This window comes from Hibiscus syriacus, unplaced genomic scaffold, assembly GCF_006381635.1.
Source record: "Hibiscus syriacus cultivar Baekdansim isolate YM2019G1 unplaced genomic scaffold, ASM638163v2 tig00117016_pilon, whole genome shotgun sequence".
Classification (NCBI taxonomy): domain Eukaryota; kingdom Viridiplantae; phylum Streptophyta; class Magnoliopsida; order Malvales; family Malvaceae; genus Hibiscus; species Hibiscus syriacus.
In genome coordinates this window covers 2,071,258-2,143,346 of record NW_024063525.1, presented here as the reverse complement: position 1 = coordinate 2,143,346, position 72,089 = coordinate 2,071,258, and the positions used below count along the sequence as shown (strand labels likewise).

The window sequence follows — 72,089 nt, the reverse complement described above, 5'->3', positions numbered from 1 at the left end:
GGCAAAAATTATTATAGGTAAAGTCTCATTACTAAATAGGTAGGCATATTTCAAATGCGATGGCAAAGTTTTAAGCTCCAATGTGGGTGCATGCTATAATGATGATTTTGAGGGGCTAGCTTCATTAAAATCTAAGGGTTCAAGTTTCATATATAGTCTAGCATGAAGGAAACTAGATTGTTCCTCTGATTTTCCTTCATGATCTGCTTTGGTGTAATTTGCAAGGAATCCATTCAGTGATTTATTCAAACAACTGTTGTCAAGGACAAAATTATCATAATCCTCTTCTGAAAATATTTCGTTTGGGTCATGAATATCGCATCCATGCATCATAGACATCAAGTCGTGGCACAAACTATTGTATTCATCCATTTGTAAAAATTCATTTTGGCCTAGATTTGCATTTTCTTATTCTTCCATTGATCCATGTCTTTAATGCATTGGTATTCCTCTGAATCGTCCACATATTTCATGGAGTTAAAGACATTGATTGTGACGCTTTACTCTCCTACCGACATCGTGAACTCTCTCCCTTCTCGTAATCTATTAAGATTCATCCAGTGGCCAACAAGGTTAATCCAAGGATGATGGGTGTATTTTCATCGACTTCACAGTCTAATATTAGGAAATCGACTGGAAATATGAATTTGTCCACTTTTACAATGACATCTTCTATTATGCCCTCAGGACGCACATAAGACCGATCAACTAATTGTAGGATAACTGTAGTTGGGCAAGCGTTATACCTTTTTAGTTTTAAAAATATGGACTTTAGTATTAAATTTACCTCGACCCTAAGTCAACGAGAGCTCGTCCTACAAAGTTGTTAGCAATTGAGCATGGAATCATAAAACTGCCTCGGTCTTTCTGTTTTGCTGGGAGTTTGCTTACTGCAGAGCATATTTCAGTTGACGAGGCAACATTTTCTACCCTCCTCTTCTTTGTAACAATGTCTTGTAGGAATATCGCATATGAAAGAATCTGCTCGATGGCTTTAAGTAAAGGTATGTTGGTATCAACTGATCTAGAACATCAACAAATTTCTTGATCTAGATGTCATCATTGTGTTTCTTCAATCATTGAGGAAATGGTGGTGGAGCTCTCACGTCATCTGTTGTCGGTGCTGAGGAAATACTGGCCTTGGCCATAAATTTCCTATTATCTGGTTAACGATTTTGCTGAGCCTTCATCATTTTCCTTATTTTCTGGCAATTCATCATGTTCCATATCTTCAGCTCGATTCTTTGGTTGTGTAATGCCTTGGTGAGAAATTTCCAATTGTTTTCCCCCAAACTTTTCATTCTTGTTAATCTATGCCCCACTCTTTATTGTAAGTACACTACACTATTCCTTTACATGATGTTTAGTGATTTCAGTATCACTAGGGAGACTTCCTTGTGGGTGAGAATTTAATGTCGTGGCGATTTGACCCACTTGGTTCTATAATGCTCTCAAGGATGAACTATGGCTTTGCAATAAATTTCATTGGTTTTTGATTATTGATGAGTGCTCTTGCATCAGAGTCTTTGTTGAAGCCATGAAATCATTTTTTTGAGGTCTTGAATTCTTGAAATGAAGCTTCCAAAGAGTTAGAATTAGAGTTGGTATTAGAGAAAAAGTTGTACCTTTAGTGTTTGGCCAGGGCATCTGATGATGCTGATTCTGAAAATGTTGATGTTCCGAGTTACTCTGCTGTGGCCTATTATAATTTCCTACCTGAATTTTGTTGGTCCCTTGATTACCCCATGAAAAATTTGGATGTTGTCGCCATCCATGATTGTATGTATTTGAGTAAGGATTATTGTTGCTTCGATTGTAGTTACCCATAAAATTGGTGGACTCCTGGTTTTCTGGACATTCACTCTCATGATGGTTGTCGTGACAAAATATGCATGCATTACTGGTTGCCTTGACTTCTCTCACCTCATTAGGACGCTGCAAATTTTTCAACATATTAGTTATGGCAGAAAGTTGAGCATCTACAAAATCCTTACCCTCAATTTCATATGCTCTAGATACTTTTCTACTGCTTCCCAGCCTTGTAGACGAGAATTGATAGTCATTATTTGCTATCATGTCGAGGATATCAAAGGATTCCTCGGGTGAATTGTCAAGTAAAGTTCTATTTTCTGAGGCATCCAACATCATTCGAGTAGGTGCATTAACTCCATTGTAGAACATCACGACTTGAGTCCAGTCATGAAATCTATGGTTCACACGCTTGTGAAGTAGACTTTTATATCTATCCCAATACTCGTACATTGATTCATCACCACCTTGGTGAAAACTGGCAACATCATTATGTAGTTGTGTATTCATGTTGGTTGGATTGTATCGAAGTAGGAAACTCTTACATAAATCTACCCAATATTCCATTGATCCTGAAGGAACTCCACTGAGCCAAGCTCTCGCTCTATCGTGTAGGGAATAAGGGAAAAGTGTAAGTTTATGCACATCTTCATGCACTCCTTGTTGGCACACTTTAAGGAAGGTACGAATATGCTATCTATCATCCTCATTAGGTGAGCCACCAAATTCACCGATGAAATTTAGCATGTTAAACATCACCGATTTAAGCTTAAAATGGATTTCTTGTATTTCACGTGCCACGATGCCTGGATTGAGATCGTCAAGAATTTGGTTCAAGTGATCTCGTATTGCTCATGGTCTTGCAACTTCTCTCTGAAAATTATTTGTTGCTGCATCTGGATCTGCCTGATCTCCCATATTATTTTTCCTTAAAATTATAGTTGGTTCATATGCTCTCTAGCTCTTTGATTTCGTCACTTTTGTCTGAACGACTGTTCAATTTTACGGTTGAATGAATCAAATGGTTTACCAGCAGATCTCAGGGTCATACAACGATAAAACCTACAAAAGAAAATAAAAAATTATGAGTGAAACTAAGTAAATAAAAGGTGACAAGAAAAACTTGTTATGGCGAAAGATAAAAATTTTGTCAGTTACCAATCCCTGGCAACAACGCGAAAAACTTGATCGCTTGGAAATATATATGCTAAGGCAAGCAATTATGTGCAAGTATACACAATCGAATCAAGTAATAAAGGGTAAGTAGTTATTGATCTCATGTAAATGTATATGCTAAGGCAAACAATTATGTGCAAGTATACATAATCGAATCAAGTAATATAGGGTAAGTGAGTTATCGTCTCCTCAGGGATTGGTCGAAAGTTTTTAAGCTTCACCACAACCAGAACTAGTTGTCACAAGCTAATTCTTACTATCTTGTCAAACTAGAAAATTAGTATTAATAAAACAAGAAAATACTATAAAGTATGATTGCAGTAAAGTTTGGTCGAGGAAAAATAATTATGCAGACTATTGAAATAAAACAAAACAAAGACAAACGTTGATTCAAATATAATTCAAACAACCTCGCATATTCAGACTTATTATAGAACACTTATGCTAATCTTTTGTATTGACAAACAATTATTCTAAGTTTAGAATGAATTATTATAACATTCTTAAGCTGCCCGACATGATTTCTATGTATTCTAAGATGGTCTCTATGACAATACTACTCAGCGTTAACTACAACCCTTGGTTTGTCAAACTGTTGTTGTAGCAATACCTCTCAGCGTGAATTTTCTATCCTACTCTAGCGTCTATCCCTTTTAGTCGAATGAAATTGCTCCTTATATCTAAGGTAGACAAGTTAGAACATCACCATCCCAGATCTATTCCATTGCTCACGTAGATCTATCTTAATTCTCTCGAATCTAAGAATCACTATCTAGACAAAAGGTAATCTCTTGATGCTCTTACATTTCCAAGACATGTTTTACCAAGACCCCAGGCATTCTCTCGAAGCTCTTACAGTGTCAAGGTAAAATATTCACACAATGAACAAAACAGTCATGAGCAAAAATAATAATTTTTTATTCATAAAGCAAAAAATAATTGTCTATGCAAAACAAAAATTAACACCAAGTAAGATAGTCATGGTTCTATCAAAAAGTCATTAAGTATCATCGTTTAATACAACCCCAAATACGTAAGAAGTTAAGAAAAAAGGAAGAATGGCTCCCAAAACTGAGGGCACTGTTGTGACAATTCTGATCAGCACCGCGCCTGCCCTGGTAATCAGCCTCTCTCGAGACCTTATCACCACTCTGCTACAGTCATCAATACCCCAAATAGGTGCATTTTCATCAGCTTCGTAGTCCAAGATGAGGAAATCAACTGGAAATACGAACTTGTTCACCTTTACTCTGACGTCTTCTATTCTACCCTCGGGCCGCACATAAGACTGATCGGCCAGCTGTAGGATAATTGTGGTTGGACAAGCATGATATCCCTCTGGTTTAATAAATATGAATTTTGGTATCAAATTTACACTCGATCCCAAATCAACAAGAGCTAATCCTACAAAGTTATTACCAATTGAACATGGTATTATAAAGCTGCCAGGGTCTTTTTGTTTTGGTGGGAGTTTGCTTACTGCAGAATAGATTTCTGTTGTCGTGGCTATGACACCCATAACGCCTATACGCGAACCAATACGAGTTACAGATGTCACATCAAAGATTGAAAACATTTCTTTATTTAAATTGAGTACATTTTTGTTTCATTCAAACATAACTAGTTTCAAGCAGTGATAAACAATTTTATTTTGTTTCATAAAAGAAATACAATTGTCCTCCAAGTTTGATTTAAAACCCAAATTAATATTATACTTATTATATTAAGAAATTTTAAATATTTTATTCTCGTATACATGCCAACTAAGACTTTTAGAACACAGTAGGATGTTGATAACTCCTTAAAAAGACTTAATTCCTAGTCTTTTCACTTAAGTTATTGCTCGTCTAGATAAAGTATGCATTGCATTTTTAGTTGCATTTAGTTGCATATAGATTATATTAGATTGTGGTGGATAAGTTTTGCTTAGGCAAGATTTATTTTGTTTGACTGATGCTTCTGGAGAGAAAGGGTTGTTTGGGTTGTGTTTGTGCAGGAATCCTACAGAGAAAGAACATTTCAGTCATGACAATGTAAAAGAGCAGAGGCCAATGGAACAGATGAGAACATGAGGAGAAAATTTATCTCACCAAGGCAAGATGTATTTGAGGAAACCTGAAGTAGATGTGGCTAAACTACCTATCTCAAACGCCAGCTTGATGATCTACTTCACGTACAAGCAAGCCTCAATTATTCTGACAGCCACCAACCGCCTTATCTTTTTAAGTCTGGGCAATTAATAACGGCTGGTTAAGGAAACTCCAAAAGTAGACAAATCCCTCAAAGATTTTCCTTATAAATAACCAGCCGTAGTCGCCAAAAAAGAGAGGTAATGAAGAAGAGAGAAGAGCTTACCTAAGGCGTGAGCAAGCAACTGCAGTGTTTTCCCACCGTCTACCCACCAACCTTCATTGGTGTCCTCCATAGCTAGACGATAGCAAAGCGGTGATCAGGCCTCGAGAGAGGGTGATCACCAAGGCAGGCACGATGCTGATCAGGATTGTTGCGACAGAGCCCCCGGTTTTGGGAGTTGTTATTCCTTTGTTTTTAACTCTTTTTCTATTTGGGTTGTATCAAATGTTTAATCATGGATGATCTTTGATAGCACCATGAATGCTTTACTTGGTGTTAAACTTTGTTTTGCTTGAACAATATTTTTTTTATGTTTATGAATGATGAAGTATGTTTCACTTATGACTATTTTGTTCATAGTTTAAATATTTTACCTTAGCACTGTAAGAGCATAGAGAGATAGCCTTGGGTTTTTGTAAAACATGTCTTGGCATTGTAAAATCATCGAGAGATAGCCTTTTTGTCTAGATAATTGATTCTTACATTCGAGAGAATTAAGATAGATCAACGTGAGCAATGGAATGAATCTGGGATGGTGAAGTTCTAACTTGTCTACCTTAGAGATAAGGAGTAAGTTTCAAACGACTAAAAGGGATAGATGTTAGAGTAGGAGAGACTACGTCTATAGTTAACGCCGAGACGTATGGTCGTAGCAACCGTCTAAGAATACCTAGTAATCATGTCGGGTAGTTTTAGTGAGTCATAATAAGTCATTCTAAACTAAGAATATTTGTCGTTAAGAGAATGGTTTAGCATAAGTGCTTTGTGACACGTCTGAATATGAGAGGTTGTTAAATCATCAATTGTTTTATTAGTCTATATATTTTCTTAGTTTATTAATATTAGTTCTTAGGATAATACTTAGAAGGACTTAGTTTGTGACATTAGTTCTAGTTTTGGTGAAAATATATTTCTAATCCAATCCTTGTGGAGACGATACTCACTCACTACTATATTACTTGCATTGATTGTGTATACTTGCATAGAATTGATTGCCTTAGGATATACATTTACAAGCGATCAAGTTTTTGGCGCCGCTGCTGGGGATTGGCAACTGACAATATTTTTAGCTTAACAAGTTCTCTTTGTTACATTATATTACTCTAACATAGTTAACTATATTTTTTTTGTATGTTTTAATTATTGTATGACCTTGAGATCTTCTAATTAGCCTTTGGAACCATTCAACCCTAAAATTGAGCAATCACTCAGACAAAGGTTGCGAGCCTAAAGAACCAGAGAACAATCAAATCAATTTCAAATGGAGCATAACATGGGAGATTTAGGAGATCCAGATACATCAATTAATCTTCAAGTTGCAACCAAGAGCAATACGAGATCATTTAAACCCTATTCTCGATGACCTCAATATAGGAATAGTGGCACCTGAGATCCAAGCCACTCACTTCGAACTCAAACCGGTGATTTTTAACATGTTAAACTCTATCGGACAATTTGGTGGTTCACACAATGAAGATGCGAGACAGCATGTTCATGCTTTCCTTGAAGTATGTGACTCATTTCGACAACAAGGAGTACATGAGGATGTGCTAAAACTGAAGCTTTTTCCTTACTCCCTATGCGATAGAGCAAGAGCCTGGATCAGCGGAGTTCCTTCCGGTTCAATAGATTCATGGGCAGACTTATGCAAGAGTTTCCTACTGCGATACAATCTGCCCAATATGAACACTCAGCTTTCCAATGACATTGCTAGTTTTTGCCAAGGAGATGATGAATCAATGTACGAATGTTGGGTTAGGTATAAAAGTCTACTTCGTAAATGTGTTAATCATGGATTTCACGATTGGACGCAAGTGGTAATGTTTTACAATGGAGTCAACACACCAACTCGAATGATGCTAGATGCCTCAGCGAATGGAACCTTATTAGATAATCACTCGAAGAAGTTTTTGACATCCTCAACAGGATAACAAATAATGATTATCAATTTCCAAGTGCAAGATTGGAACCTAGTAGAAAAACATCAGGAGCATATAAATTAGAAGGTAACTATTCGGTAGCAGCTCAACTTTCTATCATAACCAATATGTTGAAAAATTTGCAACGTCCTAATGAGATTAGAGAAGTCAAGGTGACAAAAAATGTATGCCTATTTTGTCACGACATCATCATAAGAGTGAATGTCCTAAAAACCATGAGTCAACTAATTTTGTGGGAAATTACAATCGGAACAATAATAACCCCTATTCGAATACATATAATCCTGGTTGGAGACAACACCCAAATTTTTCATGGAGTAATCAAGGGAACAGTAACAATCAAGCCACAAACTACAGGCCAAAGTAAAATAATTATGACCATCAATATTTTCAGAATCAGTAGGCCTGGCAGAACAACAAAGGTATAGTTTCTTCCTTTTACACCAATTCGAATACTAATTCCTTGGAGTTATCATTGCAGGAATTCATGGCCTCAACAAAAGATTTCATGGCTTCCAAAAAGACATTTATGCACGAACACTCTGCAACAATTAAAAATCAAGTAAATTTGTTACAAAGCCAAGCAATGCTTTTGTAAAGCCATAGTTCACCTCTCAGAGCATTGGAAAATTAAGTGGGACAAATTGCTACGGTATTACATTCTAGACCACATGGAAATCTCCCTAGTGATACTGAAGTGACTAGGCATCATGGGAAGGAGCAATGCAATGTACTTATGCTAAGGAGTGAAAAACAAGTCAACCAAGATGACAAGTTTGGGGGAGAACACCTAAACAATCCTCGCCAAGGCGTAACACAACTGGATGATCAATCTGAGAATGTTGAATGAAGGGAAGTGTCTGAAGAGAAGGAAATAAGTGAAGGCTCGGAAGAACATCGACCGGATAATAAAAAATCTGTGGTCAAGGCCAGCGATTACTCAGCACCATCAGCAGTTGATGTGAGATCTCCACCACCGTTCCCTCAACGGTTGAAGAAGCATGATGATGAAATCTAGTTCACGAAATTTGTTGATGTTCTGGATTAGTTGTACATTAATGTGCCCTTACTTGAAGCCATCGAACAAATGCCTTCCTATGCCAAGTATCTTAAGTAAATTGTTACAAAGAAAATGAAGGTAGAACATGTCGCCACGGTAACATAAATCTGTTCAGCAGTAAGGAAACTCCCACCAAAACAAAAAGACCCTGGTAGTTTTATAATACCATGTTCCATTGGTAATGATTTCATACGAAGAGCTCTTATTTATTTGGGATCAAGTGTAAACTTGATACCAAAGTCCATATTTATGAAGCTAGATGGGTATCACGCCTAGCCCACCTCGGTCGTCCTACAGTTGGTTGATCGACCTTATGTATGACCCGATGACAGAATAGAAGACGTCATAGTAAATTTGATAAATTTGTATTTCCAGATAATTTTCTTATCCTGGATTGTGAAGCCGATGAAAATGCACCAATCATTCTGGGACGCCCCTTCTTAGCCACTAGGAGAATCCTCATAGATTATGAAAAGGGAGAATTCACCATGTGAGTAAATGAGCAAAATATCACTATCAATGTATTCAACTCCATGAAATACATGGACAATTCAGAGGAATGCCAATGCATTAACAAGATTGAAAAAAAGGCAATCTTTGGACGAGGTAAATCCCTAAGGCTCGATGAATACAGTACATTATACCATGAACCCATAACCGAGATACATGAAGCAGAAAACTTTGGCTGAGACGAACTATTTTCAGAAGATGATCTTGAAAATCATGGCCTCGACCACAGAAATCTGAGCAATAAACACCCCGAAAATAATACCAATACAAGATGCGGAGGAAAGACAAGGGACCAATCAAGACTTCTTCATAACAGATTAAGTATAAAATTTGAACCCTTATATTAGGATGAAGTTAAATCTCATGAGTTATCTTCACAACATGCACTGAAGTTGGAACTTAAAGCTTTGCCATCACATTTGAAATATGTATATATAGGAGTTGATAAAACCCTACCAATGATAATTTCTGCCAACCTAACCTCCGAACAGGAGAATAGATTGTTGAATGTTTTGTCATAACACAGGAAAGCTATAGGATGGATGATGGCATACTTGAAAGGAATCAGTTCGACCATATGCATGCACAAAATCAACCTTGAAGATAGCTATTACAATTCGGTGGAACCACAAAGACGACTCAACCCAATCATGAAGAAGGTAGTCACGAAGGAAATTATAAAATGACTGGATGCATGAGTGATTTATCTTATATCTGATAGTTCTTGGGTTAGCCTAATACAATGTGTACCAAAGAAAGGTGGTGTGACTGTGGTTAAGAGTGAGTATGATGAGCTACTCACCACAAGAACAATCACGGGATGACGCATATGTATGGACTACAGGAAGCTCAACAAAGCCACAAATAAGGATCATTTTCCCCTCTCTATTATCGACCAAATGTTGGATAGTCTAGTGGGAAAAGCATTTTACTGCTTCTTCGATGGATACTCGAGGTATAACCAAATTGCCATAGCACTAGAGGACCAAGAAAAATAACTTTCACGTGCCCGTATGGTACCTATGCATTTAGATGAATGTCATTTGGTCTGTGTAACGCTCCAGCTACATTCCAAAGATGCATGATGGCAATCTTTTCGGACATGGTGGAAGAGTGCATGGAAATATTTATGGACGACTTCTCCGTCTTGGGTGATGATTTTGACCGATGTCTCGGCAATTTATCCAAGGTGTTGAAACGATGTGAAGAAGCTAACCTAGTACTTAACTGGAAAAAATGCCATTTTATGGCGACCAAAGGAATAGTGTTGGGTCACAAAAATTTCATGTCATGGCTTCGAAGTCGATAAAGCCAAGGTGGATGCAATTGTAAATTTTCCTCCACCTACTAATGTGCGAGATGTACGCAGTTTCCTTGGACATGCAGGCTTCTACAGGCGGTTCATAAAAGACTTCTCACAAATTTCTAAACCTTTATATCTTTTGCTTCAACAAAATCATCCATTTGAATTCACTAATGATTGTTTGAATGCCTTCACAGATTTGAAGAAAAAGCTTTCGGCAACACCAATTAATATCCCACCTGACTGGAATTAACCATTTGAGTTTTTGTGCGGCGCTAGTGACTATACAGTCAGAGCAGTGCTAGGACAACGAAAAAGTAAAATTTTTCATGTCATATACTATGCAAGCCGTACTCTTAATGATGCACAAGTGAACTATACCACGACTGAAAAAGAACTATTAGCAGTAGTATTTGCATTTGATAAGTTTAGGCCATATCTAATAGGCACAAAGGCAATTGTGCACACAAATCACTCTGCCATTAAATATCTGATTAATAAAAAATATGTAAAGCCTATATTATTTCGGTGGATATTACTACTGCAAGAATTTGATTTATAGATCAAGGATAGAAAAGGTATAGAAAACCAAGTGGCATACCATTTTTCTAGGCTAGATAACAAACTTGATTGTCGTGACATCACAAAAATTAAAGAGGACTTCCCAAAATATTATTTGTCACGGCTGCGTCACGGTATACTGACATTGTTAACTTGTTAGTGGTATTGTTCCTCCTGAATTATCTAGCCAGGGCAGAAAGAAGTTTCGACATGATGTATGACATTACTATTGGGATGAACCATTTCTATTCAAGCAATGCTGAGACGAAATAATCTGAAGATGCATTAAAAAATAAGAGCAGCAAGATATACTACACCAATGTCACTTGTCACCATATGGAGGGCATTTTGGTGGAATGATAACAACAACAAAGTGCTTCAGTCCGGATTTTATTGGCCAACCCTGTTCAAAGATGCGCATTAATTCAACAAATCACGTGATAGATGTCAACGAAAAGGAAACATCTTGAAACAGCATGAGATGCCATGGTAAAATATTATGGAAATCAAACTTTTCGAAGTATGGGGAATAGATTTCATGGGACCTTTCCCATCATCATTTGGAGATTTGTATATTCTCCTGGCAGTGGATTATGTATCAAAATGGGTGGAAGTCATCGCAACACCTAAAAATGATTCCAAGACGGTGCTAAAGTTTTTGCATAAAAACATATTCACTCGTTTTGGAACACCACGAGCTATAATTAGAGACAAAGACACACATTTTTGACAAAAGATTGATTGCCAAGGCACTGAAATGATATGGAGTACAACATAGGATCGCTATGGCGTATCACCTGCAGACGAATGGATAAGAAGAAGTTTCTAACTGGGAGATTAAATAGATCCTTGAAAAAGTGGTCAACCCGAATCGAAAAGACTAGTCGTCGAAGCTAGATGAAGCACTATGGGCTTATCGCACATCATTCAAGACACTGCTTGGAATGTCCCTGTTCAAACTGGTTTACATAAAGGAATGTCATCTACTGGTTGAACTTGAACATAAAGCCTACTGGGCCATCAAAAAGATAAACATGGATGCTCAACTTAGTGGAGAAAGAAGAATCTTGGAACTGAACGAGATGGATGAATTTAGAGCACATGCATACAAGAATGTCCGCCTTTACAAGGAGAAAACAAAATGATGGCATGACAAAAAAATATTACTGAGGCAATTTTATCCTAGACAACAAGTACTGCTCTACAATTCACACCATAAGTTATTCCCAAACAAGCTGAAATCATGATGGTCAGGACCGTTTACCGTTCACCAAGTCTATGATAATGGAGCAATTAAAATTAAAAATCAAAACGACGGTTCCATCTTCAAGGTGAACGGGCAGAGACTCAAGGAGTACAAAGGAGCCCCAGTCATGCACGAAAAACTGGCATCATTGGCACATGATGCCTAAGAATTTGCTTTATTTAATTGAGCAAAATTTCGTTGCCTAGGCAATGAAAATTTGAATTATGTACATAAATAAGTTAAGTTATTTTCTGTTTTAATCCGTTTTATTATTTTCTTATTTCTTATTATAGGCATGCAAGGAACACGTGGCGGCATGGGAAGTTGAAGCATGCATGAAGAAAAAGGCTCTAGGGTACAAGGTTTTGGCGGCAGAATAAAGAGGGAAAGAAAACATTTTCCCCACTTTACGTCTAATCAGATATTTCTCAATTAATGAGAAATATTTTCCCCACCATGAAAGGACTGAATTACCCCAAAACCACCCATCACTTTCCCTAGAAAAACTACCCAACCTCTTCTTCTTCATCGTGTTTCCCTCTCTCTCTACAAACAAGAAAATCTTTTTATGTCGCACCCCAATTTAGGGGTTAAAATTTCGTATGATATTTACATAAGTAGTTTGATTAAAATGTTGGGTTAACAAAGAATTTTGAAAAAATTGAGGACTTTATGTATAATTTTGTCTTCTTTGGTTTTAGTTTATTCTAGAATTCACATTATTTATCCAGATTCTGTTTGATACGAAATTGTTATTATTATTATTATATGAAAAAATTGGTAAACTACATACCTGAAAGATTTGTTTTAGTGTAACAGTGTAAGGATTGGTTCTAAAACAATTATTGGAGTAGGTAGAATGGACGAATTATTAGGTGAGTGGATTAAATGAATGATAATGGTATTGCGTGGAAACTATTGCTTCCAGCTTTCATTTTTAAACTCCAACAAGTGTTTTAGAAAAGTTGCATTATCATTGTCCCCTATTTTCCTCCTCTTTCTCTTCCTTTCCCTCAAACCAAACGCTCCGTATCACTCCATTGGTCCCCATAAACATCCTTTAAAGCTTCGACTTCAGAGTTAACACCAAGGTCAACCCATAAGTTATGAGGTCTATCATCGCTTAAGGTCCAGATGACGACATCTCTGCTCTTGACCAGAAGTTGCTCAGTTCAGTGCTGGGTGTTTTTGGGGTGTTGAATTGGAGTTTCAAAGGGTTCCGGGTGTAACCAAAATAGAGGTCGGGTATACCCAAGGGTTCATGGATAATTCAAGTTACGTGTGTTCTGGGACTACCAACCATAATGATGTTGTGAGGTTTCAGTGTGATCCTAAAGAGTACATCTTTGACACTTTACTTGATGTCTTTTTGGGTTCACAATGATGTTACAACTCTTAATCATCAGATAGCTCCTCGGCATCAAGGAACATAGAAGAGGTCACGTAACGATGCTTCTCATGTCCTGCCGGTCGTCTTTGAAATTCCACCATAAGCCAAGTTTTGAAAAATATGGAGCTCAGTTTAGTAATGGTGTCGAAAACAATTGATTCCGCCAATACTTTGTGCTGCTGTTTTGAACTGAAATTAATACAAAGTGTTGGGAAGTGATTTGGAGAAGATAAAACGCTCTTCGTTTTTGTGTGCATGTGAGCACAATGATAAGGTTTATTAAGCATGAAAGAATGGAGGCAAGGAAGGAAGCCATCGCCATTTATCGACCATGCATGTGTTGGTCTCGCAGCTAGGAATCTCCACGGCTTTCTCCTTGTCCTAGTTGGTTTAGTGTTTATCATTTGGCTATATCAAATAAGGTTTGAGAGCTGGTAATGGAAAAAAAAATGTAAATGGGTTCAGGGAGCACGTGGTTTTGAAAATGTTAATATGAAGAAAGGGGTAATCATGGCTTCAGTCATGTATTTTCGGTAAGATTCTAATTTATTTTCACCTAGTTTTAGTATAATTTCAACCAAGCTTTGATAGTTTAGATTAGTTTGTTTCATCCCTGATTTTAGTAATTAAATATTCTAGTAGCATCGTCAATTTTTAGTTTTACCATTTGGCTCCACAAATTGTTTTTTTTTAGATTCTAATAAGTTATTTTTATGGCGATAGAAAATATATAGATACGAGTTAGTAATTTGATGGCCTGGATCGTGAGAAAAATATTGGAAGTTGAATTAATGATCGAGGACATTCGAATGAAAATTATATGGTCGATCAGTATGGCACAGAAATGGAGGTAAAACTTTACTACCTCTTTATACTTTATAGAACATGTTGGTATTGGTAAATGCATGAATGGAAATGTTTGGTCTCATATGTATAATTAATGAAGATCTACACTCGATACGAATACGGTCGAAAGTAGGTAACTAAATATGGCTCAGATGACTATAAGAAATTGGAGGACAGTTGGAATTAAATTACAAGTTCTGGAATTAAGTGATAAAAGAATCAGCCATGGATATGTAGATTATAATTTATCTCATTAAAGGTACTTAGATTATAAATTATGAGAATATTTCGATTAGATAAAATTAATAAATTACCCTTATGTTGGAAAATGACAAGAATTGTCCCCGGAAGTGGATTAATAAATCTGAAAAGAATAATTGATCTGATAAAACTATTGATGTGCATAAGAAATGTTAGTTTTACTTGGAAATTATGGATAACCGGTTTTTTAACCCCAAGAGGATTTATGCTAGATACTAGAAGTCTTTATGGAATCATTTCAAGATCAAAGAATGTTCGAGGAAGCAATTAATCATAGGTCTCTATATTATATTATTTTCGTTAAGAGCTAATATCAAAATTATCTGGTTAAGAAATTATAAAAATGCCCTTGAGAGGTAAAATAGTCTGAGTTGAGCCTGAATGAGAAAGTATTTTGAGGATTTGTACTTAACTTGATTAAGTACGAATTTAATTATTAAGATCCTGTCTTTGAAAAGAAAAATTCATGATATTTCATTTGTAAAATCTGAAAAGGCACTTGACCCGAAAATATCCGAGTAATGAGTAAATACCTGAAGAATAATTTATCGGGGTATTTTGCTGTCAAAATTGTTCGAAAGGACTGAAATAAATGATAAGATTGAATTTAATAGTAAGATCGGAAGGAAGAAAAGGATTAAAATACACTGAATCTATAAAATGACCAAAATACCCCTATAATGGAAATAAACCAAGAATATCACCAAACTTAGGAATGAATAGATATCTTCGAGCTTTGATATGAATGGAATAAAATTAAACACCAAAATTACCAAAATACCCTTGTGGCCTATACCAAGTAAATGTCTTGGATTAATTAAGGAATCCAAATAAGCATGGGTGTTGAACTACCTTTAAAAGTAATGGAACATAATTTAAGTGAGTAGATCAACCCTAAAGCTATGTCAATACCTGAATGACATAGATATTACTGGAATGCATGTTCGTCTTCTCAAGTTTGACTCGATGATAAATTTTGGAAGTATTCAACTTAGCTAAACTCTGGATCGCATTCAGTACTAAGAATTGGACGGTTGTTCGACAAATCAACCACAAAGACCAAATTAAATGGAACGGAAGTACAATATGTGTCTAAAATTTAGGAACATTTGAATTACTCTGGAAAATCCCGAAGTAACTGGAATGGACATGACTGCTAAATGAACTAGGTAACCTCAATGACTGAGGATTTAGTAAGTGATTTGGATAAGTCTGAAAATTCTGATGAGTTTATATAGTGTACAATTATGATAGTTTATGATTAAAATAATCAACTACGTCAGCATTGCATGATAGTGTGGAAGTGTGGAAATGAAATAAAGACATTGAAAGATCTATTCAATGATGATTCCGAAGATGATCTCTGGACAAGAATTTTTGGTATTAAAGAGTAAATACCCTGAAAGGGTAATGAATTGACCAGTCGATAAGTATCAGTTCTGGGAGTTGTTCAGCTCGAGTTGTTCGATATTCCGATAGATCGACACAAATCATAAATGTTTTGAATCTTCGTTTCTTCCTTATTAGCTCAAGTTATATTCTGAATAACTAATGATTCCATTAGTTATTGAACTATTCCTCTAGTGATTCTAAATTTCGACATTCTATCGGTATACTGAAAATCCGTGTTTATCTACTTGCTAAGATTATCCAGTACCTCTGAATAATATTTGTAAACTCTGGTGTGTTCCCTAATCATATAATTATTTTATCTGATTTCCAACTTGAATTCTGTTATAATACATGACCTGAATTCTGTTCTGATTTCTGATCTGGATTCTGTTCTGAATTCTGTTTTGATTTCTGATATCTCCGTTTAATGACATAAAAATGTTTTAATTGGGGGATATTATTGAAGGAAGAAGTTCTGCAGGTTCCTCGGCTTTGTGCTCAGGGCCTTATATGATGTGTTGGGTTGGGTGTATGGTTCTGGGGAACCTACTCATTCTGATGTGATGGGATGGGGGTACATATATATATGTTTTAAAAGATTTGTATCTTTTTACTGGTTTTATGGGAACACACTAGATAACCTATTCTGATCTCCTGAACTCAGTCATCCGAAATATTTGTCTGAACTGAAAGCTCATTATCCGTTACCATCTGAAATATCAGTAGGATCTCTGCTCAGCATAAAAATCTTTAAATGTTCGAAAATAATAAGGATATGTATGTTTATCTGTATCTGCACGTTCTTCAGCATCATCTGGTAGTTCTGTATTACTGAGCTTTCCAAAGCTCACTCTATTACTCACCTTTTCAGGTTAAAAGAATTGTACCAGTGCATTTATCGACTTCAGTAAGGGAGTTATTCTGGCGTTGTTGCAGAGTATGGTACATGTGATTAGGGGGCATGTAATTGTATTTTGATTTATATACAAGTCTAGAAATCTGTTTTATTTTTAAATAGTGATAACTTTTATTTTGTACTCATAAATGATTTTATGAGTTTACAAGTTTTAAGAAAAGTTTTAAATTTTCCGCTATTTTTACAGTGGGTCGCTCCGGTGGCCCAAATGGGTCACCCCGGATCGGATCTGGTTACCCTTATCGGTCTGTGGGGGTTACATTTCATTCTCTCAAAAATACCTCCCTATCGCTACCACAAAAGTCAGCCACTCATAATGGTGAGAACAAGGAAAGCCCCAGCCCCAACACAAAGCTTCGAACGTTTCCAAACAGCCGAAGCAGAAGAACGCTTCAAGACCTTCCAGAAACGGCAAGTATATTTGGAAGATGGATTCATTTTTCCAACCGAGGAAGAGGAGCCGTTCGGACCATAGGTGATGGACGTAATAAAGAAACACAACTGGGAGAATTTTTCCAACAATCCCAAAATCGTAACACCGACGATGGTAAAGGAATTCTATGCCCATATTGAGGACCCATCTAACCACATAGATTTTGAATTGGGGAAAGTTGAAGAGAAACACAAGAGATTTGTGGTAGAGGCCAATCAAGAAACATACAATGGTGTACTGCAAGACCTTTACTTCGGGTGGGCCAAATTCAAAGGGAGTGCCCCAACAAGGAAAAGAGTTGATCGCCGAGCACTAAAACCGCACGTGAAACTGTGGAACCACTTTGTCAAAGGCAAGCCTATGCCAACTTCTCACAACACCACTGTCCCCGTGAAGAGATTGCTGCTCCTACACTCGATCATTTACGGGAGGAAGATTAACGTTGGAGAACTCATTTTTAGCAGATCCATTATCGTGCAAAAAGGAACCGGGGTAACCTTCTGTTTCCCAACTTGATAATCGTATTATGCAAGAAGAAGAAGGTTCCTGAGGATCACTTCGAGGATTACATTAAACCAAAGGAGGGCATCATAAAGAAAAAGGTCCCCGAGTTGATGAGTTTCAATGACTACGACCCAAAGAAAACTTTAGAGCTAGGAGAAAAATCGATTACCGCGGTTAGAATGGCTACCGTGGTCACGCACACTTGAGAAACACGTGAAAAGATCGGTCGCCTGGAGGACCACATGGAAATTTACTTCGAGTATGTCAAGGCTAGGGATATGCAAATCAACGCCTTCTTCAAGGAGTTGCTCCTGAACTCAAGCATCAGATTACCGATATTCCCCGCCGTCATCCTTAAATACAATGCAGGCGGGAGCACATTCCATGCCTCGACATCGCATGCACCTTCATACGTTCCCCCAAAAGTACCTGTTGATGTACCACCACTAGCAATATAAGTACCACCTGTACCAGAGGAAGACCAAGGCGACACAAAAGAATTCCTCATATCCTCCTCCTTTTCAACCTTCAAAAGTAGTGATGATGCTCCACCCCACTTTTTCTCTAATGAAGATCTTACTCTAGCACCGCCGTAACCCGAACATGATCCTACTCAGTCCCCTGTCCGTCCAACACCACCAGTCTTAGCAGCAGCAACTACTAGTCCAGCACCAATCCTAGGACAACCAACTCCTACGAACGAGCAATCCACACCAGCACGAGCCTCATCCAGTAATAAGCGCTACAAGAAAACCACATACCGTATACTTCAGCCGTCACCTTTTCAACCAGCAGTAGACTCTGGATCTGAGAGTCCCTCTCCTCCCAAACGACGCAGAACGAGGGCGTCTAGTCAAGCCACCCCACCACAGTGAGTCTTTACCTTAGTTTTTTTTCCTATTTTTCACATATGCATTTCGAATCATGTAGTTTAGTTTTCATGCATTGAGGACAATGCATCCTTTAAGTTTGGGGGAGGTATTGTACCATATTCTGCCATACTTTGTTAGAAAGCAATTGATGTTAATTGGTTGAGAATTTTGGTTGTCATGACATAAGCAGGTTAATATTATTATTAGGAATGAATTAGGGATGCCCAATGATGAATGCAGAATTTTATTGCCTAGGCCAGAATTTTTGTTAAGACTGTCTAAAGAAGAGAACCGACCTTAGGCTTAATTCCTTGAAATTTATAAACACAATTGTAGGTTGTTTTTGCTCTAGGTAATCTGTAAAATTTTTAGGAAAGAACTTTCTATTTGCCAAGACTACAAAAATATTCTAAGGGTAAAGTGAAAACTCTCTAGTGTTTAAAAACTCGAAAATACAAAGGGACATTCCTCTGTGAAAAGGCAAGAATAATAAAAACTCCAAAACAAATTAAGAGTAGTCAAGGCATATGAGTGGATGAAAGTAGTCATAGGATGACTCTGCCCGACTAGCTTAGGGGTGGAAGGTATGCTCCCTTCCACCTAGTGTGTGGGACGGTAGTTGTGATGAGTTGACTCCTGTCAAAAAAATGAATAAAGAGAATAAAAGTTGATAAATAACTAGAAGTATAAACTAAGCCTGATTAATAATTTGTTGCCTTGATAAACCAGGAGTGATTACTTTAATTTTTCAAATTACCTCTATGCATAGACCGGTTACAATCAAGCACACACAATAGCAAGGGATCCTGACTAGGGAAGGGACTTGACTGATATGACTGTCAACATGTTGAGGCCAAACTATTTTTGATGAGGGCTGAAATCTCAAACCATATAATTTTCTTAATACTACTTTGCCATGACAATTTTAATTATCTTCTAGCTAGAATCCATTGCTTGAGGACAAGTAATAGTTTAAGTTTGGGGGTGTGATAACTCCGTAAAAAGACTTAATTCCTAGTCTTTTCACTTAAGTTATTACTCGTCTAGACAAAGTATGCATTGCATTTTTAGTTACATTTAGTTGCATATAGATTATATTAGATTGTAAAGGATGAGTTTTGGTTAGGCAAGATTTATTTGGTTTGACTGATGCTGCTGGAGAGAAAGGGTTGTTTTGGTTGTGTTTGTGCAGGAATCCTACAGAGGAAGAACATTATAGTCGTGAAAATGTAAAAGTAAAGAGGCCAACGGAACAGATGAGAATGTGAGGAGCAAATTTATCTCGCCAAGGCAAGATTTATTTGAGGAAGTCTGAAGCAGGTGTGGCTAAACCGCCTATATCACACGCCAGCTGGATGACCTACTTCACGTACAAGCAAGCCTCAATTATTCTGACAGCCGCCAGCCGCTTTTTCTTTTTAAGTCCGGGCAATTAATATCAGCTAGTTAAGCAAACTCCAAAAGTAAACAAAGCCCTGGGAGATTTTCCTTATAAATAACCAGCCGTAGCCACCAAAAAAGATAGGCAAGAAAGAAGAGAGAAGAGCTTACCTAAGGCATAATCAAGCAACTACAGTGCTTTCCCACCGTCTACCCACCAACCTTCCTTTGTGTCCTCTATAGCTAGACGATAGCATAGTGGTGATCAGGCCTCGAGAGATGGTGATCACCAAGGCAGGCGCAGTGTTGATTAGGATTGTCACGGTAGAGCCCCCATTTTTGGGAGTCGTTCTTCCTTTGTTTTTAACTCTTTATGTATTTGGGGTTGTATCAAACGTTTATTCTTGGATGATCTTTGATAGCACCAAGAATTCTTTACTTGGTGTTAAACTTTGTTTTGCTTGAATAATATTTTTTTATGTTTATGAATGATGAAGTATGTTTTGCTTATGATTGTTTTGTTCATAGTTTAAATATTTTGCCTTAGCATTGTAAGAGCATCGAGAAATAGCCTTGGGTATTGGTAAAATATGTCTTGGTATTGTAAGAGCATCGAGAGATAGTCTTTTGTCTAGATAAGTGATTCTTACATTAGAGAGAATTAAGATAGATCAACGTGAGCAATGGAATGAATCTGGGATGGTGAAGTTCTAACTTGTCAACCTTAGAGATAAGGAGTGAGTTTCAAACGACTAAAAGGGATATATGCTAGAGTAGGAGAGACTATGTCTATAGTTAACGCCGAGAGGTATGGCCGTAGCAACCGTCTAAAAATACCTAGTAATCATGTCGGGCAGTTTTAGTGAGTCATAATAAGTCATTCTAAACTAAGAATATCTGCCATCAACATAATGGTTTAGCATATGTGCTCTGTGACACGTCTGAATATGAGAGGTTGTTTGCATTATATTTAAATCATCAACTGTTTTATTAGTTTGTATATTAATTTTGCCTCAACCAAACTTTTCTAGAATCAATGAATTATTTTCTTAGTTTATTAATATTAGTTCTTAGAATAATACTTAGTAGGACTTAGTTTGTGAGATTAGTTCTAGTTATGGTGAAAATATATTTCTAATCCAATCCCTGTGGAGATGATACTCACTCACTACTATATTACTTGCATCGAATGTGTATACTTGCACATAATTGCTTGCCTTAGCATATACATTTACAAGCGATCAGATGTCATCATTGTTCCCTATAATATTTCCTTGGTGATTTATGCCAACTCAGCTTCTTACTCCTCTTCTTTATTTTTCTTTCGAGTGAAAAACATCACACGCTAAGTATACACTTAATGAGTCAATCATAATATTTAAAGCAATGCAACAATTAAATTTAAATGAATAACCATGTTCAATGTCATATGATCACTTTACCTGTATTCCACCCATGTTACCATATATTAACATGATATAATCGGATATCAAGTTTCTTACCAATATACTTGTCATTTATCCCATAAGCTCGTAAGCTTATTTTCCTGTTTATCATTCATTAACCAATAAACCATAGCCCAAAGTATAATTGTATGAGAACCCCGATATAGGAGTCAAATATTGCACCGCAATGCTGAGGTCAAGCTTTTCTCACCGAATATTGCACCGTACTACTGAGGTGGGGCTTTACCCACCTTGCACACCGTAGTGTTTTGTACCATGTCTTTGCTAGACACTTTGAGGCCTGCACTATGTGCCTTCTCTAGACACTCTAGTGCTACCTAATATGCAGCTGCTAGACTCTATGGCATGCCATTAATACCACTGATCCTCAATAACATACTTGGGCATGTAGTCTATTTTTATTTGATTCATCCATGGCAAAGTATATCAATATCATTTAACATTGGGCAGTTCTACCCAAAATATGATTCATAATAAATATCATATATGTTCCTGATAACATCATATGTAATAATCAGTGATCAATGTATTTTATATTCAACCTTTGACATATATAAAATATGTCAAATATATAATAAATGACATAATTATCATGTCAACATAAACATGGCAGACTTATCGTAAGTCCTAGCCAATGATAAATTAAACATTCATGTATAATGTTATGCATTGAACTCTTTTTTACATTATATGCAAGTCAAAATATAAGCCTCACTAAGCTTTAACTTGATCCATTACTTCTAATTTGGATAACTCCCAAAATGTTTCAGAATTTCATATCCTGGCAGTTTGCACTACCTCTACATAAATATTACTCTGTATTAATATACATATTTCAAAATTATTCCGTTTATACCACTGGAAACTAGACTCAAATATGAATCTATCCATATAAATAACTTCTTATAGTTCATTTTTTATAATTTATGGTAAATTTTCAAAGTTGACCGACAGAATCTATTTTGTGTAGAATCTGTTGCCCTGTTTTTCTGACTTTTCCTCGATTAAAAATTCATATCTTTTAGTATATACCTTGAAATCAATTTCTATTTGTTCTAAACAAAACTAGATTGATATGATAATCAAACGGTATAAAATCATCCTTTAATCATTTTTTTTATAATTTATGAAAATTTTCTAAACTTACTGTCAAGAATATAAATTCTAAACAGATTTCACCAATTTGAATTTTCAACTTGTTCACTAATTCTATTAATTCACCAAATGCAAATAGATGCATACATCACAACTCCAATAACATTTTAGGAGTCACTTCTTACCATAGTAACTCCATCATTGGCTCATCGCAAGCCAATGTTTGTTCGATAACATATGTACAATTTAAATTTGCACTCACCGCGTTTCCTTAGCTCGCAACCTTCCTTGGAATTTTCCATTTCACCCTTAATATTCTCCTTAGCATTAATAATATTTGATCTTGATTTCAAGCACTCAATCTCTAAATGAACATCATTACCAAATATACACAAATTTAAAACAAATGTTAGAATCTTACTAACATAGGCATACTTTGGAAAATAAATTCTTAACAAATTTCTCAAGGCTTATTCAATACAATTTCCATGTCATAACATAAATGTTGACCTTAACACTTCCAATTGACCATTCAAATTCCATTTAATCCATATTCATACTTGAAACTTATTAATCACCAAATATTTTAACACTTATTAATCCTTTTAAATTTTTGCACCAACTTTTACAACGTATATAAAATGGTCCTTTACCGTTTTTCCACTCAAAGTTTCAGTACCAAAATTCTAGCATTGAAATAATTATCACCCAAGTACATATACAAAGGTATAATTACAAATAAGCACTCCAAACTATTTGAATATTTCGTTTAAAACACCAAACTTTCCAAACTTCCAAAATTGATCTAATTTCACATTTTAACACTTATTTCAATTCCCAAACAGTAATTTCCAGCATAGTACATCAACTATTATACAATTACACAATATTTTATAACTTTTCTAAAATTGCCAAATTGGTCCCCTAACTTTTAAAAACTTATAGAATGGTCCCCAATTTTTTTAAAAATCTTGTAGAATACTTCCTACATCATTTCCAGCCCTTTCATAATTTTTTCAGAATTTTCCTCATCCTTTAAGACCAAGGCCGAATTTTAAAGTATAATTTCTTGGAAGATTTAACATGTTTTAACCATAAACCAAGCTTGAAAATGAATCTATAACCCAAAAACATCAAGATTCATCATCAATTTCATGAACCCTATCATAAACATAAACCCTTAGATTTGGGATCTTTGAAATCCAGCAAGATTAGCAAGCAATATTGGTACCAAATGATAGCGTTTTTCACGTAGAATAATTTTCTATTTTACGTCATAACCCAAAATCCAAAGAAAATTGCTCAAAAATTGAAAACAAAATGTTTTCTTACCTTTGGGAGAAGCTCACATCCATGCTACTGAAATGAAGAAATATCCTTGATATTCTTCATCTTTCTTTATCATATAATGATTTAAAAATTTATTATATGCTAAATTACCAATTTACCCTTAAAATTAAAATATGTTTGCTACTTTACCCTTAATAAACTTGATATTTACATTAATACCAAGCCACATAATCCTTATCATCTTCTAAAGTCAAAGGTGAACAATACATTTTCTCACTTTACCGTTTTGCCCTTGTAATTTCCAAAAATTACAATCCAATCACTTTAATTCAAAGTCCAAATTTAACATGAAATTAAATTCTCAAATCAAATGGTCCATATTATTTTCCATCATTTTAAAGTGTGGAAATAATATTTTTAAGCCTAATTTATCATTCTTCAATTTTTTTTCTCGAAAGTTATATTCGATTCGATTTACCGATTTTCCTAAGTTCATTGCTTTATAACTTTTAATACAAAACATGTATTAAAATTCTAATTCCCATATAACATTATTCTTGAGATAAACTATTTATTTAAAGGGGCAATTGTAACTTTATAAAATTACCATTTTGGTCCCTAAACATTTCCAAAGTTTATACTTTAGTCCCTAAACTTTTCCAAAGTTTATACTTTGATCACTTAACTTTAAAATTTTGTATTTTGGTCCCTAACCAAATCCATTTATGAAATAAAATTCTTTTTAGAAAAATTACCACTTAGGTCCTTAAACTTTTCATGCTTTTCTACTTTGGCTAATAATCTTTTAAAATTTACATTTTGGTCACTAACCAAAATTTTGGGATATTACAATTCTCCCCTCCTTAAGAAAATTCGTCCTCGAATTTTCCAATACATACTTGATGTAAATTGACAATGATGTGGCTTTTTCATTTTTGATTTCTTTATCAAACTTCAATAAGTACTAGTTCTTTTTCATAAGTCAAATTTATCTAAATCTCTATTTCCAATCGATACCTCCTGAGCATCGACACATGAAAAATATTATGGATCTTGTCCATTTCCATAGGCACTTATACTTGATAAGTCACTGATCTAACTTTCTTGCCTTTCCTTTGTGTCCGAACCTCAATATATATCAATGTGATAATTTAAGAAATACTTCTTTATCACTTTCATGGAATTCAATCTCTTTTCACTTCAAGTCTATATAAGACTTTTGCTGGTCAGATGTTATCTTCAGATTATCCTGAATTATCCTCAACATCTTTTAATAAATTAGGACCAACAAGATCCCGATCTTTTAACTTGAACTAATTTAATTGTTTTCAGCACTTTCTCTTATATAAAGCTTCGTGCGGAGCTATCTTTATGCTCGATTGATAACTCTGTTCATACCTTCTTTTAAAATCATTCCTCGATAATATAAGCATTCATTAGACTTAACCTTAAAGTCTTTAATTTCACCATTTTATGCTTGTTCTATCTTTGACAAGCACGACAATTTTCATATTTTCTCTGACGATCCTTTATTCGATCTAGCAACATAGGCTTTAAATTTAATTCAACAATCAAAACACCATCTTTCTTTAGAGACAATCACATATTCAAAACTCTCAGAATAGAAATGTTTTTCCGTTTTATCGTATTAGCAACCACATTAGCCTTTCATATTTGCAGTTGATAAGCACGTCATCATCCTTTAAGGAATAGAAATATAGGTATTTGTGTTATATCAATAAAGTAAACACAACATTGGCAACTCGAGATCGTGAGTCAACAAATTTCTTTCATGATTCTATAGTTGCTTTGAAGCATAAACCAAAACGTTACCTCTTGTGCGAACACGCATCTAAAACCATTATGAAACACATTAGTATAATTCACGTAATCTTTTCCAGATTCTAATTATACTGACCTTGGAGCTTATGTCAGTATTCTTTTTAACATCTCAAAGTTTTCTTAGCACTTAACAGTCCAAATGAATAACACATCTTTACTCAATAATTTGGTAAGAGGGAATATAATCATCGAAAAGTTCTTTATGAACCTTCGATAGTAACCAACAAATTCCATGAAACTTTGAAATTTGAAAACATTCTTTAGAATTTATCTTTCAACTATATCTCGTGCTTCCTTGATATATATTTTTATCTCATTAGCTGATTCCACATGGCTAAGGAATACAACCTTAGGCAACCAACATTTATACTTGGTCAACTTATCATGCAATATTTCTCCCGAATAGTTGGAAGAGCTATACAAAAATAGACATCATGTTCTTCCCTGGTCTTACAACATCTCACAATAACATCGATGAACACTACCACCAATTAATCCAAGTATAATTGAAATACTTGGTTTATCCAATCTTTAAGTGTCGCAAGAACATTTGTTAAACCAAATGGCATTGCAAATCGTAGTGTTCATATCGAATTATGAAAAATATCTTAGGAATATCTTTTTCCTTATCTTTAACTACTAATACCTCGATAGGAGATATAACTTGGAAGACACCAATGCACCTTTTAAATTGATCAAAAGATTATCAATCCTCGGAAGAGTATACTTGTTCTACTTTTTTACCTTATTTAACGGATGATAATCCATGAATAATTGCATAGACTTGTCTTTCTTTTTCACAATAACACTGGTGCATCCCAAATGACACGCTTAATCTTGTAAATCCCCGGTCATAACAATTCTACCAATTATGCCTTTAATTATCTTAGCTCAGTTAAAGCCATTTTACTTTCTACATCTCAATTTAGAGGTAATCTATGTAACTTTTGTAGCTACACATTTGGATACCCTCGAATAGTTGAAATAACTTCCAACTTAACTAAGAAAGTTTGAGTATTCACTTGCTTTACTAAGAAGGCTTGACAACCTAGTAGCAGTAACTTTATAGCAGTTGATGCTAAAATCACATTAGAAATCAAATTTACTCTCTTCCCTACTACAAATATCTCAAAACTTTTCGACTTCTTTAAAATCAATCGCTTTAAGCGACAATTCATCATAACATGGTAGGGGTAATCAATCCATTCTAAAAATTACATGCGAAAGGTAATTCTATCAAGTCTATTATAAATCAACATGTTGAATCCTTACTAGACAATTACTGCCTACAAATATTACTCACCTCGCACTTTGGCCTGAAGCGATGGTCGCACAAATATCACTTAATATCAATTCTATTATAATGTTTCTTTCTTTCAATCGATACTATTCTTACGCATAAATAAGAGTTTTCTTTAATCCAACCTTGGCACTTCCTATGTGCCAATACATTATCTTATTGAACTAAACAGAAGAATGCTGATTAAAATCATTACTATCACTATTATTTTATTTTTGAACCTCATACTCAATCACGTTCTTCAACCCTTGAATACACACATCTTTTTCATACACTATATTTATTCACCTTTATAAATAAGGAGTGGCATCAATCAAATCTAATAATCACCAAATCGGTAACAATGACACCCTATTTGCATGTATACACTTTTTAACTCAAACAAGCTCGGTTTAGTCCTAGAATCGGCTAAACCTATAGTTGTGATACCAATTAATGTAACACCCATAACCCATATATGTGAACCAATACGAGTTACATATGTCACATCAAAGATTCAAAACATTTATTTATTTAACTTGAGTAAATTTTTGTTTCATTCAAACATAACTAGTTTCAAGCAGTGATAGACAATTTTATTTTGTTTCATAAAAGAAATACATTTTTCCACCAAGTTTGATTTAAAACCCAAATTAATTTTATACTAACTATATTAAGAAATTTTAAATATTTTATTCGCGTATACATGCCAACTAAGAATTTTAGAACACAGTAGGATGTCATCATTGCTACATGTAAATATTTCCTTGGTGATTTATTCCAACTCAGCTTCTTACTCCTCTTCTTTATTTTTCCTACGCGTGAAAATCATCACACGCTAAGTATACACTTAGTGAGGCAATCATAATATTTAAAGCAATGCAACAACTAAATTTAAATGAATAGCCATGTTCAATGTCATATGATCACTTTACCTGTACTCCACCCATGTTACCATATATTAACATGATATAATCGGATATCAAGTTTCTTACCAATATACTTGTCATTTATCCCATAAGCTCGTAAGCTTATTTTCCTGTTTATCATTCATTAACCAATAAACCATAGCCCAAAGTATAACTATATGAGAAACCCCGATATAGGAGTCAAATATTGCACCGCAATGTTGAGGTCGAGCTTTGCTCACCTAATATTTCACTGTAGTGCTAAGGTCGGGCTATACCCACCTTGTACACCGTAGTGTTTTGTACCGTGTCTTAGCTAGAAACTTTGAGGCTTGCACTATGTGCCTTCTCTAGACACTCTAGTGATGCCTAATATACAACTGCTAGACTCTATGGCATGCCATTAATACCACTGATCCTCAATAACATACTTGGGCATGTAGTTTATTTTTATTTGATTCATCCATGGCAAAGTATATCAATATCAGTTAACATTGGGCAGTTCATGCCCAAAATATCATTCATAATAAATATCATATATGTTCATGATAACATCATATGTAATAATCAGTGATCAATGCATTTTATATTCAACATTTGACATATTTAGAATATTTCAAATATATAATAAATGACATAATTATCATGTCAACATAAACAAGGCAAACTTATTGCAAGTCCTACCCGATGATACATAAAACATTCATGTATAATGTTATGAATTGAACTCATTTTGACATTATATGCAAGTCAAAATATAAATCTCACTAAGCTTTAACTTGATCCTTTGCTTCTAATTTGGATAACTCCCAAAATTTGCCATAATTTTTAATCGTGGCAGTTTGCACTACCTCTACATAAATATTATTCTGTATTAATATACATATTTAAAAATTATTCCGTTTATACCACTGGAAACTAGACTAAAATATGAATCTATCCATATAAAGAACTCATTCTATTTCTGTAACCCCCTCAGACCGATGCGGATAGCCCGATCTGATCTGGAGTGTCACATTAGGGCCACTGGAGTGACCAAGTATAAAAATAACGGAAAATTTAAAACTTTTCTTAAAACATGTAAAATCATAAATGATTTATTATTATTCAGAAATAAAATAGGATTTTCAAACTCAAATATAAAAAAAAATACAATCAACATGCTCCCTAATCACATGTACCATACTTTGTAAGCGAAACCGGAAGAACTCCCTTACAAATGTTGATAGCTGTACTCGTATAATTCTTTTAACATGTAATGGTGAGTAATAGAGTGAGCTTCGGAAAGCTCAGTAATACAGAACTACCAGATGATGCTACATGACATGCATATAAATGGGAAGCCATAATTTCCTTATTGAATCAAATGTATACCAGTTGTGGAATAATCTAGGGTTCCATTAGTAGTTCATCGAGTAGAAGCCATAAATCTCAGTTTATAAGAAACCTTTCATAAAGTCACGCTTTCACGAGGTCGAATAGGATATCTAGTGTGTTTCATCAGTACGATAAAATCATAATAGGTACACTAATCAAATGATAGTTCAGTAAAATCCCATAAACCATACTGTAGTGGAGCTTTTTAAACTCATATTTTAAAACCATCTTACAAAGATTTAACCTAAGGGAACATATTAGGGCCTGAGAGCCTACCCAAGAAAGTTCGGGGCCATGGGGCCTACCTAAGAACATATCTTAGGGTCGCAGGGCCTACCCGAGAATGATTTCAGGGCCGTAGAGCCTACCTAAGAGTCACATTTGTCCATAAACAATTTCCATCTTGATCAGAGTTGTACTTTACAAATCTGTATCTCCAAGATACAATTTATACCGTGATACAAATCCATAAGCTATCACCATTAAGTCGGTGCATCCATAAAATAGTAATCATAAATTTCAGTGTACCTCATGTTAAAACAAAAAAACAATTTATTAAAATATAAGGAACATACTAGAGAAATCCCAATATTTATCAGAGGTATTTTGTAGTCATCAGTATGGATAACAGAAAACTTATGCAATTTGATCATATTCCAAGAACGAGGTTCTATTGTAGAGGATCGATTACTAATCGATCTAAACAGACATTTAAAGTTAATACTTTAGAATCCCACTATGTTTTCATGTGCATCCAGAATAACCGGAGTGAATTAAGTCGAAAAAAAAGAAACGAATATTCAGGGCAATTACCATCCATGACAATTGATCGGATTATCGAACCATTTGAGCTGAACAACTCTTAGAACTGATGACTGACGATTGGTCAATTCATTGTCCTTCTTGATATTCACTCTATAATACCAACAATTCTTGTCCATAAATCATCTTCAGAATCATCGCTAAATATACCTTAAAGAATCGAACAAGCATCATTATAATCTTTCTTTTCTTTCCACATTCCAACAATATCAAGAATTGATGACGTATTTGATTCTTAGTTCATAACCATAGATATCGTACATCATACAAGTTTATTGTATTTCCAGACTCATCCAATTACTTACTAAATTCTCCGGCATTAAGGTTCCTTGGTTCATTTAGAAATTAATGTTATACCGGTTACTTCAGAGGTTTCCAGAGTAATTCATACACTTCTGAGTTTCGGATACATGTTGTACTTCCGTTAAGTTTACTTTGGTCATATACTAAAATCATTTTAGTATTCGTGATTGATTTATCTCATGAATATCAGCTTCTTAATATCGAATGCGCTCTAGCGTTGAGCTGAGCTGAGTACTCCCATAATTATCATCAATCCAAACTTGAGGAAACGAATTAGCATTCAAGTAGTAACTACGCCATTCAAGTACTAATATAGCACTAACATTGTTTGACTGACATAAGTTGCGTTTCATAATTTTAAAGAGCAGTACAACATCCATGTTTATTTGAATTTCTTAATTAATTCAAGACATTTATTTAGTCTAGGCCATAAGGGTATTTTGGTTTTTTTGCCCAACATTTTTCTATTCATTTCAGAGCTTGAAGATATCCATTCAATCATGGGCTTGATGATATTCTTGATTCATTTCCATTTCATGGGTATTTTGATCATTTTATAGATCTAGGGTATTTCAATCATTTCCTTCCGTCCGGTCTTATTATTTAATTCAAACTTATCATTTTCTCTAGTCATTCCAAACAATTCTGACAAAAGAGCACAATCTATAAGATTTTCTTCATGTACTTACTCAACTCGTAGATTTCCAGGTTAAATGCCTTCTCAGATGTTACAAACGAATTATCAGTAATTTTCCATACAAAAATAGGATCCCAATAATTAAATCAGTAATTTATCAATTAAGAACAAATTCTTAGGTTACTCTCTAATTCAGAGTCAACTCGGACTATTTTTACCTCTCAAGGGCTTTTTCATAATTTTGTAACCAGATAATTTTGGTGTTAACTCTTAACGAAAATAACTATAATTTAGAGATCCTCTGTTTAATTGCTTTCCCGAACATTCTCTGGTCTTGAAATGATTCCTTAACATACTTCTAATATCTTGCATAAACCCTCTTTGGGGTTAAAGGCCAGTTATCTAAATTTTCCATGCAAAACTAGCATTTTTTATGCACAACTGTAGTTTTATCAGATCAATATGTCTATTTAGAGTTATTAATCAATTTCCAGCGTCAATTCTTGTTTTTTTACAACATAAGGGTATTTTCGTAATTTATCACTTAAACCGTATTCATTTCGAATCCATCCATAATCAAACAGGCATGAAAGACCAATCATATATATCACTTGAAGAACCAATAATATTTAATTACGAACATCATGGACTAAATTGATCTTATTTAAACCATTATGCCATAATCATAATAATACGAAAGCCAAAAGATAAGGTTAAGTTTTTACCAAACTTGGATGACTAAACTAGTAATTTCTTCATTCTCATTTTATCATAATTTCCCTCACTTGATATACCCATTTTTTTTATTAATTTGCTACTGAAGAAATCTCCTCTATGGTCCTAACGAAGATGAAAGAGATTGCCGAGGCTTATCTTGGGTCAACCATTAAAAACGTTGTCGTTACTGTTCTGACTTACTTCAATGAGTCCCACCATCAAGCTACAAAAGATGATGGTGTCGTTGATGGCCTCAATGTCATGCGTATAATCAACGAGCCAACTGCTGTAGCCATTGCCTACGGACTGTATAACATTGAACTTCCAATTACTTTGTGTATTGACTCTCATGGTCCCCGAACCATTCCCATGATATGCATTCCTCAATGATATTATGTCATGGAATCTGGTATATAGTCTTGCTATCATCATCGCCAACTCATTTTCTTTTTTCCTTGAATTTGTAAAGAATACTACCTTGAGATTGCCTGGTAACTTGTTGGCAAGGGCCTCAGTGAAATCAACGAAGCAATGGTTGAGGTAGGGAATAGTGGAGTATTGCAAGCGTTTGGTCTGATTGACGATTACTTCTACTATGTCAGGGTGACAATGGCCGTAACACACAGTAGCAATCCCTCCAAATGTGTCTAGGTATCTTCGCCCCTTGTCATCGAACAAATACTGCATCCTCCCATCTACTATGTTCAGTGGTTTGTTGTACAAGGTGAACATGGCGGGGCTACTAGGATCCTTAAAGTTCAGTAATTGTTGCAGGATTTTTTTTTTCAATGGAAAAGAGCTATGCAAGAGCATTAACCCGATGAAGTTGTTGCTTATGAAGCTGTTGTACAAGCTGAAATTTTGAGTGGTGAGGGTAACGATAAGGTTTCAGATTAAATGCTTTTGGATTTCAATCCATTTTTCCTTGGCCTAGAAACCTTTGGTGGAGCCATGATTGTGTTGATTCCAAGAATACCACAAATCTAGAAATCTAAATAAAATAATAATATTAAAAAATAATAAAATTCCCATATCACTCAATAATTTGTCCATATTCTACCTAATTCATCATCCTCAATTTGTTTAATAATATAATGTTATGATAAAATAATTATTTGCTAACCAACTTCATATCACTTCACTTATTTAAATTGAAAGAAATCTAACCCCATATTGGGGTGTGACAATTTCATTTTGTATAATTTATGGTAAATTTTCAAAGTTGACCGACATAATTTGTTTTGTGCAGAATCTGCTACTCCGTTTTTCTGACCTTTCCTCGGTTAAAAATTCATATCTTTTAGTATATACCATGAAATCAGTTTCTGTTTGCTCTAAATAAAACTAGACTGGTATGATAATCAAACGGTTTAAAATCATCATTTAATCATTTTTTTAGAATTTATGACAATTTTCTAAACTTACTATCCATAACATAAATTCTAAACATATTTAACCAATTTGAATTTTTCAACTTGTTCACTAATTCTATTAATTCACAAAATGCACATATATACATACATCACAACTCAAATAACATTTTAGGAGTCACTTCTTACCATAGTAACTCCGTACTGGCTCATCGCAAGCCAATGTTTGTTCGATAACATAAGTACAATTTAAATTTTCACTCATCCCGTGTCCTTAGCTCACAATCTTCCTTGGAATTTTCCATTTCACCCTTAAGCTTCTCCTTAGCTTTAATAATATTTGATCTTGATTTTAACCACTCAATCTCTAAATGAACATCATTACCAAATACACACAAATTCAAACCAAATGTTAGAATCTTACTGAAATAAATTCCTAACAAATTTCTCAAGGCTTATTCAATGCAATTTCCATGTCATAACATAAATGTTGACCTTAACATTTCCAATTGACCATTCAAATTCCATTTAATCCATATTCATACATGAAACTTATTAATCACCAAATATTTTAACACTTACTAATCCTTTTTAATTTTGGCACCAACTTTTACAACGTATATAAAATGGTCCTTTACCATTTTTCCACTCAAAGTTTCAGTACCGAAATTCCAGCATTGAAATAATTATCACCCAAGTACATATACAAAGGTATAATTACAAATAAGCACTCCAAACTATTTGAATATTTCGTTTAAAACACCAAACTTTCCAAACTTCCAAAATTGATCTAATTTCACATTTTAACACTCATTTCAATTTCCAAATAAAAATTTCCAGCATAGTACATCAACTATTATGCAATTACACAATCATTCACAACTTTTCCAAAATTACCAAATTGGTCCCCCCATCTTTTCAAAAATTATAGAATGGTCCACAATTTTTTTAAAATCTTGTAGAACACTTCCTACATCATTTCCAACCCTTTCATAATTTTTTTTCAAAATTTTCCTCATCCTTTAAGACCAAGGCCGAATTTTAAAGAATAATTTCTAGGAAGATTTAACATGTTTTAACCACAAATCAAGCTTGAAAATGAATCTACAACCTCAAAAACATCAAGATTCATCATCAATTTCATGAACCCTATTATAAACATAAACCCTTAGATTTGGGATCTTTGAAATCTAGTAATATTCGCAAGCAATATTGGTACCAAATGATAGCGTTTTTCACGTAAAACAATTTTCTATTGTACGGCATAACCCGAAATCCAAAGAAAATTGCTCAAAAATTGAAAACAAAATGTTTTCTTACCTTTGGGAGAAGCTCACGTCCATGCTGCTTAAATGAAGAAATATCGTTGATATTCTTCATCTTTCTTTATCATATAATGAATTAAAAATTCATTAAATGCTAAATTACTAATTTACCCTAAAAATTAAAATATCTTTACTACTTTACCCTTGATGAAATTGATATTTACATTAATACCAAGCCAAATAAACCTTATCATCTTCCAAAGTCAAAGATGAACAAAATATTTTCTCACTTTACCGTTTTGCCCTTGCAATTTCCAAAAATTACAATCCAATCACTTTAATCCAAAGTCCAAAATTAACATGGAATTAAATTCTCAAATCAAATGCTCCATATTATTTTCTATCATTTTAAAATGTGGAAATAATATTTTTAAGCCTAATTTATTATTCTTCAACTTTTTTCTCGAAATTTCTATTCGATTCGATTTACCAATTTTCCCTCAACTTCATTGATTTATAACTTTTAATACAAAATATATATTAAAATTTTGATTCCCATATAACGTTATTCTTGAGATAATTTATTTATTTAAGGGGCCAATTGTAACTTTCTAAAATTACCATTTTGGTCCCTAAACATTTCAAAAGTTTATACTTTGGTCCTTGAACTTTTCTAAAGTTTATACTTTGGTCATTTAACTTTAAAATTTTTTATTTTGGTCCCTAACCAAATCCATTTCTGAAATAAAATTCTTTTTAGAAAAATTACCATTTATGTCCATAAACTTTTCCCAATTTTCTACTTTGGTTATCAAACTTTTAAAATTTACATTTTGGTCACTAACTAAAATTTTGGGATATTACAGTGGCAACATGTTCTACCTTCCTCTTCTTTGTAATGATGTCTTTAAGAAACTTGGCATATGAAGGCATTTGCTCGAAGGCTTTGAGTAAGGGCACATTGATATACAACTGGTCCAGAACATCAATAAATTTCTTGAACTGTATGTCATCATTATATTTCTTTAATCGTTGAGGGAACAGTGGTGGAGGTCTCACATTATCTGCTATGGTGCTGAGGAATCTCTGGCCTTGGCCACAAATTTCTCATTATCTGGATGATGTTTTTCTGAGCCTTCATCCTTTTCCTTCTGTTTGGGTGATTCATCCTGTTTCTTATTTTCAGCTTGATCCTCTAGTTGTGTTCTTCCATGGTGAGAATTGTTTAGTTGTTCTCCCCTAAACTTGTCATTTTGGTTAACCTGTGTTCCACTCCTTAGTGTAAGCACACTGCATTGCTCCTTTCTATGATGCTTAGTGATTTCAATATCACTAGGGAGATTTCCTTGCGGACGAGAATGTAATGTCGTAAAAATTTGGCCCACTTGATTCTCCAATGCTCTTAGAGATGAACTATGGCTTTGCAAAAGTGTATATTGGCTTTATAACAAATTTCCTTGATTTTTTATTAATGTAGAATGCTCATGCATCAAGGTCTTTATTGAATCAATGAAATCTTTTGTCGAGGCCATAAATTCCTGCGATGACAACTCCAAGGAGTTAGTATTGGAATTATTATTAGAGGAATAAGCTATACCTTTAGTGTTTTGCCAGGGCGGCTGATGATGTTGATTTTGAAAATGTTGATGGTCAGAGATACTTAGATATGGCCTATTGTAACTTGCTGCTTGATTGTTATTGTTCCTTTGATTACTCCATGAAAATTTGAATGTTTTCTCCAACCAGGATTGTACGTGTTTGAATAGGGGTTATTATTGTTTCGGATGTAATAGCCCACAAAATTGGTGGACTCATGGTTTTCCAGACATTCACTCTCATGATGGTTGTCGTGACAAATTATACATGCGTTATTGGCGGCCTTGACTTCTCTTACCTCATTAGGACGTTGTAAATTTTTCAACATATTAGCTATGGCAGAAAGTTGAGCAGCTACCAAATCCTTACCCTCTAATTCATATGCTCCAGATATTTTTCTGTCGGTTCCCAATCTTGTATTTGGGAATTGATAGTCATTATTTGCTATCATGTCGAGGATATCAAAGGCTTCCTCAGGTGATTTGTCAAGTAAGGTTCCATTTACTGAGGCATCTAACATCATTCGAGTTGGTGCATTAACTCCGTTGTAAAACATTACTACTTGAGTCCAGACATGAAATCCATGGTTGACACATTTGTGAAGTAGGCTTTTATACCTATCCCAACATTCGTACATTGATTCATCGTCTCCTTGGAAAAAGCTTGCAATATCATTGCGAAGTTGTGTATTCATATTGGGAGGATTGTATCGTAGTAGGAAACTCTTGCATAAATCTTCCCATGATTCCATTGAGCCTGAAGGAACTCCACTTAGCCAAGATCTCGCTCCATAGCGTAGGGAATAAGGGAAAAGTTTTCGTTTAAGCACATTTTCATGCACTCCTTATTGTCGGAATGAATCGCATACTTCAAGGAAAGAACAAATATGTTGTCTAGCATCCTCATTAGGTGAACCACCAACTTGGTCGATGGAATTTAGCATATTAAACATCACCGGTTTAAGTTCAAAATGGGTTGCTTGTATTTCAGGAGCCACGATGCCTGGATTGAGGTCATCAAGAGTTGGATTCAAATTATCTCGTATTGCTCATGGTCTTTCAACTTGAAGATTAATTGCTATATCGGGATCTTCATGATCTCCCATGTTGTTGCCTTGTAATTGTAGTTGGTTTAGATATTCTCTGGTTCGTTGGTCACGTCGCCACTACCTGAACGATTGTTCAATTTTCGGGTCGAATGGTTCCAATGGTTTACCAGTAGATCTCAGGGTCATTCAATAATAAAAACCTATAAAAGAGAATAATAAAATACGTTAGACTAAGTAGATATAAGGTGACAAGAAAAGCTTGTTATAGCAAAAAATAAAATTTGCGTCAGTTGCCAATCCTCGACAACGGCGCCTAAAACTTAATCGCTTGTAAATGTATATGCTGAGGCAAGCAATTATGTGCAAGTATACACAATCGAATCAAGTAATATAGGGTAAGTAAGTTATTGTTTCCTCAGGGACTGGTCGAATGTTTTTAAGCTTCACCACAACCAGAACTAGTTGTCACAAGCTAATTCCTACTATCTTGTCAAACTAGAAAACTATTATTAATAAAACAAGAAAATGCTATAAAGTATGATTGCAGAAAAAATTTGGTCGAGACAAAATAATTATGCAGACTATTGAAATAAAATAAAACAAAGACAAACGTTTATTCAAATATACTTCAAACAACCTTGCATATTCAGACTTATCACAGAGCACTTATGTTAATCTTTTGTATTGACAAACAATTATTCTAAGTTTAGAATGAATTATTATAACATGCTTAAGATGCCCGACAGGATTGCTAAGTATTATTAGACGGTTGCTATGACAATACTACTCAGTGTTAACTACAACCCTTGGTTTGTCAAACTATTGTTGTAGCAATACCTCTCAGTATAAACTATAGTCGTTGTCTATCATACTCTAGTGTCTATCCCTTTTAGTCGAATGAAACCCGCTCTTTATCTCTAAGATAGACAAGTTACAACATCACTATCCCGGATCTATTACTTTGCTCACTTAGATATATTTTAATTCTTTCAAATCTAAGAATCACTATCTAGACAAAAGGTTATCTCTCGATGCTCTTACATTGCCAAGACATGTTTTACTGAGACCCCAGGCAATCTCTCGAAGCTCTTATAGTGTCAAGGTAAAATATTCAGACAATGAACAAAACAATCATGAGCAAAATCATAATTCATCATTCATAAAGCAAAAAATAATTGTCTAGGCTAAACAAAGATTAACACCAAGTAAGACAGTCATGGTGCTATAAAAAAGTCATCCAAGTATCATCGTTTAATACAACCCCAAATACGTAAGAAGTTAAGAACAAAGGAAGAATGACTCCCAAAATTGGGGACTCTATCATGACAATTCTGATCAGCACCGTGCCTGCCCTGGTGATCAGCCTCTCTAGAGACCTGATCACCGCTCTGCTATAGTCTGGCTATGGAGGACACCAAGGAAGGTCGGTTGGTAAACGATGGGAAAGCACTGCAGTTGCTCGCTCACATTTTTGGTAAAGCTCTAACTTTCTTGCCTCCTTTTGGTGGTTACAACTAGATATTTATAGAGGGGAATCTCCTAGGGTTTCACATGAGTGGAGATTCCTTAAATACATGTTATTGTCTTATCCAGACTAAAAAGGAAAGGCGGTTGGTAAAATTTTGAGGGCTTGCTTGCACGTGAAGGAAGTTGTACAACTGGCATGTCACATAGGCGATTTCTTCATATCCGATTCAGACTTTCCAGATAAACCTTGCCTTGGCAAGATAAATATGCTGCTCATGTTCTTTAACTTCTTTATTCCATTGGCCCTTACGTTGTCACGACTGAAATGTTCTTCCTCCGTAAATTTCATGCACATACATAATCCACACAAACCCTTTCTCCTCAGCAACATCAGCTAAACCAAATAAATCTTGTCGAAGCAAAATTTATCCACCACAAGAAAATGTAACCTAAATGCAACAAAAATGATGGGCATACTTTGTTTAGATGAGCAATAACTTAAGTGAAAAGACTAGAAATTGAGTCTTTTTACGGAGTTATCAGTTATCATCTCCTCAGGGATTGGTCGATTCTTTTTAAGTTTCACCACAACCAGAACTACTTGTCACAAACTAATTCTTGAAGTCTTGTAAAACTAGAAAAATGTCAGAAATAAAATAAAGCAAGAAAATATTATAAAGTGTGGTTGTAGAAAAGTTTAGTCGAGGCAAAAATAAATATGCAAAACTATAAAATTAAAATAAACAGGCAAAGACAAGCATTGATTTAAATATATTCAAAACAACCTCACATATTCAGACTTTTCACATAGCACTCATGTTAATCTTTTGTTATGACAAGCAATACTTCTAAGTCTAGAATGAATTGTTATGATATGCTTAAGCTTCCCGACAGGATTACTGAGTATTCTTAGATGGTTGTTATGGTAATACTACTCAGTGTTAACTACAACCCTTGGTTTGTCAGACTGTTGTTGTAGCAATACCTCTCAGCGTGAACTATAATCGTTGTCTATCCTACTCTAGCGTCTATCCCTTTTAGTTTATTAAAACCCTCTCCTTATCTATAAGGTAGACAAAGTTAGAACATCACCATCCCAGATCCATTCCATTGTTCACGTAAATCTATCTTAATTCTCTCAAATCTAAGAATCAATATCTAGACAAACGACAATCTCTTGAAGCTCTCACATTGTCAAAACGTGTTTCACCTAGACCCCAGGCAATCTCTCGAAGCTTTTACAGTGTCAAGGCAAAATATTTAAACAATGAACAAAACAAACATGAATAGAATCATAATTCATCATTCATAAAACATAAAATAATTGTTTCGGCAAAACAAACATTAACACCAAGTAAAGCAGTTCATGGTGTTGTCAAAAACTCAACGAAAGTATCATCGTTTAATTACAAACCCAAGAAAAGTAAAGAAATTAAGAACAAAGGAAGAACGAATCCCAAAATCGGAGGCTTAGTCGTGATATCTCTGATCAACACCGCGCCTGCCCTGGCGGCCAGCCTCTCTCGAGGCCTGACTACCGCTCTGCTATAGCCTAGCTATGGAGGACACCAAGGACAATCGGTTGGAAAACGGTGGGGAAACACTGTAGTTGCTCACTCATGCTTCAGTTAAAGCTCTTCTTACTTCCTTGCCTCTTTTTTTTGCAGTTGTGGCTGGGGATTTATAGAGGGAAATCTCCTAGGGTTTTGTGCAAGTGAAGATTCCCATAATACCCTTTATTTTCTTGTCCAGGCTAAAAAATGAAAGGTGGCCGGTTGTTGTCAGAATCTTGAGGGCTTGCTTGCACGTGAGGGTAGTCATACAACTTGCATGTGATATAGGCAATTCGTCATATCCACTTTAGACTTGCTAGATAAACCTTTCCTTGGAGAGATAAATCTACTCCTCACTGTGTTTATCTTCTCTATTCCATTGGCCCTTGCGAAATACTTTGTCGCAACTGAAATGTTCTTCCTTAGTTAATTTCCTGCACATACATAATCCACACAAGCCCTTTCTCCTCGGCATCATCAGTCAACCCAAATAAATTTTTGCCATAGCAAAAATCATCCACCACATGCAATTATAATCTAAATGCAACTAAATGCAACTAATATGATTTTTAAACTTTGTTTAGACGAGCAATAACTTAAGTAAAAAGACCAGAAATAAAGTCTTTTTATGGAGTTATCAAAATATCAAAAGGATACTTTAATAAAATATATATTCAAGTAATCTTATATTCCTCCAACCAAACAAGGTAATACATCATTCCCATAGTAATGTTACATTCCAATAATGTTATTCCCAACGGTAATTTTACATTTTGTGACCAAACACCCTCTAAACGTATTAATATTCGATGACAACTCTCTAATGTTGAACAAAAATTAAGTTGAAGTAGAGGTGTAAATGAATTGAGTTTGTTATTTTTTTATTTGTTTATTTTTTAAAGGGTGGGTGTTCATATTCGAGTTGTGTTTTTAAATTTTTAATATCGTGTTTGTGTTCGTTTAGTTATTTTTTAAAGTGTTCATAAAAATTCATTTAACTTTCACGAATATGTTTGTTTAAGTTTGTGAACATGTTTGTTTAAGTTTGTGAACATGTTTGTTTAACGTTTGCGAACTATTCATTTAACATTCGTTAATTCTTTAGCACTCGACAACTCAACCAACACTCTCTTTTTACCTTTTCATTTGCGAGCCAAAAAAATAGTGGAATTGCACCGCTAGTTCTTAAGTTTCTTAAGATTCATAGTTTGAACTCTAAAAACCATCTTATGTTCAATTTAATTAATATCTTCATCAATATTTAAAATGTAAAAAATAAAAGAGAAAGAAGAGTCGAATAAATGAGCTTATAAATGAATTGATAAATGAGTTTGGTCATGAATATAAACAAACCAAACACACTTCTATTCGTGTTCGTTTGTTTATTAATAAACATAAAAAATTTATTCATACTCGTTTGTTTAACTTAATAAACAAACATAAATAAGCATTATAAGAACAACTACAAATCATTCATTGAACACTCTGTTCATTTATACCCCTAAGTAGAAGTTTCTATAATCCATCTTTAAAATGAAAACAACAAGAGGGGTTTAATTAATTAATTAATATATGTATATGGATGGATGAAATCATGTTACACAATGCAAAACTCTTGTAGTTTTACATAGATTTATGATTGTTGAATGAGTAAAAACATATGGATGAGATTAAAAGTAAGAGATGTGAAGATATTTACTGAAAATAAAAAACTGTAACCCCCCAGACCAATGCGGGTAACCCGATCCGATCCGGGGTGTCACATTTGGGCCACCGGAGCGACCCACTGTAAAAATAGCGGAAAATTTAAAACTTTTTATCAGAACATGTAAACTTATAAAATCATTTGTCGTTATTTAAAAATAAAATAGATTTTCAGACTCGTATATAAATCAAAATACAATTACATGCCCCCTAATCACATGTACCATACTCTGCAACAACGCCGAAAGAACTCCCTTACTGAAGTCGATAGATGCACTGGTATAATTCTTTTAACCTGAAAAGGTGAGTAATAGAGTGAGCTTCGAAAAGCTCAGTAATACAGAACTACCAGATGATGCTGAAAAACGTGCAGATACAGATAAACATATTTTCCTTATTGGTTCAGATATTTACAGATTTTTATACTGAGCAGGGATCCTACTGATATTTCAGGTGCTAACGGACAATGAGCTTTCAGTTCAGATAAATAATTTTGGATGACTGAGTTCAGGAGATCAGAATAGGTTATCTAGTGTGTTCCCAAAAACCATGTAACTTTTCAGATCTTTTTTAAAACATATATATATATACCCCCATCCGTCACGAACAAAATGTGTAGGTTCCCCAGAACCATACAACCCCGTCACGAACAGTAAGGCCCTGAGCACAAAGCCGAGGAGCCTGCAAGTAAGGCCCTGAGCACAAAACCGAGGAGCCTCCAAGTAATCTTCCTCCAACAATACCCCCCAATAAAACATGTTCCGTACGTAAACGGATATATCAAAAATCAAAACATAATTTAAGTCAAGTATTATATCAGAATCCAGGTCATGTATCAGATCAGAATCCATGTCAATATCAGATCAGAATCCAGGTCAGGTATCATAACAGAATTCAAATTTGAAATCAGATAAAAACATTCATGTAATTAGGGAACACACTAGAGTTTACAGGTATTATTTAGAGGTACTGTATCAGGCAGAGAAACACAGTTCATCAGTATGTCGATAGAATGTTGGAATTTAGAATCACTATTGGAAGAGTTCAATAACTGACAGAATCATCAGTTATTCATAATGTGAATTATCAGGATATTATCTTATTCGGACAGTTTTTAGAAGTTGTACGTAATCAGAAGGGTATTCAGAATCCTTTACATCCATGTCAATTGATCGGATAATCGAACAACTTGATAACGAAGATTCAGAACCTTAACAATTTATATCCACTGGTCAATTCATTTCCCTTCTAGGGTATTTACTTTTTAGTACCACAAATTCTTGTTCATAGATCACCTTTAGAATCATCGCTGAATAGATCTTCCAATGATCTTTATTTCATTTCCAAGCTTCCACGATATCATGAAATACTGACGTGCTTGATTTGTAGTTCATGTTCCATAAGGACAGTACATCTTATAAACTCATCAGAATTTCCAGACTTATCCAATTCACTTACTTAATCCTCGATCATTGAGGTTACTTAGCTTATTTAGCAGTCAAATCCATTCCAGTTACTTCGGGGTTTTTCAGAGTAATTTAGACGTTACTGAATTTTAGATACATGTTGTACTTCTATTCCATTCGATTCGGTCTTCATGGTTGATTTGACTAACAAACGTCCAATTCCTAGTACTGAATGCGATCTAGAGTTGAGTTGAGTTGAATACTTCCAAAATTATCATCGAGCCAAACTTAAGAAGACGAACACACATTCCAGTAATATCTATGCCATTCAGGTATTTACATAGATTTAATTGACATAGATTTAGGGTTGATATACTCACTTAAATTGTTTTCCATTACTTTTAAAGGTATGCTAATACCTATGTTTATTTGGATTCCATAATTAATCCAAGGCATTTACTTGGTATAGGTCATCAGGGTATTTTGGTAATTTTGGTGTTCAGTTTTATTCCATTCATTTCAGAGATCGAGGATATCCAATCATTCCTGAGCTTGGTGATATTCTTGGGTCATTTCCATTACTGGGGTATTTTGGTCATTTTACAGATCTACTGTATTTCAATCTTTTCCTGCCATCCGATCTTATTATTTAATTCAATATTATCATTTACTTCAGTCCTTTCGAACAATTCTAACAGCAGAATACCCCCGATAAATTACTCTTCAAGTATTTACTCATTATTCGAATATTTTCGGGTCAAGTGTCTTCTCAGATTTTACAAACGGAATATCATAAATTTTTCTGTACAAAGACAGGATCTTAACAATTAAATTCGTACTTAATCGAGTTAAGTACAAATCCTCAAAGTACTTTCTCATTCAGGGTCAATTCAGACTATTTTATCTCTCAAGGGCATTTTCGTAATTTCTTAACCAGATAATTTCGATATTAGCTCTTAACGAAAATAATATAATATAGAGATCCTATGATTAATTGCTTCCTCGAACATTCTTTGATCTTGAAATGATTCCTTAAAAGACTTCTAGTATATAGCATAAACCTTCTTGGGGTTAAAAACCGGTTATCCATAATTTCCAAGTAAAACTAACATTTCTTATGTACATCAACAATTTTAGTAGATCAATAATTCTTTTCAGATTTATTAATCCACTTCCAGAGACAATTCTTGTCATTTTCCACCATAAGGGTAATTTCGTAATTTTACCTAATCGAAATATTCTCATAATTTATCATCTAAGTACCTTTAATGAGATAAATTATAATCTACAATCCATGGTTGATTCTTTTATCACTTAATTTCAGAACTTGTAATTTAATTCCAACTGTCCTCCAATTTCTTATAATAGTCATCTGAGCCATATTCAATTATCTATTTTCTACCGTATTCGTATCTAGTGTAGATCTTCATTTATTACACATATAAGACCAAACATTTCCATTCATGTATTTACCAATACCAACATGTTCTATAAAGCATAAAGAGGTAGTAAAGTATTATCTCGATTTCCGTGCAATACTGATCGACCATAAAAATTCCATTCGAATGCCTTTGATCCTCAATTCAGCTTCCAATATTTCCTCAAATCCATATAAACAGAAATTATATCAGAAACGGAGCTTAATTACCATAAACGGATCGAATCGGGTGATAGATCAGTGAAAGACGGCTTACCGGGTTTGAATTTGGCAAAACGGACTTCGGATTCGGATTCAGGACGTCGAAAGCATAAAATATGACTTTTCAGAAATTTGGAATTTTTGGTCAAAATCAAAGTCAACTTGACCGGTAATTTTGAGGCCTTCGGGTTCGAATTTCGAAAAACGGACAGCGGAATCGGATTTGGAACGTCGAAAAATGTCAGGATAGGTATACTCGGTCGAAGTCAAAGGTCGTTTAATGCCCGGTCAAAGTTTTGGTCAACAGTGGTCAACGCAGGTCAACGGTCAACGGGTCCATGGGTCGGGTCAATCGGGTCGGGTCGGGTCAACGGGTCGGATCGGGTTGTGACCGGTCAAACCGGTCAACTATGCACCAAAACCGATTAAACCGTTCAATTTTTTTCTTCCCCACGCGCAATGGCGGCGCGTGGGGGCGCGTGAACAGTGCTAAAATCCCGGAAAAATTTCTAAAAATTATTTTGAGCGATTTCGAGATACTTACAAAGCTCGGTTCACAATTTTGAACGGCGGAGAGCTCGATTTCAACAAATCGAAAAATTTGACCGCTTCACCTCCTCACGCGCCGCCGTCGACGGAGACCAAGGATGACACCGGCGAACTCGGAACGATGCAACGAACACGATGGTGCGGGAGGTGTCGTAAACGGATGACCCGATCGTCGTGAATCGATGAAAAACCAACTAAAACCGAGTTATTACCGACGATACTTCCGACTGAAATTCACGACGAACGGCGATGATTCACGACGAAAGGTTTGAGAGGTTTTGTTCCTCGATTGACAACGAACACGATGGTGGTTTCGGCTCGTCGTTTGGAGGTTGGATGGCGAGTAGATCGGAGTTGAAATGAGGGTAGTTGGAGAAGGGAAAACTGGAAAATATGCATCTGCGCACGGGGAGAAGAGATTTATAATTCAACATATAAAAACAATGGGTAAACCAAGAGTTTAGCCACTGAACTTCCTGCACTTCATAAAACGGTCTGCCAACTTTGAAATCTTACAATTTAATCCCCGATTCCTTCCAAAAATACCAATTAAATTCACCACTTTATAATTTCTTAAATTTAACCCCTAAATTGGGGTGTTACAAAAACAAAGAGTCAATCTCAATCATATATTTTCACTCATCCAATGAATCATTGGCAATGATCCAAAATTTGTGTAAAAAAAAAGGAATCAAATCTGAGACATTTATTTTCACTCATCCAATTGTCTTAAATCTGTGTAAGTGAATCCTAACTTTTATATATATATATATATATATATGTATAAGCTTGAGCTCATTGGAATGTAATTAAATATTGTAAATAAATGTTTAATTTTATTTAGGGTAAATAAATTTAACAATCAACAAATTTCACAAAAAAACAATGATGTTCGACAATTTGTTACAAAGAAAATATAGAAGCTAAAAATATTGTTAAATCTTTTTCCAGTCCATGAAATTATCAACAGCTTTATCATGGTTTGCACCATTGACACCATTAACAAGAAAAAAAGCCATTTCTTCTCAATTCCTCTCCTCCATTGAAACCTTCCCAAATTTCCAAGTTCACGATCGGTAACTCTTTCTTTGCCACTATCATCATCTTGATTATTGTTATTATTACAACTGAAGCTTTGTTGAAACTCCCTTTTCATGAACTTTTCTTCGTCGATGTCGTCGACCGCCAGTAAATGTGGCGGAGGGAGCTCGTCATCACGCTCCCACTCTTCAATACACATACCCCATTCCATATAATCAACCCCCGCCATTGCCAAAGCTTCTATTGAAATTGACATGATATAAATGTTCAAGCATGCGTTGCTAAAACTGTTTAGATATTTGAAGTGGTCGGATTCCGATATTTTTACAATGACAAAAAATATCTGGTATTTATAGACAGTACGTCAATAAAATCAAGTTGACAGAGGGTATCACTCTCGTGATATATTGTACATTTTGACCAAAGTATTCCAAGTCGCTTTGCCTGCCGGACAATGCTGATCAAAGAGAATGAAGAAAGTCATGCATTGCAAATAGATTGCTGAAAAATGAACTGGTTGATTCTTCATCCCAAGTGTGAACTTTGAATAATTATATAGAGATTATTATGTATTTCTTTGCCTGACGTAACTAATGAAGTTATATATATATATATATACAAGTGGGTATGTATGTTGACTTTTAATTTTGAGCTATATTATCTAATTTCAAATAGTACGTTATTGCTCTTTAACATATCGATATTGTTATAATAGTATCACAATTTTCATGTGGATACTAATACTAGTATAAGATTTGAAATGCGAAAATAAATTTCTATTAATTCCTGTTATTAATACTATATGATAAGGTATCGATACTTGATTGCACGAGATGATTTTAATCCACAAGAAACCTCTATACACCTTCTTAAACACAAACTAACTTCTATTAACGGTTCTTAACCTTAAAATACACCCAACATCCATTTAAATCTCGACAAACAAGACATACAAGAGTTTATTTTATGAATTTACCAATTTTAGTCACTAATACTGTTAACTACTAAATCTGCTCCATCATTTAAAACATGTACTAATGCATTCATTACTTATGTAATTTACCTACGAACATGTAAAGCTAAAACATATATAAAATTAGAGTAAAATACTAAAATGATCACTTTTTTAAAAAATAAATTTTAAATAAATTATTGCTTAACAAATTATCTTTAATGAATTTTATTTATTGAAAGAATATTTTTTTCATTACGAAGTACGATAAAATTCTAATATATATTGCATTTTTTATGTAAAAAATAACGTTTTTAAGGGCGTTTAACCATTTTGATATAAAACTCACGTGTTTGGAGGCTGATTAAAAAAAGAACCTTTATTCAACATCGAAACAAAGAGAAAGTGCTTGCGAGTTTAGTAAAACATACACACCAAAACCAACATTCTCGTGACCAGTGGGTTTACTTATTTGACTGACCTTCTTTTTCATTTGTTTAAATGCCTAAATTAAATGTCAACGCGGTGGAAAACTTAGTTCAAGCCTTTTAGCGCGTTCAATTTTATAATTATCCAATCAAAATCATGAATTGTGCGAATTAATCCCTAAACTTTTCGATCATGTTAAATATTTAGTAAATTGAACACATGATAAAAGTTGTATTTTAAACTATGATTTTTAAGGAGTTTAAGCATAAGTGGTGTAATTGTATCATTTTTCTTTAACTTGCAAATGAAACTAAAAATTGAATATATAAATGAATAATAAACAAACATTAAAACAATGCTAAACGAACGCTAAAAGAACATGTTCATGAACACGTTCGTGAGGATATAAACGAACATGTTCGCGAACATTAAACGAACGCGTTCGTAAACATTAAATGAATATGTTCATGAACAATAAATAAACGAATATGAACACATTCAAAAATAAATAAACTAACATGAACATAACCTTATTAGTTCAAGTTTAGTTCATTTACATCCCTAAACTTATTTAAGAACTTTAATATCTTACTGATTGCCAAGGATCATATTAAGTATTTTAGCATAAAATAAATAATCTGTAATAGAAATGGGTGGATCATTGAATTGACAGTAACAAAATAATAATGACAAAATTATACAAATAATTCCTATAATTTAAAAATATCGACTTATACTCTTAAATTTAACAAAAAGACACTAATATCTTTATTTAATGTAAAGATAAATAGACTTACATTTTAAAAATTTCTGCTTATACATTTTAAAGTTAGTATTTCAAATTAAATTAAAATTAAGAGCGTATTTGAAAAGTCACACTATAATTAGATTTGAGTATAATTATGTGTAATTATACTCACATATTTGGACAATAGTTTTTTGTTGCTCTCTCGGTTTTAAGGCTTAATCTTGATTAATTCAGATCGACTTGTGTCATATATTTAATTTTGGTAAGTGAAGCGAGTCTCCCAACAGAAGTTTTATACATACATAAAAATTCGAACTTGAAACCTGCTTAAATGAAGCTGGTTACCATTTGAACCAATTCCTTTAATATTTGGACAATCATTTTAATTAGCGAGTCTCGTTAAAATGTGTGTAATTGGAGTCGTCAATTATGCTCTTAAATTTTTTTTTAATTAATTTAGGGTAAGTACAATGTAGTATATGTTTAAAGATAACTCTCAACTATTTGACATTAGACGCTCACACCCTTAGCATTCATAGTGTTCAAAACTGAGTTCTTATAAAATAATAAGAATTCCTTTACTCGGTCATCGAAGTCGCTTGGTTCGTTTTGCTCTTCAATCTTTAATAGATTTATGGAAATTGATATAATCACGTTGATAATTATGCTCTTTAATTTATAATTAATAATATTTCAAAATTCAAACTTTTATATTTATATAATTACAATTTATACTACTAAATATCACATAGAGAATTGAGATGTAATTATATTTTATTAGTTACACATATCTAAAAGACTAAATTTTCTTATAATTATACAAGTGTAATTATTAAGTAATTATATTTCTATGCAATAACATTGTAGTATCTAAACGCTTCATAAATAAAAAAATATCTACCATGTATTTGTATAATATATTTTTAAAAGGAAAAAATAGAAAAATAATTAATTTTTATGGAAGACAAATAATTCTTCATGGCATTTTAAAAAAAACTTACACTAATAAAAAAAACTTACGTGTAGTATTTAAAAAAATGAAAAAAAAAATATGTTTAACGAATGCTTATATTATATTATAATATATTTTATAATTTAATTAATAATAATAAATATATTAAACTTTTATGATTTTAATTTAAAAATAAGAAGAAAAAATAATACAGATAAATTCTTCAAAAAATAAACTTGAAGAATAAATAAATATTTTTTAAACTATAAAGAATAAATATATTTTATACAAAACTTAAGTGCAAAATATCATTTATCCAAAAAATAATAATTTTATTTTTTATTTCAAAAATAAAAGAAAGAAACAAGAGGCCATCAGTGGCTAAATAAATTATACAGGATTGAGGAATAAATTAAGAAATATTCTTTCAACCATTAGCTGTATGATCATGCATTTGACCCTCTTTATTGGCTTGGACGATTGTAATATTCTCCCGGCCAAAGCTCTGCCTAGGAACGCCCTCCGATGCCTGAGTTCTCCTATGGCATTGGTGTCGATGATTTGGGTAACTTGTTCAACAACCACCGCCGGTTCCTCTTCCTTCTCGTCAGCAAGTAAATGCGGGGGTGGGAATTGCAAGTCATCATCATTTTCCCTCTCTTCAATGCCCAAACCCCATTCGTTATAATCAGCCCCTGCCATTGCTAAAGCTATCAAATTCTATGTTCTCTTAAGAAATGCTGGAATATCTAATTTCACACAATCGAAACTCCTATATATATATATAACTTACCCATCAAAATTGAGTTTGACAATCTTCTTTGAATTCAATTCACGGGGAAAATGGGAACTTTTGTTTCTGATGAACTTTGAAGGTTGAAAATTTTGATTGGGAAAATGGGAAATCAGTATCCGATAAGAAGTGGCACTAAATTCTTGTGAATAATCTGTTTGACCAAAATATTTCTTTGAACTCAATGTTCTTTGCTGACGCATCCTGATTTCCAGGAGATTGAAGCTATGATGAAAGCTTAAGACCGGCATTATATCGATTTTCTTTTATTTTCTTCTCTGATAATTAATGAGAGTACTCATGGATCAATAACATGTGGGAAAATGTTAGCGGTTTCGTTTCTTTTGAATTGGTTTAAATGGGTGGATTTTACTATCAGCCAAAGTCAATGTTCCGCAAGATTTTACTATCACGTAAATATTTAAATGTTCATTTGATTTTAAAACTTTAGACAAAATATTAATTTTTTTGTTAGCAAAATCTCTTATTTTTTTTAATAAGAAAGAAAGTACACTAGGGCTAGGTAACTACTCCATTATGATCTGGTGTAGTTCTTGCTTATGTTTAGTACAATGAAGATCCACTGGAGGAAGTCTGAAGGTTTGACGACCAAAGGGCGGCTTCAAGTTAATTTGGTCAAACCATCAGCGAGTCTATTCCCTTCTCGGAACACATGAACGAACTCCAAATGCCAGTCTCTACTCAGAATATCAACAATGTGTGGTTTTAGATGAGAATGCATCTTCATTCTCTACGTTGTTTGAGCATCAAACAAATATCCCTGCTATCAGTCTCAAGAACGACACCTAAGCTAATCCCTTCACGGACTCTGTAAACCTTCGCGTCCATCACCGAGCAGATACCTACAACCTTTGAGAAGCCACCAATCCATGCAGCAATATCATCTCGAATAGTCCCACCACACGTGGAAAAATCAGAATTAGAATTATGTGGACTATTTGTATTAAGCTTGAACCTTCCTTGTGACGGAGGGGATCAACGACGTCCTGTCTCCTCCTCGTGGGACCTTAGAGTAATCAACAAAAACATAATACATCACCTTTTGCCTCATCAAACCCCCCCCCCTCCAAAACAAAAGGAAGGGAAAAAGAGCGCAAGAATGTGATCGATACAAACACTCGAGCACCTGAAAATCAAGAACATATAGCAGAGCAGAGCAGGGCACCCTAACAGAAACACAACTTAGAACAAAAGGATTCTAATACAAATCACCACACAGAAAAAAAGAAAAGAAAACACATGCATTGAACACTAACACTATTATGAAGTCTCATGTGCTACCCAACAACCAAACTTCAACTTTCAACCTATTCCAAACACAAACACTATAGTAACACAAACAACAAGCTTCAACTTTCTCCTAATTCCAAACACAAACACGACAGTAACAAAAACCTATCTCCACTAAACACCCACACATATCATTGTCCCTTACAACAACACTAAATCACGGTCAGTTAACTGTATTACCACGAAGCTTTGAAGAGAGAGTGTCGTAACATATCTTTTTTTACGAAATGAGCTGACATATTGATGCATTGCCTACAGACATGGACGAATTGCGCCTTACCAATTCTATGAACTAGCTCATCAATTTCCACAAACAAGGGCAACCAATGCTACAGATGAATATTCACATCAATGATCCATCTCGAAACCACTTTGAATACTGTTTTTACGATGGACAAATAAAACTTTGACCTATTGCTACCAAAAGTAGCATAGTCTTTCCTAAAACTCTCAACGGGTCCAGAAAATAACGCATTCAAAACCCCGTCCTTCAACCGTAACACTCTCCCATATCAAGCGACATCACTCTTCACTACGTCAACTACTCTAAACTTTACACATCTTGTGTTGAGTTTAAAAGTCAAATAAAAAAAAAACTTTCGGTGTGTTTTTTTGAGCAACATGGGCGGCTGGCAACATGGGCTGCTATTAGGAAGCAATTGTTGATTTTTTAGTAAGGGTAAATTACACTTTAGTCATTGCACTTCAGGGTATTTTCAAAGATTAGTCCCTAAGCTTCAACTATAAATACCCTAGCTCATTTAGCTACAAAATCATCCCAAAAATCATTTCTTTCTCCCAATACTAGAGAGCTTTCTTGTGAGTAGTGAGTGTTTTGTAAACACCTGTAAATTTGTTCTCTTAGTAAAAGATCTGCAGCAGTCCGGAGAAGTAAGCAAATTGGCTGAACTCCGTTATCAATTTCGAGTATTATTTTTTCTGCTTTTATTTTGCATTCACACTAATCTGGTTATAGGGAAATTACTTGTTCTCGGTTTATTTCCCAACAACTGGTAATCAGAGCTTTTGGTTGTGAATTTTGTCAATTTTTTTGCGAGGTTACTATTCAATACTATTAATTACTGTTCACGTGAATAGAGAATTTCATGAATAGTAAAAAAAATTGTCGGCGATACGAAATTGTCGACGGAGGTGTTCTAATACACGGTGGTTCGCAAGAATTGTCAGAAACGATCCAAACGAAGCCAGATTCAAGTGGGAGCGATGGCTGCAGACGAAGGGAAGGTGAAAATTGAAAAGTTCGATGGTGCAGACTTTGGCTTTTGGAAGATGCAGATTGAAGATTTTTTTTACCAGATAAATCTATATCAACCTCTCTCAGGAAAACAACCAGAGGGCATAAAGAATGAAGACTGGGCCCTTCTCGACAGACAAGCCCTCGGAGTTATCCGACTGACGATATCCCGTAATGTTGCTTTCAGCATAGCAAAGGAAAAGACCATGGCAGGTCTTATGGTGGCTCTCTCTAGTATGTATGAGAAGCCATCGTCCTCAAACAAAGTTCATTTGATTAGGTGATTATTCAATTTGCGGATGACAGATGGGGCATCAGTGGCTCAACACCTAAATGAACTCAACATAATCACAACCCAGTTGAGTTCAGTGGAAATTGAATTCGATGATGAAGTTTGAGCTTTAATTCTCTTATCATCTCTACTAGACAGTTGGAATGCTACTGTTACAGCAGTCAGCAGCTCGTCGGGAAACAACAAATTAAAATTCGACGATGTTCGAGATCTAATATTGAGTGAAGAAATTTGACGGAGAGAATCAGATGAAGCATCAACCTCCTCAGCCTTGCACACGGAGTCTAGAGGGAGAACTTTCGAAAGATATTTAAATCATGGGAGATCCAAATCTAGAAGGGAAAAATCAAGAACGGGAAAGAAATATTTTACCTATTATAACTGCGGCAAGAAGGGTCACTTTAAAAGAGATTACCGAGCACCGAAGAAAAATACCGACGCACAAGAATCTGCCAACATGACAGAGGAGACAGGTGATGCCATGATTCTAAGCGTCAACAGTCCGATTGAATCATGGATCTTGGATTTAGGGGCATCTTTCCACTTCACCCCATGCGAAGAAATCATGGAGAACTATGTTAGTGGTGATTTTGGGAGGGTTCATCTAGTTGATGATGAAACCTTGAAGATCGTCGGAAAAGGAGACATCCGACTAAAGTTGCCAAACTAGACCACCTAGAAACTGACAGGAGTGAGACATATTCCTGTCCTCAAAAGAAATTTGATTTCTGTAGGACAGCTTGATGGAGAAGGTTATAGTACAAATTTTTCAGGCTGTGAATGGAATATTACCAAAGGAGCACTCATCATTGCTCGTGGTAAGAAGTTTGATACTCTCTATGTAACCTCAAATTTAGAGAATATCATTGCTGCAGCAGATGCTGATGGAAAATGAAACCTATGACACCAAAGGCTTGGTCATATAAGCGAGAAAGGGATGAAGACACTTTTGTCAAAAGTGAAGCTGTCAGATCTAAAGAATGTAGATGTCAGACTATGTGAGGATTGCATCTTTGACAAACAAAAGAAAGTCAGCTTTGCAAAGATTGGTAAGACACCTAAGGCTGAAAAGTTAGAGTTGGTTCATACTGATGTATGGGGACCATCTTCAATTCCATCTCTTGCAGGCTCATTATATTATGTCACCTTCATCGATGATTCAACAAGGAAGGTGTGGGTTTATTTTCTGAATAAGAAATCAAAAGTCTTTGATACCTTCAGAAAATGGAAGGCCATGGTGGAAAATGAGACTGGTCTGAAAGTCAAGCGGTTGAGGTTTGACAATGGAGGAGAGTATAGAAATAAGAGATTCATAGATTCTGCACAAACAATGTGATCAAGATGGAGACAACAGTTCCCATGACACCGCAGCAGAATGGCGTAGCAGAGCGCATGAACAGAACTCTGAATGAATGTGCCAGAAGCATGAGGATACATGCCGGATTGCCCAAATTTTTATGGGTTGAAGCTATCAACACTGCAGCTTACCTGATCAACCATGGGCCCTCAATTCCCTTGGATGGCAGAATACCAGAGGAAGTTTGGAGCAAGAAAGAAATAAACCTTTCATACTTAAGAGTGTTTGGTTGTATTTCTTATGTACACGTAGACTCTGCTAAAAGAAGTAAACTTGATGCTAAGTCCAACAAATGTGCCTTTGTTGGTTATGTCAGTGATTAGTTTGGTTACCGGTTTTGGGACTACGAAAATCGAAAGATCATCAGAAGCAAAGATGTCATTTTCAATGAGAATGTGATGTACAAAGACAGGACAACTGTAGAATCAAGTAGCTCCAATACCGAATCTGAAACAAAGGAATTTGCTGAGTTTGAGGAGATTTCTAGAGATGATGTTCAGATCAATCCTGAAGCAATTCAAGAAGAACCAGGCACACCAGAACCGAGACGCTCTTCCAGAATTCTTAAACCAACCCAACGATATTCTCCTTCTTTGCACTACTTATTGCTGACTGACAATGGTGAACAAGAGTGTTATTATGAAGCAATGCAAGTGGAGGATTAAGTCAAGTGGGAGTCTTCCATGAAAGATGAGATGGACTCGCTTATGTCAAATCAGATATGGGAATTAGATGAATTACCATCAGGCAAGAAAGGCTTCATAACAAGTGGATTTACAGGATCAAAGAAGAGCACGATGGGAGCAAACGCTACAAAGCAAGATTAGTTGTCAAAGGCTTTCAGCAAAAATAATGTATTGACTACAATGAAATTTTCTCTCCAGTCGTAAAACTGTCTACAATCAGACTGGTGTTGAAAATTGTAGCTACAGAGAATTTACATCTTGAGTAGTTAGATGAAAGACAACTTTCCTTCATGGTGATTTGGAGGAAAAAATCTATATGAGGCAACCAGAAGGCTTCACAGAGGCAGGAAACAAAAACCTAGTATGCAGGTTGAAGAAGAGTTTGTATGGTTTAAAACAAGCTCCTAGACAGTGGTACAAGAAGTTTGATAGCTTCATGAGTAGAAGTGGTTTTACCATATGCCAAGCAGATCATTGTTGCTACATCAAGAGGTTCGACGACAGCTTCATTATTTTATTGTTGTATGTAGATGACATGCTCGTTGCAGGCTCAGACATGTAAGAGATTATAAACTTGAAGCAAAAATTGTCGAAGCAGTTTGCTATGAAGGATCTGAGCGCTGCAAAGCAGATTCTTGGGATGAGGATTAAGAGAGACACAAAGTCAGGGACTTTGATGTTATCACAGGCTGAGTACATCAACAAAGTACTCTCCAGGATTAACATACAAGATGCTAAACTAGTAAGTACACCTTTAGGTGTTCATTTTAGACTCTTCAAAGAATATTTACCAAAGACAGAGGAAGAACGTCCACACATGGTGAAGGTGTCGTATGCCTCAGCAATTGGAAGTCTGATGTATGCCATGGTTTGTACTAGACCAGATATTGCTCATGCAGTGGGAGCTGTTAGCAGATACATGAGTAATTCGGGCAAGGTACACTGGGAAGCAGTCAAATGGATCCTCATATATTTGCGGGGTACTACAAACAAAGCACTTTGTTTCAAAGGTGGAGATACGATTTTGACAGACTATGTAGATGCTGACTTAGCCGGAAATGTTGACATCAGAAAGAGCACTACATGGTATGTCTATACTCTGGGAGGAACCACAGTAAGTTAGGTTTCTCAACTATAAATACCCTAGCTCATTTAGCTATAAAATCATCCCAAAAATCATTTCTTTCTCCCAATACTAGAGAGCTTTCTTGTGAGTAGTGAGTGTTTTGTAAACACCTGTAATTTTTTTCTCTTAGTAAAAGATCTGCAGCAGTCCGGAGAAGTAAGCAAATTGGCTGAACTCCGTTATCAATTTCGAGTATTATTTTTTCTGCTTTTATTTCGCATTCACACGAATCTGGTTATAGGGAAATTACTTGTTCTCGGTTTATTTCCCAACAACTGGTAATCAGAGCTTTTGGTTGTGAATTTTGTCAATTTTTTTGCGAGGTTCCTATTCAATACTATTAATTACTGTTCACGTGAATAGAGAATTTCATGAATAGTAAAAAAATTTGTCGGCGATACGAAATTGTCGACGGAGGTGTTCTAATACACGGTGGTTCGCAAGAATTTTCAGAAACGATCCAAACGAAGCCAGATTCAAGTGGGAGCGATGGCTGCAGACGAAGGGAAAGTGAAAATTGAAAAGTTCGATGGTGCAGACTTTGGCTTTTGGAAGATGCAGATTGAAGATTTTTTTTACTAGAGAAATCAATATCAACCTCTCTCAGGAAAATAACCAGAGGGCATGAAGAATGAAGACTGGGCCCTTCTCGACAGACAAGCCCTCGGAGTTATCCGACTGACGATATCCCGCAATGTTGCTTTCAGCATAGCAAAGGAAAAGACCATGGCAGGTCTTATGGAGGCTCTCTCTAGTATGTATGAGAAGCCATCGGCCTCAAACAAAGTTCATTTGATTAGGTGATTATTTAATTTGCGGATGACAGATGGGGCATCAGTGGCTCAACACCTAAATGAACTCAACACAATCACAACCCAGTTGAGTTCAGTGGAAATTGAATTCGATGATGAAGTTTGAGCTTTAATTCTCTTATCATCTCTACTAGACAGTTGGAATGCTACTGTTACAGCAGTCAGCAGCTCGTCGGGAAACAACAAATTAAAATTCGACGATGTTCGGGATCTAATATTGAGTGATGAAATTTGACGGAGAGAATCAGATGAAGCATCAACCTCCTCAGCCTTGCGCACGGAGTCTAGAGGGAGAACTTTAGAAAGATATTCAAATCGTGGGAGATCCAAATCTAGAAGGGAAAAATCAAGAATGGGGAAGAAAGATTTTACCTGTTATAACTACGGCAAGAAGGGTCACTTTAAAAGAGATTACCGAGCACCGAAGAAAAATACCGACGCACAAGAATCTGCCAACATGACAGAGGAGACAGGTGATGCCATGATTCTAAGCGTCAACAGTCTGATTGAATCATGGATCTTGGATTCAGGGGCATCTTTCCACTTCACCCCATGCGAAGAAATCATGGAGAACTATGTTAGTGGGGATTTTGGGAGGGTTCATCTAGTTGATGATGAAACCTTGAAGATCGTCGGAAAAGGAGACATCCGACTAAAGTTACCAAACTAGACCACCTAGAAACTGACAGGAGTGAGACATATTCATGTCCTCAAAAGAAATTTGATTTCTGTAGGATAGCTTGATGGAGAAGGTTATAGTACAAATTTTTCAGGCTGTGAATGGAATATTACCAAAGGAGCACTCATCATTGTTCGTGGTAAGAAGACTGATACTCTCTATGTAACCTCAAATTTAGAGAATATCATTACTGCAGCAGATGCTGATGGAAAATGAAACCTATGACACCAAAGGCTTGGTCATATAAGCGAGAAAGGGATGAAGACACTTTTGTCAAAAGTGAAGCTGTCAGATCTAAAGAATGTAGATGTCAGACTATGCGAGGATTGCATCTTTGACAAACAAAAGAAAGTCAGCTTTGCAAAGATTGGTAAGACACCTAAGGCTGAAAAGTTAGAGTTGGTTCATACTGATGTATGGGGACCATCTTCAGTTCCATCTCTTGCAGGCTCATTATATTATGTCACATTCATCGATGATTCAACAAGGAAGGTGTGGGTTTATTTTCTGAATAAGAAATCAAAAGTCTTTGATACCTTCAGAAAATGGAAGGCCATGGTGGAAAATGAGACTGGTCTGAAAGTCAAGCGGTTGAGGTTTGACAATGGAGGAGAGTATAGAAATAAGAGATTCATAGATTTCTGCACAAACAATGTGATCAAGATAGAGACAACAGTTCCCATGACACCGCAGCAAAATGGCGTAGCAGAGCGCATGAACAGAACTCTGAATGAATGTGCCAGAAGCATGAGGATACATGCCGGATTGCCCAAATTTTTATGGGCTGAAGCTATTAACACTGCAGCTTACCTGATCAACCATGGGCCCTCAATTCCTTTGGATGGCGAAATACCAGAGGAAGTTTGGAGCAAGAAAGAAATAAACCTTTCATACTTAAGAGTGTTTGGTTGTATTTCTTATGTACACGTAGACTCTGCTAAAAGAAGTAAACTTGATGCTAAGTCCAACAAATGTGCCTTTGTTGGTTATGTCAGTGATTAGTTTGGTTACCGGTTTTGGGACTACGAAAATCGAAAGATCATCAGAAGCAGAGATGTCATTTTCAATGAGAATGTGATGTACAAAGACAGGGCAACTGTAGAATCAAGTAGCTCCAATACCGGATCTGAAACAAAGGAATTTGCTGAGTTTGAGGAGATTTCTAGAGATGATGTTCAGATCAATCCTGAAGCAATTCAAGAAGAACCAGGCACACCAGAACCGAGAGGCTCTTCCAGAATTCTTAAACCAACCCAACGATATTCTCCTTCTTTGCACTACTTATTGCTGACTGACAATGGTGAACAAGAGTGTTATGATGAAGCAATGCAAGTGGAGGATTAAGTCAAGTGGGAGTCTTCCATGAAAGATGAGATGGACTCGCTTATGTCAAATCAGATATGGGAATTAGATGAATTACCATCAGGCAAGAAAGGCTTCATAACAAGTGGATTTACAGGATCAAAGAAGAGCACGATGGGAGCAAACGCTACAAAGCAAGATTAGTTGTCAAAGGCTTTCAGCAAAAATAATGTATTGACTACAATGAAATTTTCTCTCCAGTCGTAAAACTGTCTACAATCAGACTGGTGTTGAAAATTGTAGCTGTAGAGAATTTACATCTTGAGTAGTTAGATGTAAAGACAACTTTCCTTTATGGTGATTTGGAGGAAAAAATCTATATGAGGCAACCAGAAGGCTTCACAGAGGCAGGAAACAAAAACCTAGTATGCAGGTTGAAGAAAAGTTTGTATGGTTTAAAACAAGCTCCTAGACAGTGGTACAAGAAGTTTGATAGCTTCATGAGTAGCAGTGGTTTTACCATATGCCAAGCAGATCATTGTTGCTACATCAAGAGGTTCGACGACAGCTTTATTATTTTATTGTTGTATGCAGATGACATGCTCGTTGCAGGCTCAGACATGTAAGAGATTATAAACTTGAAGAAAAAATTGTCGAAGCAGTTTGCTATGAAGGATCTGAGCGCTGCAAAGCAGATTCTTGGGATGAGGATTAAGAAAGACACAAAGTCAGGGACTTTGATGTTATCACAGGCTGAGTACATCAACAAAGTACTCTCCAGGATTAACATACAAGATGCTAAACTAGTAAGTACACCTTTAGGTGTTCATTTTAGACTCTTCAAAGAATATTTACCAAAGACGGAGGAAGAACGTGCACACATGGTGAAGGTGTTGTATGCCTCAGTAATTGGAAGTCTGATGTATGCCATGGTTTGTACTAGACCAGATATTGCTCATACAGTGGGAGCTGTTAGCAGATACATGTGTAATTCGGGCAAGGTACACTGGGAAGCAGTCAAATGGATCCTCATATATTTGCGGGGTACTACAAACAAAGCACTTTGTTTCAAAGGTGGAGATACGATTTTGACAGGCTATGTAGATGCTGACTTAGCCAGAAATGTTGACATCAGAAAGAGCACTACAGGGTATGTCTATACTCTGGGAGGAACCACAGTAAGTTAGGTTTCTCAACTACAGAAGATAGTTGCTCTCTCCATAACTGAAGTATAATATGTCACTGTTACGAAAGCCAGCAAGGAGATGGTCTGGCTCCAAAGTTTCTTGGAAGAGTTAGACAAGAAACAAGAAAACAATGTCTTGTGTTTCGACAATCAAAGTGTTATCCATCTAGTGAAGAATCCATCTTTTCATTCCAGGATGAAGCACATACAATTGCGATATCATTTTATCCGGTCTCTTCTGGAAGATAGGATTTTGAAACTTGAAAAGATCAGTGGAGCTAAAAATCTGGCATACATGTTGACAAAGATGGTGACTACGGACAAACTGAAGTTGTGTTCAGCTTCAGTTGGCATGCTAGAATAAAAGACCAGAAATACTGTTGTATTGATCAAGGTGTGAAGACGAATTAAAATCAGTCTTCAAGTGTGAGATTGTTAAGTTGAAAAGTCAAATAAAACAAAAAACTTTCGATGGGTTTTTGAGCAACATGGGCGGCTGGCAACATGGGCTGCTGTTAGGCAGTAATTGTTGATTTTTTAGTAAGGGTAAATTACACTTTAGTCATTGCACTTCAGGGTATTTTCAAAGATTAGTCCCTAAGCTTCAACTATAAATACCCTAGCTCATTTAGCTTCAAAATCATCCCAAAAATCATTTCTTTCTCCCAATACTAGAGAGCTTTCTTGTGAGTAGTGAGTGTTTTGTAAACACCTATAATTTTTCTCTCTTAGTAAAAGATCTACAGCAGTTCGGAGACGTAAGCAAATTGGTTGAACTCCATTATCAATTTCGGGTATTATTTTTTCCGCTTTTATTTTGCATTCTCACTAATATGGTTATAGGGAAATTACTTGTTCTCGATTTATTTCCTAACATCTTAGCCCTGGAGCAATGCATATAACACTATCGCCCTTTTTATTTGGATTGCAATTAATCGCACAACATGGGTTATCCCACCATACATCTTCGGTTGGAGACCATTCATCCTTTGAAGCCTTGATCTAAAATAATCATTGAATATTTTTGAAAAAGATGGGACCCTTTAAGATTGTAGACTTCTCATTGAATTGTTTTCATTTCTTGCTAGTCATAATCTCCTAAATATCGCTACCACTGAAATTAGTCATAGTATCATTTCTTCACTTGTGAAAGGAGCATCAAAACAATATTGGAAATGGCTTACAATATCATTCAATCTTTTCCATTTGATTTTCCACCTCCCATAAAGATGATTCTATAAACTATCTGCAAAATCGAAACCTACGAACAGATGATTCTACTCCTCTTGTATTAATCCACACCAACAGTAAGGACATTGGTCTTCATCCAACTTCACGCCTCTTTTTCTTAAGAAAACCTTGGTTGGAATTCTATATAATTTAAGCATCCAAAGGAAATTTTTGACTTTTGGTGGCACCTTCATGCTCCATATTCAGCAAAAGTCAAAGTCAGACTCCTATAATTTCGCATTAAAAATCAGGAAAGATAAAATTTTCACTGAGAATTTACCAACGATATCATGAATCCACACAATCTGATCTGAGGTTTCAAAAATAATTTTAGCGTTCTCAATTTGTTTCTCTAGCATTAGATATTTTCACTTTATCTAGTAACTCTCTAGAAAACACTTAGCTCCAGACTATTCGAATAAACCTCCATTGATTTGTTACATCTGCAACCATCACTCCCTTATTCCTTGTTAGCCTATACAATCTCGAGATTGTCATACGTTATTCCTTATTTTATCCTTTATTATCTTCTATATGCATCATTTTATGTTATAAGCATGCTTATGCTCCTTAAACTATGCTTGAATAATCATATGTTATCATTCACTTGCATACTATATGATTTTCATGCATAACATATGTTTCCACATCTTTACTTCGCTTTATATTATGTTTTACATATGTCTTAGATTCAATTATTATGTTTGCATATCATCTACATATCATGGGAGCATGCATTCATTTATTCATTAGCTCATGTCATGTTAATTTAGCTCATGTTATTTTTACATTAGCTCACTAGCTTTGCATACATTTTTCTTTAGCTCATTTGCATGTATGCATCTGTTTTCTAGCTCATATATGATTTTTAAAGCTCATGAACGTCCTATACCTTCTATCTAGCTTATAGACATGTTATTTTATCTTTTAGATGATCATTCATAGCTCATATCACTAAAATGCCTCATGGCAGCATGCATTTTACCTTAAACGAGCTCACACATTGCTTACTTGATTTGTTTGTTGATTTCTATAGGTGAAACACAAAGCAAGGCATATTACAGTAGCATGATTAGCTAAAAGGACAAGCATACTAGCTCACACTAGCTCATGAACGTTATGGCAGCTTATTTCATCACTTAAGGAGCTTCAACGTAGCTGGAGGAGCTAGCATGTAGATGAATTTAGCTGGAGGAGAGCCTTGGACCACTTTGCTGAAAAGTGGACTAAAAGTAGCTGGGAGAGTAGCTGAGGAGCTGAGAAGACCAAAGCTAACTAGCTTGAGTTCATCAAGCTACAACTCACCTAGTAAGATACCAATACACTCACCTAGCTTACCTTGAAGCTAGTTCATCTCTAGGCTACCCATGAACTTCAAGACATCATCTTATGGTTGCAACCTCACCAAAGCATTGCAAGAAGACCCATGTACATTCAAGTAGGCTACCATATGCATCATTCAAGCATGTGCACTCCATGTGACATCATATAGGCTCTAAAACACCAATGAATGCTTTCTATTTGGTTAAAAACTCATTACTTTTCATTTTTTGGCACCAAGTAACTTCTTAATGCATTCAAAACATCAGTAGGGCCAAACTAACATCTTACCATTAGACCAAGAGCATCTATTTTCATTAAAGTCATGTATTTTCATTAAAAATCTTGTATTTTCAAAGGGATTTCAACCTTATCCAAACCATCATATATCTATTTGGAGTAAACCCTTTGAAAACTATAAATAGGACATTAGTTTGTCATTTAAAAATAATGTTTTTTGCTTTAAATCAATTTATTGTGAGGTTATCCTCTTTACAATTTCTTTTGAGCTTTTATCGACTTATCAATACACTTAGGTTCTTGTGGCATCAAACTCTTCTATTTCCATTGATACTTGTGGTTCTTATCTCATTATAGATAGAGGGTCCAAGTCCTTTTCTACCACCCCTTAGAGAGATTTGTAAGGTTGGGTCTTTGCTCATTATAGCACTAGTTCTTTCTTGGTTATTCTAAGATACTATCTCCACCATCCTTTCTTTCATAAACTTACACCATAGCCAAACACTAACTTACTTCCGCAACTCTGAATCATTATAAAAGCCTACCATTTCAACCCTTACATCAACTACCAAACCATTATGTTTGATTCATTCACTTATTGCAGGCTGTTTTGCTTCCTTCATAGATCCACAAGCAATTAAGGTACGAGTACCTTACATCAAGCGGTATTCAGAGCTTTGGTGGAAGAAGCAATGTGCAATAACAACAACAACATATCCAAAATACAAAAAGAAGTGCAAGTGAAGAAAGTTAAAAAATTTAGCAAAGAAATTGTAAATATTCAAGAAGAAAACAAAAAAAAAGGGAAAAAAAATTGCAAAGAAAAGAAGTTGAAAGCACAACAACAAGTTTTCATCACCAAGCAAGTCAAGTAAGCATTTCTAAATTGATTGTGGTGATACAAAGGTTATAAAGTGAATTTGTTGTAAGTAACCCCTTTTCTTCTTTTCTTTCTTCTTCTAGCCACCCTTTACATTACATTTATTTTTCCATCACCTTAACCAATTACAGCCGACGCATACAAAGTACCAAGACCTTGACAAGTCTTGAGTATGGCTTTATTAGGACTACTAAATAGGACGAGAGGAAAAAGGAATATTGAGAGTTTGAGCACAGAAGAGGACAAAGAAAAAGACATAACAAGTCCTGAGTGCAAACACAAGTGTTGAGTGACAATTTTCTTTCTTTGGAGTGTCTAAGAAAGGTTTTGTGAGAGTTTGATTGGTAAGGTCCTTTTTCACATTTCAATTTTTTTACTAAAAATGTTGTTTGATCTTTCATCTTCACAAGAAATAGAGTACAATCAGCAAAGAGAGAATGCATTTCATGCTCGTTGCCACGTAAATGGTAAAGTATGTCTTGTAGCCATTGATGGTAGAAGTTTTGCAAACCTTGCTAGCACATATATAGTAGAAAAGATGAGTCTTACAACAATCAAACATTCTAGCCCATACAAATTGCAATGGTTGAACTTGAACAAGTACTTGTGCCATTCTCAATTGGAAGGTACAAAGATGAAGTCTTGTATGATGTTGTTTCCAAGAATTCAAGCCATCTTTTTTTCGGTCGACTTTGGCAGTTTGATAAACGAGCAACAAATAATGGCTTTACCAATCACTTCTCATTCATAAATAATGAGAAGAATATCACCTTGGTGTCAATATTGCCAAATCAATTGCATGAAGACCAAACTTAACTGAAGAAAAACATTGAATCCCTGAACAAACAAACTAAAAAGAATGCCATGGAAGAAGTTTTGCGTGAGAAGCAAGTAAAAGTGGAGCAAGTTGAAAATGAAAATACGAAAATGGATGTCAAAAACATTGGAGTTGAAAATTAGAGAGATGAAACGATTGAATTTGGGAGCAAAGGGGAAAGTGAGTGCATAAAGGAAAAAGATAGTGAATTTTTCTTATCTTACCCTACTCTTTCTCATAGTCTTTCTTTTGTTTTGCAGGATAATCCAAGAGACATATCAATTCAAGTTGAATATTCAAGAAACATGTCTTTTAAACCAATAGTTGTGACCTTTGGTGATCCATAAGACATTCCTTTGACGTTCCAATAGTTATGCCACTTGAAGTTCAAAAATATGTATCACATGAAGTGCCAAGAGTTGGGATCATTGATACTCGAAGTAAATCGCACATATTGAAGGGAATTCAGAAACCAATGGAGTTTTCCATCATTAAACAACCAACGCCCATTAAACATCCACCCTAGTTTGTTATTTCCATTCATCTTGTTAATAGTTTTTCATTTACTAACATTGATTTACTTTGCATCAAATTGTTTCATCCCCATGGTGAAGAAATCCTACCAACCTTAAAATTAATCATTTGGAGAGGCACAAAGGTGAAAGGATGTGATCATTTAAATCAACACCAAGGAGTCGTTCAAAGAACAATTATCTTCACCAAACGACGTGATGACTCCAACCAAGAGACAAACCTTTTCACCAACAAGCATGATGTATTAAAAAGAGGGATTGAAGAGATAGAAGTCCTTTCCAAGCATTGTGATGATTCCAAGAAAAAAGAAAAATGATCAAGTTGGTTCGTGATGGGATATGTTTATCCCATTTAAAGGACATGTGATGGTTCCCAAACATTATGTCTTCCCATCAAAGGGCATGAAGTTACCATATTTGAAGCCAAGAGGATGAACAGTTCTTGCGAAGGATCTATTGGAGGAAATCATAAGGATTCAATCCTTCTTACATCAAGAAGGTCTTTAATAAGAAACTACTTCGATTTGAGGACAAATCGTCTAAAATAAGGGGAGGATGATATTATCCAAACTAGCTCCAACTTTCTCCATGACTTGATCATACCATGGATGTTCTTCAAACTTGATAACATATGTTTCCACATCTTTACTTAGCTTTATTTTATATTTTACATATGATTTAGATTCATTTATTATGTTTGCATATCATTTACATATTATGGCAACATGCATTCATTAATTTATTAGCTGATGTCAGGTTATTTTAGCTCATGTTATGTTTACATTAGCTCACTAGCTTTACATCCATGTTTCTTTAGCTCATTTGCATATATGCATCTCTTTTCTAGCTCATATATGTTTTCTTAAAGCTCATGAACGTCTTATTCTTTCTATCTAGCTTATATACATGTTATCTTATCTTCTAGATGATCATTCATAGCTCATATCACTCAAACACCTCACGGTAGCATGCATTTTACCTTAAATGAGCTCACACGTTGCTTACTTGATTTGTTTGTTGATTCTTATAGGTGAAACACAAACTAATGCATCTTATGGTTGGTTGATTAGCTAAAAAGACAAGTATAGCAGCTCACACTAGCTCATGAACGTTATGGTAGCTCATTTCATCACTTAAGGAGCTTCAACTTAGTTAGAGAAGCTAGCATGTAGCTGAATTTAGTTGGAGGAAAGCATTAGACCAATTTGCTGAAAAGTGGACTAAAGGTTGCTGGAAGTAGTTGGGAGAGTAACTGAGGAGCTGAGAAGACCAAAGCTAACTAGCTTGATTTTATCAAGCTATAGCTTACCTAGTTAGCTACCAAGGCACTCACCTAGCTTACCTTGAAGCTATTTCATCTCTAAGCTGCCCATCAACTTCAAGACATCATCCTATGGTTACAACCTCACCAAAGCATTACAGGAAGACCCGTATACATTCAAGTAGGTTTCCATATGAATCATTCAAGAATGTGCACTCCATGTGACATCATATAGGCGCCAAAACACCAAGGGATGCTTTCAAATGCATTCAAAACATCCTTAGGGCCGAACCAACACCTTACCATTGGACCAAGAGCATCTATGTTCATTAAAGTCATGTATTTTCATTAAAAATCTAGTATTTTCAAAGGGATTTCAGTCTTTAACCATCATGTATCTATTCAGCCTAAACCCTTTGAAAACTATAAATAGGCCATTAGTTTGTCATTTAAAAATAATCCTTTTTGCTTGAAATCAATTTATTGTGAGGTTATCCTCATTACAAGTTCTTTTGAACTTTTATCGACTTATCAAGACTCTAGGTGCTTTTGGTGTCAATCTTTTCTATTTCCATTCATACTTGTGGTTCTTATATCATTATTGTAATGGCCGTCTTTCAGGTTGGGCCCGAAATTGGGCTAGGACTTGAATAAATGGGTTAAATTCGTCACCGATCACTTTAAAACATTTAGGTGGATCAGAAACAATCTTACATGATCTGCATTTTACCAGAAATTTATCGGGTTCGGGAGTCGGTTATAGTCAAGGAAGGATTAGCACCCTTGTACTGCCCTTTCGGTACCAATTAATTTATCAGTTGTCTTAATTGCGAAAATTTGAAATTAAAATTAAAATTTAAAAGACCCAATTAAATTACTTACCTCTGATAGATTTAAAAGTATACCCTTAAGAAAGCAAGAAACGTGTTAGATAAAAAAATAAAAATTAATAAAATAAAGAAAGTAAAAAAATATAGAAAATTTATGGAAAAATATAATTAAATATAATAATAATAATAATAATAATAATAATAATAATAATAATAATAAGGGTTAATGGCAGAATCTATCACGTGTCGAGCATCACTTGATCCAAATATAGATATATTAGCATTTACCAAAGGTCTTTGCTGCACCCCATTATTAGTGCATGGGATAATAGCCAAACCCATCACATCACCTTGTGGAGTGATAAGGCTAGGGCCAGAATCACGTGAGTGTAAGCTAGACTTTTCTTGTGCTCTGTACAATGTACATAATTGCATGCAATCTCTTTGTGCACCATTAACAATAGGTAAGTTAACACCCACTCTACACAAAGCTTACTCAGTATCATGAACACCATTGTCTTGCTTAAGTTTACCTTGATCCACGCTCTGCATGATATCCTCGACCGAAAACTTGGTACCCTTATCTTTATCGACAGTGACTTGTCCCTTGGCTTTACGATCTAGCAACGACTTACGATCTTTGTTGAGTCAGAACTTGGCGATGATAACTTTTGACGGGTTGATTCCGACGATGAATGTGTCTTTAAAGAAGAAGCCGAATGAGGGAGGTGATGCTGGCTGAGAACGAAACTGAGATGGACTGGAACAAAAAACCAGTTCGGTGGAGCTCAAAAACACTGCCATTGAGCTTTGTTGGAGCATTATTTTCTGTCACTTTCTCGGGAAAAATTAGGAGAGACGTTGCAAGTTTTGGCTCCAAAGGAGAATGGTGACTACTACTTTCCTTTTCTTCCCCCACCCTCTTTACTTTGAGTTTTGTTTTATTTTCCTCCCCCTTTTTCATTTGTGTAGGTTCCCCTTTTATAACTTGTTGCTAACCCCTTAAGATCCCGTAAATCATGGGATTTAACAAGATTTCGTGGATTCATGGTGGATGTTGAGAGTTTCGTGGGATCATGGTGAGTATCTGTTGAACAGATCATCGTTTAACGATTCTAACTCCAAAATAGAATACACAATCATCGCATCCAGGAGTTATGATTGGACCATCATCATGGCCATTCAACATATATATATCAGGTGTAATGATGCTCTCAACAAGATCCTCAAACAAAGTATTAACTTGTTTCACATTCCGAGCTTGAGCAAAGGCTCTCAAAATAATGTTGTAAGTGACAACATTGGGTTTACATCGTTTCATTCCCTTCATCTTGTTAAAGTACCCCATAGCTTTGTCTAAAGCTTTCGATTTATCAAGGGAATGGAGGTGGTCTATGATAAAGGCATTATAAACCGAAGCATCATGCCGATAACCACTGTTACGCATCTCGGAGAAGAGCCACATTGCCATCCTAGTTTGGCCTTTCTTTCCCATAACCGTAATCAATTTTGAATAAATATATTATGAAATAAAAAACCTGGACGAAAATCAGTGTCTACAGCTGCCCCTCTTTATCCTTTTTTGTGGAACAAAAAATATGACAAAGAAAAAAGGACACAATTTTTTGTTCGGTGGAGTTTAAGCATTAGTCACTTTCGAATTGAGTTGTGGATGGCTCGTCGTGACTATCATGAAATGATATGGAATTGAAGTCGTAGTTTAGAATCAGAATCTGGCTTCTCGTTGCCAAATTGTTATCAACTTCGGTCTTCTTCTCGATTTGAAGACCTTGATTTAAAAATTCGGCTGGAAAATAGTTCATTAACTCCACCATGTGGTTGATGTATCATCGAGCTGAACTAAATCGTGCTAAAACCTTCGTTAACATATAGCTTTTCTTGACTTAAGCTATACTGCTGAAAGATGGTTTCTTGTCACTAAAGCACAGCTAACCCAAGTCTTCTTCTTGACTTGAAAACCTCGACTACAACCAGATAGTAGTGTGATTGATGTGTCATCGAGCTGAATGGAATCGAACTTGACAATTTTGTTAACATATAGCCTTTTTCGCCTTGATCTATACTTTAAATTTAACATGCCCTTGAGCTGAATGGAATCGAACTCGAAGGTATTTGTTGACAGATAACCCTTCTCGCCTTGAGCTATGCTACAAATGAGGTGCCTTTGAGCTGAGTGTAATCAAATTCGAAGGTCTTTGTTGACAGATAACCCTTCTAGCCTTGAGTTATGCTGTAAATGATGTTCCCTCGAAGTTGAGTGTAATCAAAATAGAGGCTCTTTAGCAAATAACCCTTCTAGCCTTGAGCTATACTGCAAATGATGTGTCGTTGAGCTTAGTGTAATCGGACTCATAGGTCTTAGTTAATATATAACCCTTCTAGCCTTGAGTTATACTGCAAATGATGTGCCCCGAATCTGAGTGTAATCAAACGTGAGGGTCTTTGGTAGATAGCCTCTCTAGCCTTGAGTTATACTGCAAATGATGTGTCGTTGAGCTGAGTGTAATCAAACTCAAAGGTCTTTGTTGGCAGATAGCCCTTATTGCCTTGAGCTATGCTGCAAATGTTATGCCTTGGAGCTGAGCATAGTCGAACTCGAAGGTTTTTTGTTGGCAGATAACACTTCTAGCCTTGAGTTATGCTGCAAATGATGTGCCTTGGAGCTAAGCATAGTCGAACTCGAAGGTCTTTTGTTGGCAAATAGCCCTTTTTCCTTGAGCTATGTTGTAAATGATGTGCCTTGGAACTGAGCATAGTCGAACTCGAAGGTCTTTTGTTGGCAGATAACCCTTCTAGCCTTGAGTTATGCTGCCAATAGTTTCTTTAAAAAATGGCTTCCCTTCACGGGTCTAAGCCGGTCATAATTCTTCAGGGATTCCTCTGAGCAGGTCTAAACCAAGTGAAATGATCTTTGAATGACTCCCCTTTTATGGGAAAACCCACTGATAAATTCTGACAGCCAGATATCCCATTGTGGAATTGAAATCTGGCTTGAAAACATTAACTGGAAACCTGCTACTCATTGTTGAGTTGAGCTGAACTGGGTTCATTATGAATTGGCTCTCGAACCCATCTGAAATTGATTATGAGATCTGTTGATATATCAAGTCGGTTGAGGTGTAGCTTCTCACTGTTGAGTTAAGAAACCACCATCGATCTTTAAAGGAGCTTTCGAATCGATTATCATTCGTCATGAAGTTGAAACTGGACTCTAAAAGTTGTAAAAATTATGTATGTGAAAACAATTATAGATATGATGCTCTTATGTATGTCTAAGATGCATGCAATGTTGATCCTTGGAATCGATCATGCTCCATTTTATTCTCGGGTTGCAGCCTTTCACATTTGAGATTGTCCTGTTTGAAAACGTTTTTTCCTTTCTCTTATTTAGGAGGGAAAATGATATGAAAATAGAAGAATTCTGTAAAATATTGCCCCTTAATTCAGGTTCGCAATCATATTGAATCAAATTATAAAATGAGTTCAAAGAATATCAAAGGAATCAATAGCTCTTTTAATGCTTTCAGAGTTATAACTCTTTGACAAATAATCAAGTGGATAAAGTTTGCTTTAGGTTGACCTAAGGTTTCAGCCATAAAAAATGTCATTTTTCCGGTCATTGTAACATGCTTTTTCTTTGGCTTGTCATTTTAATTGGATGCGGACAAAATGACGCAACTAGTATTATAAAGTACTAGACCTTCTATTTCGGTTCTATGAAATCTTCCATTTGTTCATGCTTCACAGGCTCATCTAACAAAGGCAGTGCATAAATATCGGTCTAAAAATGAAATTATTGAGTGCTCGTGTAAAATTGACTATAATAGGCGTTCCTTAACTCCCTTAGTCCATTTTTACCAAAACTCCTTATTTAGATAAATTTAATTTACCATTGTCTGTCTAGCTGAATCCATAAAGCCGGGGCATTTAACCAATTGCTCTAGAGGGATAACTCAATATCATTGTATAGATATTATAATCACCTTTATCAGGCTAGCTGAATATTATCCATAAAGCCGGGGCGTTTAACCAATTGTTCTAGAGGGACAACTTAAGCTTTATTGTATATTATAATCACCTTTATCAGGTTAGTTGAATCATATCCATAAAGCCAGAGCATTTAACCAATTTCTTTATAGGGACATCTCAAGCTTTATTATATATTATAATATTATAATATGGGTATACATATCCAATTTCTTAAGATTGTCAAGAAGAACCTGTTATAGTCTAGGTGTTTGTTCAAAAATTTTAGCTTTAGAGTTCAATTTTCAAGCAACTGACCTAAACTAGATTCACCTAATCGACTATTCCATCTATGAATATAATTATCATCATTGAACGTCATAAACAAAAATTATAGAAATGTCATATGCAAAAGTTGCCCCATATTGTCTGCACCTATGCACATCTAAATACCAAGCCTATTTTCATTCTTTTATGAGCGGGGAAGGCTATATCGGTTCTTGTAAGGGAAAGGTATTGTATTCGGGCCTTTTGGGGTAAAGTCCTTGTTTTATTACTTTGTCAAAGATCTGTAACTCTGAATCATTTACAAAGTTTTTTAATTCAGTTAATATTCTAAGAATTGTAAGTTTGCAAATTTGATTCATTGCTCGTCATCTTTTAAAGTAACATAAATTTATTCAAATGTCCTTACAAAAACTTGAGAAAAAAAAATAAAAAACAAATTTAAACAAAATGCCCCACATGATGAAATGATCTTTCTCATTTGGATGCCCCCAAGTTGTT

At 35.2% G+C, this 72,089-nt stretch overlaps 1 protein-coding gene across 1 annotated transcript; it reads right to left on the bottom strand.

Annotated features, from left to right (window-relative positions):
* Nucleotides 1-31,791: 31,791 nt before the first annotated feature.
* On the bottom strand, nucleotides 31,792-46,554 carry LOC120195607 (acetylornithine aminotransferase-like). The gene is made up of 2 exons (XM_039197578.1): nucleotides 46,334-46,554; nucleotides 31,792-32,540 (listed from the first exon to the last, which is right to left on the bottom strand). Exons 1-2 carry the CDS (start codon nucleotides 46,552-46,554, stop codon nucleotides 31,850-31,852), a joined length of 912 nt encoding a protein of 303 aa, XP_039053509.1. The 3' UTR covers nucleotides 31,792-31,849.
* Between the last annotated feature and the right edge of the window lie 25,535 nt (nucleotides 46,555-72,089).

Coding starts and splice junctions, on each gene's coding strand:
- LOC120195607 (XM_039197578.1), bottom strand. CDS start 46,554: ATGGCGGGGGTTGATTATATGGAATGGGGTATGTGTATTGAAGAGTGG. Junction 32,541..46,333: donor GAACTTGGAAATTTGGGAAG/GTTTCAATGGAG, acceptor TCAAAATTTCAG/CTTGTACAACAGCTTCATAA.